The sequence below is a fragment of the Musca vetustissima genome, unplaced genomic scaffold (genome assembly GCF_032173495.1).
Source record: "Musca vetustissima isolate MV318-11 ecotype Yass unplaced genomic scaffold, APGP_CSIRO_Mvet_v1 utg2750, whole genome shotgun sequence".
Classification (NCBI taxonomy): Eukaryota; Metazoa; Arthropoda; class Insecta; order Diptera; family Muscidae; genus Musca; species Musca vetustissima.
In genome coordinates this window covers 123,199-195,287 of record NW_026884925.1, presented here as the reverse complement: position 1 = coordinate 195,287, position 72,089 = coordinate 123,199, and the positions used below count along the sequence as shown (strand labels likewise).

The 72,089-nt window shown below is 35.0% G+C and overlaps 6 protein-coding genes across 7 annotated transcripts; 2 read left to right on the top strand and 4 right to left on the bottom strand.

Moving 5' to 3' along the window:
• Nucleotides 1–7,543: 7,543 nt before the first annotated feature.
• On the bottom strand, nucleotides 7,544–12,851 carry LOC133332025 (pyruvate kinase). 2 transcript variants are annotated; one of them, XM_061540410.1, is made up of 3 exons: nucleotides 12,731–12,851; nucleotides 7,771–9,166; nucleotides 7,544–7,705 (listed from the first exon to the last, which is right to left on the bottom strand). In XM_061540410.1, the coding sequence occupies exons 2-3, from the start codon at nucleotides 9,143–9,145 to the stop codon at nucleotides 7,545–7,547; spliced, it is 1,536 nt and encodes a 511-aa protein (XP_061396394.1). In that variant the 5' UTR covers nucleotides 9,146–9,166; nucleotides 12,731–12,851; the 3' UTR covers nucleotide 7,544. The 2 variants fall into 2 exon arrangements, with proteins under 2 accessions (XP_061396394.1, XP_061396393.1); XM_061540409.1 differs by lacking the exon at nucleotides 12,731–12,851 and adding an exon at nucleotides 10,108–10,189.
• A 3,014-nt stretch (nucleotides 12,852–15,865) lies between these two features.
• On the top strand, nucleotides 15,866–16,508 carry LOC133332004 (guanosine-3',5'-bis(diphosphate) 3'-pyrophosphohydrolase MESH1). Its single transcript, XM_061540388.1, has 3 exons — nucleotides 15,866–16,078; nucleotides 16,132–16,326; nucleotides 16,392–16,508. Exons 1-3 carry the CDS (start codon nucleotides 15,866–15,868, stop codon nucleotides 16,506–16,508), a joined length of 525 nt encoding a protein of 174 aa, XP_061396372.1.
• A 54-nt stretch (nucleotides 16,509–16,562) lies between these two features.
• Nucleotides 16,563–17,850, bottom strand: LOC133332021 (probable phosphoserine aminotransferase). Its single transcript, XM_061540406.1, has 3 exons — nucleotides 17,783–17,850; nucleotides 17,023–17,699; nucleotides 16,563–16,935 (listed from the first exon to the last, which is right to left on the bottom strand). Exons 1-3 carry the CDS (start codon nucleotides 17,825–17,827, stop codon nucleotides 16,563–16,565), a joined length of 1,095 nt encoding a protein of 364 aa, XP_061396390.1. The 5' UTR covers nucleotides 17,828–17,850.
• A 2,790-nt stretch (nucleotides 17,851–20,640) lies between these two features.
• On the bottom strand, nucleotides 20,641–24,257 carry LOC133332002 (putative defense protein 3). Its single transcript, XM_061540387.1, has 3 exons — nucleotides 24,044–24,257; nucleotides 23,759–23,978; nucleotides 20,641–20,710 (listed from the first exon to the last, which is right to left on the bottom strand). The coding sequence occupies exons 1-3, from the start codon at nucleotides 24,255–24,257 to the stop codon at nucleotides 20,641–20,643; spliced, it is 504 nt and encodes a 167-aa protein (XP_061396371.1).
• Nucleotides 24,258–39,546: 15,289 nt separating this feature from the next.
• On the top strand, nucleotides 39,547–45,989 carry LOC133332001 (uncharacterized). The gene is made up of 6 exons (XM_061540386.1): nucleotides 39,547–40,666; nucleotides 41,249–41,401; nucleotides 41,488–41,628; nucleotides 43,975–44,089; nucleotides 44,152–44,339; nucleotides 45,634–45,989. The coding sequence occupies exons 1-6, from the start codon at nucleotides 39,547–39,549 to the stop codon at nucleotides 45,981–45,983; spliced, it is 2,067 nt and encodes a 688-aa protein (XP_061396370.1). The 3' UTR covers nucleotides 45,984–45,989.
• Nucleotides 45,990–54,496: 8,507 nt separating this feature from the next.
• On the bottom strand, nucleotides 54,497–64,426 carry LOC133332016 (probable multidrug resistance-associated protein lethal(2)03659). Its single transcript, XM_061540400.1, has 7 exons — nucleotides 64,347–64,426; nucleotides 62,704–62,934; nucleotides 58,984–60,888; nucleotides 58,608–58,923; nucleotides 58,165–58,315; nucleotides 54,849–55,797; nucleotides 54,497–54,776 (listed from the first exon to the last, which is right to left on the bottom strand). The coding sequence occupies exons 1-7, from the start codon at nucleotides 64,424–64,426 to the stop codon at nucleotides 54,497–54,499; spliced, it is 3,912 nt and encodes a 1,303-aa protein (XP_061396384.1).
• Nucleotides 64,427–72,089: the final 7,663 nt, after the last annotated feature.

Sequence of the window (72,089 nt, the reverse complement as noted above, 5' to 3'; positions counted from 1 at the left end):
ACGAATCCAGTAAGTACAACACAAAATATGGACGCGACTCCCGTGACCACAGGCGTTGTTGACCAGCCAAATGTTACATACAGGTATGAAAACGACCACACTGGCCCATTCATGGTATATGTAGATGTAATAGCCACAAGCGGTACCAGACAACCTCTAAGCTTTGTTGCTTTATCCTGATATGTCAAAAATATGGGAATTAAAGAAAAAGTAATAGAAATAACAAAAATAGGATATGGAAGAGGCAAAGTTGTTTTCAAAACAGCAGAGGCTGCAAATGATTTTGCCAATGTCACTGGTATATTTGCTAATAACTATCAACCAAAAATACTCGCCCATTTCGTATCGAAATGGGGCATTTTTCCAGTAGATACCTTTATTAGTGAAGAAGAGATAAAAGAAAACTTCATAAGTGATGTGCCAATCCTAAAGATTTTCAGAGTAATGCGAAGAGAGGGTGAAGAGTCATATCCTACTCGAAGAGTCAAAATATTATTCAAAGGGCTCATTTTGCCCCAAGATATATCGATTTATGGAGTGTCACGCCTAAAAGTACAACCCTTTGTTCCTTTGTCGCTATGTTATAGCTGCTACCGATTTAACCATTTTGCAAAACACTGCAAGCAAAAAATCCCGACATGCTCAATCTGCTATGTAGTACACGATAATACCCCCCAAGCTTGTGCCGATCCACCTTACATCTGCCCTAACTGAAAAGGCAACCACGACCCAATGGATAAGAGATGTCCTGCAAGAGCAAAGGCATACAACATAAAGGGCACAATGGTTTTAGAAAATCTCACAAATAGAGAAACAAAAACGAAATATCCATACCTTTTCACTAACAGTTTTTCAATTCTTGATAGCGATCAGGGTGAAAATTTCCAAGTCCTACCAAGTCCAAAAAAATCTTTTATCATTGGCGCAAAACATTTTGCTGAAAACATTCAAGAATCAGCCAAATTCATTCACGCTTCAAACCCTTTCTCTAAAGTGGTTAAAATCAATCACAATAGACTTCGCGAAGAAGAAAACGCAAGGAAAACACAAGAAATGCACAAAAAAGTTTTGACCGAGGGAAAGGTCTACGTGACACCCAATGGAACAGCACCTTCGTTGGCTGAAAAATCACGACCAACCAGTTTCGAATCAGTCCTAAACAAAATGATGATTATGTTAAATGGAATATTATTATCACACCCACAACTCGATCAAGATCAAATGGTAGCTATAAATAAAATCCGTCAAGGAATCGATTGTATAAGAATTAATAATGATGCAGAAGTGATAAAGAAATCGTTAGATAAATCAACACCATTACAAAATTAAATATTTAATATGAAATTACTGCAATTCAATATCCAAAGTTTATGTAAAAACAATAATAAATCATTACTAGAATTATATATGGAAAGTCACTCTATTGATATAGCACTTCTTTGCGAAACGTGGTTGAAAGACAACACTACATCCAATATCTCCATCTATAATTTCATTTCTAAAAATAGACCAGAAGGGTACGGTGGCGTAGGTATCTACGTTAAACGAGGTGTCACATTCAAACTTTTAACATTTAATCTCGACCTGGAAGTAATCGGAGTTTGCACATTAAATCTGGAGAAAAATTTTAACTTCATTATGATTTACATTCCTCCCAATACAAGCAGACAACAGTTCAAAACTATGGTAGACGGCATTTTTAGCACATTTGAAAACTGCCTAATTCGACAATAATAGCAGGAGATTTCAATGCACATTCATCATTGTGGGGAGATACAAACACGGATCACCAAGGTCGCTTTCTTTGGGAGACCTCTACAAAGCATGATTTCTGGTGTATCAACGACGGCAGCCCAACATTTCAAATAGGTGAGAATTACTGCTCAGTCTTAGACCTTGCATTCACAAAGAATTTGGATTGTGTACCTGAGTGGAAAGTGTCCGGATACAAGCTCACAAACAGTAATCATCGCCCTATAATCATGGATTTTAAATATGATAATAAAACCAACCGCAGTTTCAAGATTTGCCATAAAGCCGTCATCAAAGACATCTCTAACAATAATAAAAAACAATGCGGTGATTATTCCTCCTAATAACAAATATATACCAAAGGCGTGGTGGACCGAAGAGACATCAAGACTTTTTAGATGCAGAAATGCCGCCAGAAAAAATATCGCAAAACAAAAAATTTGGATGATTTGATAGCATACCAAGAAGCTGAAGATATACTAAGCAAAGACATAAAGCAGAAAAAACGTAAAAATTTTAATGATCTTATTAACAAACTATCCTCGGTTTCTTCTGGGAAACAACTATGGGACACCGTTAAAAATGTAAGAAAATATAGACAGAACAAACCTTCTAACCACTCTTGGGACGAACAACAAAATACCCAGTTTCTCCAGTTAATAGAGGGACATCCGAATCTGCCCTATTCCTAAGCGCGACAAGGATCCAACAGTTATTCTAAATTACAGGCCTATTTCACTCCTGAGCGTACCACTTAAATGCTTAGAAGCAATGATTAAAAACGTATTACAACAGCATATAGAAACTCACGATCATACGCATTTAGACCTGGACACTCGACATCTATGTTTATCAACGATGTTATCAACATCGTGTATGCTTATAAAGCGAAAGGTTGTCACGTTATGGGTATATGCTTGGACGTGGAGAAAGCCTATAAAAGAGTCGATAATATGATTTTGAAATTAAAAATGGATCAGGCAGAAATAGACCAACATGTAACGAAATGGGTCATCGGATTCTTAAGCAAAAGAAACCTTTGTTTGGGCAAGGGGAGAATCACTGTCAACAGCGGTCTTGCACAGGGTAGTTGCATAATCCCACTTTTATTTAATTTATATACAATGGAACTCCACGATATAGCAGATGAACATTGTCACGTTTTTCAATTCGCTGATGATTTTTTCATCTTAATTCAGCACAGAGATTTCGCGACAGCAAGAGAAATTTTGAAATTGAAAATCGAACACTTTACGGCCCGCTGCAGAAACCTGAAAATGAATTTTAACCTTGCCAAAACTAATATAATCCACTTTAATAGAAGAGCACAGGTCTCCAAGATCAAATATTTAGGTTTCTACATTGCATCTAATAACTCTGCTACAGATCACATAGACTACACTATAGGAAAAGTTGACAAGACAAGCCAATTTCTCAGCATATTGGGTGGCTGTAGATTTGGAATAGACCCTAGAAAGTCTCTACTAATATACAAGTCATGTGTTAGATCTAAAATGGAATATGGTGCTGCGGCCTTGGCCAACGCAGATAAAAAATCACTCACAAGAATTAAAATCGCGGCAAACTCTTTCCTACGGAAATCTCTAGGTTTATTTAAATCAACACCCACACAGTTTATATATCACCTGGCTGCAGAACTACCACCTGATTCAAGATTCCAGTTATCATCGGCAAAAGAACTGATCAAATCATATGCATACAATAGATCCATCGTACAAACATTAGAAGAAATGTCACACACCATCAATACAGGCATTTGCAAGACCACAAACAGATTCAGGCACATCATAGCGGAAGTAGGTAAGGCGACGCCTTTTCCTGCAAAATCAAACAACATCACAGTCGTAGAAGATTTCTTCGAGGGCATGGTAACAGGAAATAAACAAGCAAATACCGAAATGATCAATAGCCTTGTGAAAGAGAAATTAACAAAACTTGAAGTCGAAAATTTTTAAATTTTTTTCAGCGATGGGTCAGTCATGTCAGATCATACAGGTTCGGCATTCGTGCACAAGTCATCAGGCACTGTTTTTGCTTTTTACAACAAAAAAAGATTATCATCAATGTCAGCCGAATTAATCGCCATAACCAAGGCAGTCGAATTTGCAGTCAACAACGACATAAACAAGGTGGCTATTCCTACAGACAGCCTTAGTGGCGCACTTGCCATCAAAAATAGAGGTAAAGGTAACTTCCTAGTTGAAAAACTGGTGAAATTGGCAAATCAAATCAACGGCAAAATTGAAATTCATTATATTCCCGGCCACTTCAACATCTTCTTCAATGAGGCGGCTGATCAGGCAGCAAAAAGAGCTAAAGAATTAGGCACGGAATTAAACACACCCTTAACCATTGGGGACGCAATAGCCCTTGTGACCGACGAACTCTGGATAGAATGGAACAACATATATATATATATATATAAATCAATCTCAGAATAGCAGTTCACACTATTTACGTATATTTCCACGAGCTCGCAAAAGACCTTGGTTCGAGAAAATGGACATCAAACCTATTAAATGCAAACAATTAAACAGAATTTTTACAGACAATTATTTCTGTAATAGTACTCTCGCTAAAATTGGTGTGAAACCGAACGCTATGTCCGAAATATGCAACACTGTGGAAACGACCAACCACGTACTTTTTAAATGCTCTCGCTACAACATAATACGCAATTCCTTCCCCACATTCAATAATATAAATTCGATAGAAGAATTCATAAACAGACATGGTTTTGAAAAAATTGTACTAGTAGCTGAATTTCTAGATAAAGCAAAAATTGATCTATAGACGCCTTTTTGGACGTCTGTCTCCATGCCGTGGCGGTGTCGTCAGACACGAGCCAATACTGCTCGAAGCTGTTTGTTATTCCTCGCTGCAGCATTAAAAAAAATAACTTACTTACTTAATTTGTTTCAAAATGTTTATTAAAAGAATCGTGTACTACTTTATTTCAAGTAAATATTTTAACATTTCATCCTTCAATGATACATGCATCATTTTAAAGATTGTACTCTTTAGACTTAAAATTCAGTATATTTATACCCTTCACCACACTGCGGTACAGGATATTATGTCTTTGTGCATATGTTTGTAACATGCAAAAGGAAACGACACATGGTTCCTTTTGAGAATATGCAGAGAATCACTTTCTGAGTCGATTTATGCATGTCCATCCGTCCGTCTGTTTGTGGTAAATTGTAAACAAAGTATTTTATGTAAATGGTGGACCATTGTCCCTATATGTCTTTTGATTTGCACGAAATTTGGCATAGCGTACTGTATTGAGTCTAGAGTGATGTGTGCTAAGTTTTGTAAAATCGATTCAGATTTAGATATAGCTCCCATATAGAGTTTGGTCCGATTTTATGTAAATGCTGCACCAAATTCCCTATATATCATTCGATTTGCACGAAATTTGGCATAGTGTACTGTTGTATTGAGTCTAGAGTGATTTGTGCTAAGTTTTGTGAAAATCGGTTCAGATTTAGATATAGTTCCCATATATAGTTTCGTCCTATTTTATGTAAATGGTGTACCAAAGTTCCTAGGTAAATGTTGCTCCGGTTGACACGAAACGTATCAACTTGAGACTATAGCCTCAACTTACAAATATATATTACAAACGGGTATCTGATTGAGATTAAATTTATGTAAATAAAATCGATTTACATAAATATGTCCCATTGCACTATAGGTTATTTTTACAGCTTTTTGGGCAAAAAGTCATTTTTTCAATTTTGGAAAATAAAATCTTTTTTGATGTCATTAAAAAGAAAACATGTCAAATTTTATGAATATGTAAGATTTTTTGCGTAAAAGTGTCTTAAAAACTCTTAAAATCGTTGCCAAACTATAAACTTTGAAAATAAAATTAAAGAAATAAAAAAATTTTAAAAATCAAGGCGTATTTTAAAACGTTTAAAACCGCTAAATTCAAAGCATATACATACAAATTAAACATGGAGAGTATTAACGGTGGTGTGTGATGTTTATTTAATATATAATATTTGTTAATACGTTTGTGTAGCGATTCAAAATTTACATAGTTGACTATAATAAAAGAAATATGTCTATTTTTTACACATATGTAAGTCATTTTAGATAGACTTTTAATAAAATGTTTAAATTTGTCTGATTTTTTGACAACTGAAATATATTAATAAAAGCCTTCTAAATTGATTCCAATAGGTCTCAAATTGCGATTTTTTGCGTTTTTCAAGATATATCAGTTTTTGTATGGAACTTCAGAATAAAAACAATAATATTTTTAATATTTGGTTTGATGAAAGAAATAAAAGCCAGGAAACATATTGTTGTTCACAACGTCCCCGCAAGTAAAATTGCCAATAACAACAATATGGACGAAAAATATGTCAAATTAAAATAGGAAATTAGGTTATTTTGCATGCATTTGTCAAGATGCACCGAATGACATAGGAAGATACAACTTTTCCGCGAAAAAAACGAATACACACGAATTTTGATTACAAAATAAATAACGTGACTCTTAAACCGCAAATAGGTTGTCGAATAAAGATTATGAGAAAAAATCTAAATAGTGGAGAACAGGAAATGGCGGGCTTGAATTTCCCTTAAAATATAAACCATCAAGAAGTTACTTTTTAACTTTTTTCAGGATTCATTAAAAATAAAAAAGTGGCATTTGAAAACATTTTGTTCAGTATATCCAGTGTTTACTATAATCGTGTTCGACTGTAGTAAGCATGGTTTTATCTCACTTTGACATATTAATGTCCTTAAGGAGTATAAATGGGTACTGTATTAATCGTTATTAATGCATTCTGCAAAAACATACGACATTGTAATAATTATTCCTTTAAAAATCTAATCGCGGGGTCGAAATTTTTTTAACTTACTACCCTAATTGTTTTCAAACGTTATATGTGTTGTATGTTATATGTGTAGTTGCTTATAACCGTTGTTCGTTATATCCGGTTTTTACAGTGGAAATCTGCGTTTTCTCTTTCTTGTACAAATGCATCATTTAAAAAGTCAAAAAATCGTTTAAAACCGCTGTTATTAACTTTTGCCTCAAAAAAAGGTCAACAACAGGTTTGTAGAATTTCATGTCAGTGTTCTTTCGAAAAGGCGGAGTCTGTTGGGAGACACATGTAGAATATACCCAAAGTGGTGAAGGAAGGGTATCATATAGTCGGCCCAGTCCGACTTTACTTTTTTACTGGTTTTTGAGTTGGAAATTTTAAGTTGAATGTGTAAGAATACTATCAAACATAGATTTCGTAATCTATATAGCAATAAATTTTCATATTTTTTGATATAGGCTGCGCATACTAATACTGGTTTTATCCATTCCTAAAAATGTATCAAATTTTTTTATTATTATTTCAAAAATACATTTTATAACAATTATTTCATATTTCATGGTGTTGTTGTAGCAGCCCTATTGTTTTTACACAATGGGCTGAGGTGACAAATGATTGTAAAATTGATCGGCAGTTACCCATTTTATCCATAAGAAGACTATTCATTCACATGAGAATACTGATTATATTTTATTATAACTGAACTGTTTATACTTTATTAACAGATTTATGTTTCAGACTACAAATACATAATGAGAAATAATTTAAACTATACAGATGTGCCAAACATTTTTATTTAGTTGTTGCATTTAACGAGGTTATTCATTTAACGTGTTTCTGAAAGCTTATTCCACAGGTCTAAAAAAATCAGAAAACATATTATTTTAATTGAGATTACATTTAAATAATAGGGCATTTTACTTACACTATGCGCATGGTGTTGGTGAATCCTGCACCTTGTTTCCAGCCGGTAACAATAACGACTTGATCACCAGTTTTGATAAAACCGTTCTTTTTGCCGACTTGTACGCCAAATTGTACACGTACATCGACATCCTTCAACCAGTCACCAAGTGGAGCTTCTGCTTAAAACAAGGGAGGTATGTATAAACTAATTTCACATAGAACATTTGATTTTGTAACGTACCCTTGTATACAATTGGAACCAATCCCCTATACAAATGGGCTTGTCTTGCAGTTTGGGAATGACGAGTTACAGCTATAATTGGGCACCGGGGGCGATATTTGCTAATGAGATGAGCTGATTTACCGGTAGTTGTGATGACTACGATAGCGGCGGCCAATGATTTATTTGCTGCTTCCACAGCGGCAATAGCAGTAGCATGAGCAGCATCCAGAGTGCATGCTTGGTTAGCGCGGACCAAGTCATTGAATAGATTTCTGTGCCATAAAGCCGCTTCGGCTTCCTTACACGTCTTTGCCATGGTTAATACACATTCCAAGGGATATTCGCCCTTAGCAGTTTCACCAGACAACATGACACAATCAGCGCCGTCGAGAATGGCGTTGGCAACATCCGAAATTTCAGCTCGAGTGGGACGAGGCTTCTTGATCATAGATTCGAGCATTTGAGTAGCGCAGATAACAGGTTTTCCGGCCCTATTACAGCGAGAAATAATAGCTTTTTGAGCCAAGAACACCTTCTCGGGGGGAATCTCGATACCCAAATCACCTCGGGCGACCATGATACCGTCAGAGGCAGCAATAATTTCATCCAGGTTATGCATACCTTGTTGATTTTCAATTTTGGAAATTACTTTAATATTTTTTCCACCTTCTCCCAAAACACTCCTGATTTCAGCTAAAGCTGCAGCATTGCGAATGAATGAGGCAAAGATCATATCTACACCCTGTTCGACGCCAAATTTCAGATCAGATTTATCCTTTTCTGATACGGCGGGCAGATCTACAGGGACGCCTGGTAAATTTACACCTTTGCGAGAGCCCAACACACCACCATTTTCAATTTCGCATGTTAATGTGTCGCCAGACACTTCCTTGACAATTAAAGAAATCAAGCCGTCATCAACGTAGACGCGATTGCCGGGCTTGACTACCTTTACGATATTCTCATAATCAACGTAGATAACATCTTTGTTACCCTTTTCGGCATACTGCTTATTGGTCGAAAGCTTAATGGTGTCATTCTTTTTCAGTTCAACTTCGGCGGTACCACTTCCTTCGATCAAACCAGTACGAATTTCAGGACCCTTGGTGTCCAAAGCAATGGCAACTGGATATTCATAGCCAACTTTTTGGGAGTAGTTGGCGGCGGCTTGACGAACATTCTTCACTGTTTCAGCATGATATTCATGCGAGCCATGGGAAAAGTTCATGCGAGCAATGTTCATACCAGTAGCCATCATCTTCTCCAACATGGGAACGCTGACAGAAGCTGGGCCAATGGTACAGATTATTCCCGACAAACGAATTTGCGAGACGGGAGCATCGAATTCAAGGCGACACATGTGTTCCAATTGAGAATCAGCTTGGGCTGCCATCTTCTGGGGATATTCGTTTGGCTGCAAACAATCAATTAGTATTGTAATTCGTGGTATTCATAAATATATGTATATATTTTGAAATTAAATGTGAGAGTAATCATGTGATAAATAGCTACGTACATATGCAAAAGTAGAAAAGTGATGAGTGTTGCATTTATTATGAAGTGTTAATTTAGAGTAACATTTATTCAATTTATATATATATATATATATATATGTATACTTATTTAGACCAATATACAAATTTTTCAATCATATCCTAAGATTGACGGAAAAAATCAAAACCATGGTTGGCTAGGATAGTACATACACTTTTAGACACTTATGGTGGATTTAAAATTCTCAAAGCTAGAAATATAGTATATATATTTGTTCCTTGCCGTTTGCAAATAATATAGTAAATCATGTTATTGTTATTACAATGGTAAAATCTAAGACGTCATCTAGAATTTTAGCTCTTTATTGCTTCTGTACGTAATTGTGGTCATGCTAACAATTATTTCCGCAATTGCAAATGCATTATTCTTAGTTTACAAAATCTATAACATCTCTCTAAAAACGCTATTTATAAAATTAAATATATTTGTGCACACTTGGCAAACAATTTTGATTACGACAAGCCAATTTATCTCATGCACACAGAATAACACTCTCTCTGCATGTTAGAAAATTCACACATCTTCCCACAATGTCGAGAGAAAATGTTAAAGGAGCAATGCCAAAAATATGATTTCCTTTGTGAACGAAAACTAACCACCAATCGATTTATTTTTACCTTCTCACAACCCCGTTAAAATACGTATTTGACGAGAATTGCATAATTGTGAAGGGATGAAAATATGAAAAACACCAAGGAAAGTCGTTTTGGTAGGTAATGGTGGCATGTAAGGGCGGAAAATTATTTGGTTGTGTAATTATAACAACATATATATTTTTTTGTTACCAATAACAAAATATACCTTAAATTTTGGGACTTCGTCGTAAATAGTTGGGTTCACCATCCTGACAAAGTAGCTTTGAAATGTTCTCCTAGCAAATGTTTCTTGTAGATTGGGTAGACAACCGTTTGAAGAACCTTCCGGAATTCGAATACAACGCAAAATCTGAGCTTTGTTAGAAATTCCTTCTAGGACACCCAAACGTAATGCGTTGAAAGTCGGTATGAGAATTGTTATTTGATTAGCAAATAATTTCTAATTTTGAGTGCTTCGTTAAAAAGCCAATGTCGATACGATTTATCCGTCAGTTGTTACGGCCAGCGACCAACTAAACAATCAACCACCCAAGAGGAACCGAGTATTGTCAAAAGGCACACAAACTTACAGCGAAGAGAATAAAAAATATTATTTGTGTCTGTTCTCACAAACGGACTTTTGCACAGTGGTCCGAGGCACACATTTTCGACGAGAAAAGATTGGCAGTCAAGAATATGCGGATAATTAAATTTAATGTGTGCTTATTTGAAACAACATTATCGGCGCACTGCACTACTTGTTCATTTTATTGATACGAAATTGAAAATCCATTATCTAAAAATTATTATTATTACAAAAGCCCTCAAACTAAGACCTAAAAAAGGCATTGGTTGTGCAAATATTTAACAGAAAAACGAAGATTTCGAACCAAATATATATTCCGTTGGCGTTGTTCTATGAAATCAAAATACATATTTTTGGTATGTGTGTACATTGTTCCGAATACAAATTTAATTGAAATGAAAATGATTTTTATCGGCTTCGTTTGGAAGTAATTACTTTGGTGTGAATGAAAATAAACATTTCATGGGTTTCCCTAATAAATTTTGGTAAGAAATCATAACCTTTCATTAATATTTCGAGTTTTGGTTGTATAAAAAGGACAAATAAACACCACCAAATTGACATATATTTTAATTGGACTTTTTGATTGTAATGACATAAAATATTGTAAAAGACAAAATTTATTTATATGTATAAAAAATTACAGTAATTTTTGAACAGATTAAATTCATATTTCAATAAATCACTTTATTTATTCCAAAAAATGCAATATGAAGCCATTAAGGCCGATTTCACTTAAATTGCAAACTATACTACTCCATGTAACGATTTCTTAATGATATCTTAGAAGGTATTATTCTAAAAATAATATATTTGAATGTTTGGCAAGTGACAAACTACTCAAGTGTATTAATATCACATATTCAATATTTAGTAATAAACAGCATGGTATAAAATATAAGAATTAACATTTTTATATTATAAAAAAGTTGACATACTTTAATTTAGGTAGGAAAATTGAGAACTACTCCATGATTTTTTAAAGGATTTTTGTAGTGCCATTTAAAAGTTTGTTGCAATTTTTTTACATAACGATATAGTAATCGAGACATGTCCTATCGATGCATGTGGTATCTCAACTGGTATATAAAGGTAGATATAATTTTCAGTACCGACCACTGCGCATGTTCTTCTGAAACACTAACATGATAAATGTGAGTGTTATAAAAAGTATGATAATAGACCACATATATAAAAACGCCGACAAAATTATGGAATTTGAATTGTTTTCTTATGTGTATTCGGAACGAAAATATATGTACACTTTGTATAAATGTTTACAGGACAGCTCATAATTGTTGTAAATAAAAATTAAACTCAAAAAGCGTAAGCACTTGCTGTTACATTTCCATTATGTTAGATTTCTTTTCACGAAAAAGTAAACGACCGAGTATGTCTGCCCTATAGGATAATAGAACGATTTTTTATGCTTTGTATATGATAAACAATAGTTTGTATCTCCCTACAATAAGAAATCATGTTTTTTTATTCCTACTATATCCATATTCGTGCGGTGGGGTGATGAATCTGTCCATTAACTATTGCGATTTTCCAAACTCACAAACATGTATACCTACTTATACATATATTTTGTTTGTGGTTCTGAAAGCAAACACCCCCGATAATATCAGCTAGAGTGAATGATGAGCTAGCTAAAGTGTCTGAGCAAAAGCTTTTTATGCAATGACAAACATTTCTCCAACAACAAAATAAACAAACAAGGGGGAACAGCTGACTGACCTAAACTTGGTGAATAGTCATGGAATGACGTTTTCGACCTTGAGTGGCAATTGGAAGGACAAAGGAATGCAAGGGTATGGTGAGCCCTTTCTTAACAAATTTGGCGGTATAACAAATATTAAAACACTTATCACATTTACCCTCGCATCGGTACACTTTTACTTATTGGAATTCACTAAACCAATGAATGCAACGGACTTTAATAGCAAGTCATTCCAATTAGTTTTTGCTGCGACAATTTATGTATAATTTGTAGAGATTATTAAAAAACTGCGCCCCATTTCATTATTCATAAACTGACTCAGAGCAGTTTAACTTTGAAACGGTTACACTTAGAAAGACCCTTTAAATCACAGAATCATCAACTAGAACGCATCGCCAGCTGTGACTTTGAATTCACCTTGCTACCCGCAACATTAATATAGAACGTATGTGTGTAAAATGATCATTGTATTGGAACATGGAAATAATTTCCAAATTAAATTTGTACACATAGAACAGAAACAGAAAAAAATGCAATTACCTGTAGTTATTTAATGATATAAATAAATGCGTAATGCGATCTTGTTGGATCTTGATGAAATTCAACCGACACCGCGTAAATTTGCACTGCTTTGGAATGAACTGGAGTTGATTTGTGAATGGACAGTGTTGTTCAGCAAGAGCCTATATGTCCGACTACAATTGAATATAACATGGTTGGAAAAAACAGTATGTACTAAATTAGCCGGTGTTGACATAAACTGTGTGGACTTGTAGAACAAGGGGGTTGCCACTGTAGTGTTACCATACCCGGTGTTGTTAATACAAAATAAAAGTGCGTTTATATTTACGAAATCCAGTCGATCCCAAATGTCAATTCCATAGCATATACGTCAAATATATTCATTTAATGTAATCATATATAATATATGTATAATCAAATAGAATTTATCGTCTAAATGCGATCTTAAGCAGTCAGCAGTTTTTTGTTTACGTATACATAAAAAATTCTCTGGTTTCATTCATTCACCATGGGTTTTACAATTTTAATAGGAATTGCTCTTCATTAGATCAAAAAATGCATAAAAACATATGCCGTTTTTCAATAGTAATCTAAATTGGGACTTTTATAGACGCATGAAGCAAGTTCAAAATGGAACGATAAGAATTGCCGCAAGTAAACTCGCCCAATCTAAATCAGGACTTAATTTCATATAATTTTATTTTTCGTATGTTTTACAACGTTACCTAAAATTCAACGAAGCGTACAAGAATATTCAACTTCCCCACTATGGCAAAATGTTTTGTACGGGCGTATTACCGAAATACGTCGAATCCATTTTTTAGCGAACTAAACAAAATCGCGAAATAAAATTAAGTAATTATAAAACGCGTTCAAATATTTCATATTCTTATTGCAAAAGTTATATTTCTTTATGTTTTGTTTCTTTTTTCAACAAAAGAAAAAAACAAAACTACGTTCTGTCATAGTTGAATTTTTTCAACTTTGAAAATTTGTACGTCGACGTATTTCGGTAAAATTCATATACATAAATACATGTGTTCTACTTTTGTGGTGAAAAACGTCGAACGAGCTAGTTGAATTTTAGGTAAGGCTGTTAATTTAAATTTATGAATCGTTAAGTCCTGATTTAGATTAGGCGAGTTTACTTGCGGCAATTCTAAACGATTTGTCGGTTCATGCAATTTTTTCCATTTCTATTCCCCTTGCCCCTCAAAATATATTGAAATACATTCAATTTCAATTTATTAATTCTTTTATTTCAAATTTATTTTTTTTTAATTTTGAAAAAATATCAAATAAACACAACTACTTGTTTCGTATATTTATTTTATATTTGGCAGAAAAAATCCAAAATATGAATTGTCAATGTTGAACATTTTCAATTTTATATTTTTATACGCAATGCGTATTTGACAACGTTATCTAAAATTCAACGAAGCGTACAAAAATATTCAACTTCCCTACTATGGATAAATGTTGTGTACGGCCGTATTACCCAAATACGTTGAATCCATTGCTCTTAGTCTTGATTTAGATTAGGCGAGTTTACTTGCGGCAATTCTTATCGTTCTCTTTTGAACTTGCTTCATGCGTCTATACAAGGCAATTCGGTTTCAAAAAAAATTTTTATTTGTTTCAAATAGTTTTTTCACATTTAAATAAATATAAAATGTCAAAAAATACGAAATACACAAAACTAATTGCCAGAAAATTGTCGGTACGAGCAATTTTTTTCCATTTCTATTCCCCATGGTATAATAATAAAAGGTAACAGCAAGTGTTGTTGTACAAAAAACGTTACAACAACCACATGGAAATTTGTTGTTGTAAGTTCTACTAGTGTCAACTCATTTGACAGAAAAATGTAAACAAACAAATAAATTATCATCAAATTATTTTTATTTTGAAAATGAAATATTTTCGAATCCTCAAAATAAAAATTGAAAAACATGAATGAAAATCTATCAAATTTATATTTCTATCGCTTCCACATCTTTCCTATAAATGAGCCATTGCCATATATATGTGTAACACATATGAAAATGCTGGGAATAGCGAGTTATTCCTTGAAGAAAGATTTGCTTCCTCAAACTTTTCCAGCAGGCAGATTGAGTAAATTGAATACGGGAGCACATTAATAAAGAACAATTTCAAATTGTATGCGTTCCAAATTTTCCTGTTGGGTGATTTTTAAAAACATAATTTGTCAAATTCATATTGACACTAGTATTACGTTGGAATCAAATCAGCTGGGATTTGCTGTTACCTTTTATAATTGTACCATGTCTATTCCCCTTGCCCCTCTCTCGTACAAACAAAGACTTGCCGCAAGTAAACTCGCCTAATCTAAATCAAGACTTAGCGAACTAAACCGAATAGCGAATTAAAATTAAAAAATTATAAAATGTGTTCAAATATTTTATATTTTTATTGAAAAAATGATATTTCTTTATGTTTTGTTTCTTTTTCCAACAAAAGAAAAAAACAAAACTACGTTCTGCCATAGTTGAATTTTTTCAACTTTTTTTTCGACATTTGGTACTTTGTGCAAAAACATTATTTTTTCGGTAAGTCTGCTTTTCCACAGGCAAATTTTTATTTGGCAAATACTGAGTTTGTTGGGGAGAGGGGTGCGAGGAAGAAAAACAAAAATTTGCCTGTTCAGAATTTGCCGTACACGCAAATTCTGCTTTGCTCTGTTCGTTGAAAACAATTTTGTTGACATTTCCTTTTGAACCTATTCGCTTTACTGACACACAGCCGGCTTTTGTGTTAATTTGTGCAAGTGAAATTTAATTTTTGCAATTTATATAATAAAATATAAAATAAAATATATAAAAAAAATCTTTAAAATGCAAACACTTTTGACTTTTATTTTCTTTCTTTTGTATTTTGATTCGCAAATTTGGCAAAGAAAAACTTGCTAATGGAAAAGCAAGCGAAGTCAATTAACATTTTACTACATTTTGTTAATGTCATATTTAATATATTTAATTGTATACCGTCCAATGTTCACGCGTTTAATTAGTAGCCTTGTCACCGCCAAATAAAAGCCAGCTGGTGCTATCATTTTCATTCACTTTTGACGTATCTTTAACTTGTTTAATTTTTTATTTGTTTTATCCGATTTGTAGAGTATATGAAAATACTATGGACTTGTTTATGAAATGTTTACAATTTGCAGCTTCTAAGCATCGGGATCAACGACGCAAAGATACGAATAGCACACCGTATATTAACCATCCCATAAATGTGGCAACAATCCTGTCGGCAGAAGCTCGCGTAGAGGATGTGACAGTTCTTATGGTGGCATTGCTTCATGATACGGTAGAGGACACTGATACAACTTTTGAAGAAATTGAGGTAATCCATTGAATTGCTCTTCTCGCAAGAATAAATAATATTCGGCTTTACAGAATTTATTCGGATATGAAATTAGTTCAATTGTGCGTGAGGTTACGGACGATAAAACTTTAGCCAAAGATGTCAGGAAACAATTGCAAATAAAGAATGCAGCAAAATCAAGCCAGAAGGCAAAACTTGTAAAATTGGCCGACAAATTGGACAACTTAAGAGATCTTGAAAAAACGTTGCCATGTGGCTGGACACAGGTTGGCTGGCGCACTTCAACCATGTACATATTAACAAAATTGAATTATTTCCCTCTATTTTTCAGGAACGGCGAGATGAATACTTTGTTTGGGCTAAAAAGGTTGTCGACAACTTACGTGGCACAAATGCTTACTTGGAGGAGCAGTTATATAATATATTCAGGTCGCGTGGTTTATTATAGGTACGACTTATACAATTTTAAATAAAAAAGTTTTATTACACATTATGCATACATTTATTTTTGGTTGTTTTCATAGAATTGTAACATTAGTTCCGCCAGTTTTTTGGCTTCATCGATCTTTATCGCGTTATAAAGAGACGCACGAATGCCACCAACGGAGCGATGACCTTTCAATTGGATCATTCCCTCACTTTCTGCTTTTGAAAGAAAAGCTTTTTCCAGATTGTCATTGCCTGCCGGTCCACCGATCCTGAAAGGTACATTCATTCGCGAACGGACGTTTTTATCAACTGGACAATAATAAAATCCATTCGATTTATTTATGACATCGTATATTAGCTCGGACTTGGTTTGTGCATTTTTCGACATGCCATCGATTCCACCATTACGTTGAATCCATTGGAAAACCAAACCTATAACATATATTCTGAAAAAAGATATCCAGGGGTTTGGTAACTCTTCAAAATTTAACAGTAAATGTGCTTAGATATTAGTAGCGGATAATAGGACTTACCCAAATGTGTTTGGCGTATTCAATAAGGAATCGTTTTTGCTCATTAGTGCGTAGTTGAAAATGGATGGCGTTACTTTAAGTTGGTGGCCCATCAAGTCTTCTCGTATAATTACGACCGTTGTTCCAGATGGCCCAATATTTTTCTGAGCTCCAGCAAATATAACACCGTATCGCTTTACATCAATCTTACGCGACAAAAAATTGGACGACATATCACACACTAATGGCACATCGTTGGGAGGAACAGGTACAAAATCAAACTCAACACCGTCTACAGTCTCATTGTCACAATAATATAAATACGACGCTTCGGGGTCTAAGTTCCACGTCTCCAAACGAGGCACAGTGGTGTATTTGTCCAAAGCAGGAAACACTACGTTCACTTGACCATATTGAGCAGCCTCCTTTGCCGCCTTCGCTGACCAAGAACCGGTGACAGCATAGTCCGCCTTTCCGCTGCGTCCTATAAGATTCATACATACGGCAGCAAATTGTCCACATCCTCCGCCTTGCATAAATAATACCTTATAGTTGTCCGGAATGTTTAGTATATCTCTCAAGCTATTGATTGCGTTCTTCTGAATCTTGCCATATGTGGATGAACGATGTGACATTTCCATAACTGAAATTCCGCAGCCATCGTAGTTCAGCAAATTCTTTTGGACGTCTTGCAGCACCTGTAATTAAATGGACATGAAAATATGAATAAAAAAAGTATCTGCTTAAATATTCAAAAGACATTAGCATTCCGAAGCATTACCTCTTCGGGTAGTTTAGCTGGACCGGCAGCAAAATTGATAACCATTGTAAAAACTGGCTTTTACTACTGCTGGTGATATACGTATCAATGAATAATTTGCGCTTCGGATTCTAATTGTGCTCCGCACGGTCGAGCTCCACTTTTGTAACTAACTGGAGGTATATTTTCGTAGAATGTTGGCGCGCCAAGTAAACAAGTGTCATTGTACTTGTGCTCTGGACATTCAAAATTGTTGTTGATTAACTTGAAAATAACAACAACAACAACGGTAAGTGTTACTGCAGGAAAGATCATTCGATGTATGCATTCAACGAACATACTATATAAAGTTAGTGTTGCCAGTTTAAGCGATTTATTTTGAAATGGGGTTTAAATTTCTGGTTTGGGGACCTGGAGATTTTCATGGGATTAAATTTTCGATAAAATCATTGAACTTGGGATATGATTTTGAAGAATATTTTTTTTATTTTTTATCATTCTTTTAATTCGTTTTATATTATTTTAATTTTTCTAAAGAGTAAATATTAATTTAAAAATTACAATAAAAAAATTAATTTTAATATGGGAACAGACATACTAAAAGGATCTACTAATTTTTACTATAATTTCTATATCATAAAGGAAAATTGGATTTTTTGGGGATTATAAATTATTTCTGGTTTTTTTGGGGATAATGTATCTTCAAGTGGGGATTTGAGTTAGAAAAAAGTGGCAACGTAGTATAAAGTGTTGTAAATGTGTATGTGAGCATAATAATAATATGAGAGTGCAGATAGCAATGCCTTTATCGTGTCAGGTATTTACAGTGTGTCGTGTAAATAATGGCGTTATGTACAGTATATTGCACATACAGTTGGTTAGAGTGGTTTTACATTTATCGGGATCGGTGTTAGAGTTTCTCTCTCTCTCTCATGGCAAATTGAGAGTAATTAGTGTTGCGCTATTTTTAATTGTGTAACATGCGTACTTTTTGTTCACAAAAGGTACGAATTGACATAAACGTACAAAAAAAGATTTTTTTATTATTATTCGTGAATACATTTACGCTTAAATTATAACATATATTATTTATGCAAATAACTGGTATAAATATTGGCCATTATTTCTCGATAATTATGATTTATTATCATTTGAAGTAGAATGTTAGGTACCTTTTCGTACTTTTTTGTTTCTACCTGTGGTAATGTTTTCCAACTCAATTCACAATTTACCACTGAGAGAGATAAACTCTCAACACCGATCCCGATAAATCTAAAACCACGCTTATCGAGATATGTTAATGGAATAAAAACTTTACCACATGATGAACTATAATTTATTTAATAACTGTGGATCCAAAATATTGGTTTGTGTTTCAAATTGTCGTTTAATATATCGGTCCACATCATGAAATATAATATTTAAAATATATAAAACCGCTTATTTGCACTTCACAGTTCGAATGTATGTTCGATGTTATCTTATACTGAAACATAATGGGGCAATCAATGCGTGTTAATTAATGACTAGTCGGCTGTAAAATACAATTCATATTAAAGTAGACCATCGTTTATGATCGTTTATCAATTAACCCTTAAAAACAGACTTTCTTTCCGTCTACCTGATAAGGACACATAATAGTAAATGCGACATTTACTTAGTAACTACCTTTTGAAATGTAAAACGATTGTTGTGTTCGTTTAAAAATTGCTGTAACCAGTAATCTGAAGCATTGTTGATTCCCGCAATTTATTTGAGAATCATTGTTGCAATACGAAAGGTGTGAGCATTAGGGTTTCCACAACCTCATACCCCTGTATCATATTTGGCTGAGTTCTTACATAAGATTAGGTGATTCTATAAAAAACATCACGCCCAAAATCATTTAAACTCATATGTGATTAAACACATGCTTTAGAGCCACAAACATTACAAAACTGTTTCTATTCTACGAAATGTTTTCAATTGTGGAAATCATAAAAGATTTCAGCGTTCCTTACAAGGAAATGCAATTGAATCAAAGTAAGCAATTGAATCAAAGTAAATAAAAACGTAAAATGTTCATCGATTTCAGGTGAAAATAGGAAAAAAAATTATTGATTTCTATGACTAATGCCAATATTGTTTGGCTTTTCGTGGAATTTTTTAAAAAAAGTAAAAAAATTCCGATTGAATAAAATAATTTTAAGTGGATTTAGCGTGACGTTTTTTTAATAATTAAATGTTTTGAATCTTATTTAAGCCATTAATAGCCATAACAAATGCGATCCTAATGACAAATGTCAATATTGTATCCCAATTTATGCATAAATCAGTAATTGAACATTTTATAATTTTTGGGTACAAATGTGTACTATTTCCAAAAACTAACACCATATCACAACTGCACAATACAATAGCCAATCTATTGCAAGTACCAACCCAATCTCCTAAACACATTTCAAATTTTTTCTTTCTTCATTCACCTGATTTTCGACCCTTTAAGTACGAATATCAACAAACCCCGCCTTATCACAGACATTTGAACCAATACCGACTGAGTTAAATTATTTTAGTCATAATCTCTACACTTGCTGCATATGGCCTTCTTATTACATTGCCACCAAAGTGTATTTTTCTACATCAGATCTATTTACATTTTATTGTATTCATTATCAGTATTTGTTGCTGAATTTCATCTGTAGAGATTATTTTTTGGTATCATTGTTTTGAATACTTGGCGACTTTTCGTATAATCGCAAACAAACAGTTAGTAATTGTAAAATTATGGAAACATTAACATTAAAATCTGTTTTTTAGTTGATTTCTTTATTTTGTTATAATATAGGCGAATATTCATATTTTTGAAAATTCCTGCATTCTGGTTAATGTTGCATGGATCACTGATGTCGTTGCACTTTTCCGATAATGTCACTCCAGAATGTACCATAACTTTGCAAGACTGTACCCCTGCAATTAAAAAGAAAAACATAGCTTTAATCATGGCACGAATTTAACTGTAATCTACTTCAAAATATAAGCGGTTTAAATCTTGCATTTTAGATATAAATTAAATGAGTTCCTATTTGTGGTAATTGGCGAAATTCTCCGCAAATAGTTAAACGCATTGGTTAAAAAACATATATGTAGATATATGAGAATATCTGAAAATAAATTAATTTTTGAATTTCCGTATTTTTGAATTTTTATAATATTAAGTCTTTGTTTGCTGGAGAGAGGGGCAAGGGTTTGCAACCGAATTGCTTTGTATAGAAGCATGAAGTAAGTTCAAAAGAGAACGATACGAATTGCCGCAAGTAAACTCGCTAATCTATATAAGTCCTGATTTAGATTAGGCGAGTTTACTTGCGGTAATTATTATCGTTCTCTTTTGAACTTGCTTCATGAGTCTATACAAGGCAATTCGGTTTCAAAAATATGTATATTTTTTTTACATTTTGAATTTCAAATTACTGACACTACAAACAAAATACACAAACGGTAAGGGCAATTTTTTCAATTTCTATTCCCCTTGTCACTCTCTCCTGCAAACAAAGACTTGCCGCAAGTAAACTCGCCCAATCTAAATAGAGACTAAGGACTTAGAGATGTAAAAGAAGAATACGTCCCTTATTGTTGAAGGTTTAGCCAAAACCGTTGCAATTTAGGTAACGTTCTTAGATTACATTGAAAAGAGTTTCGACTTTAGAAATGACCAATGTAATTTTCGATCATAACCTATTTTTGATAATTGGTATTGATTTACCAGCCCATTGAAAATCTTGAAAAACTAAAATCGAGAATGGGTGGGGTTCCCTTAAATCGGGAGATACGGTTATATGGGGGCTATATCAAAACTTGGACCCAGGGACCCCATTTTTGGATTTCTATGTTTGCTTTGACATTAAAAACATGTATGCAACATTTTGGCCGCCTATGTCAAGTGGTTCGGCAGTTAATGAGTTTATACCCAATTTTTGGGTAAAAACTCGGGTATTTACCCACGTCTTTAAAGTATCGTAAAACTATCCATTCTAAATCGATTTGATAACAGAAACCCGGAAATAGGGTGTAAGATGTTGTATTACCGATTCAATATAGTAAATACCAAAATAAATACCCGCAAATGGGTATTTACCCGGTATTTACCCACTCCTTGGGTATTTACCCGGTAAATACCATCTCTACACATTGTGTAGTTTAGGCACAAGAAAGAGGAAAGAACACAAATTTTCGATTTATGATTTCTTGAAATCCTTGCATTTTAGGTATATAGTGTCTTCGGCAATATTACTGATAAAATATCGAGGAATATTTTGGTATATAACTTTAACCCGATATGATAAGTTTGTTTTGGGACTTGCAGTGGAATTTGACGTAGAATATTTTTTCTTTGACATAATATACCTAAAATTAAGTACTGATAATTTTTTTTAAGATTTTTGACGTTGAGGCTGATTTTTGATTTATACCATAGACACACGACAGCCTTAATTTACATTAAAAAATTCTTAATTTGAATTAATATTTACCCCTGACAGACGAGAGTTTCTGTATTTACAAAACAATTTTTTTGATTCAAAACAATTGTTTGTCTGTATGTAGATGTTGAAGACGTTGGCATTCGTTTCCAATATTTTTCGGGATTGGATCTTTAAGAATATATACATGGCATAAAGGAAGAATAGCAGCTAGAATGTTGCAAAACAGCTCCCAATTTGAAAAAATGTTGAAATTTTCCTTTATTTATACTTTTTATTTTTGTAAACGTAAACAAATTTGACAACAATTAATTGATTTTCGACAGCATTGCCATATTGAAATTGGTTAATTCAGTATAAATTCAGTTTGATTTTGTGCATTAAAAATGACGATAATGTACAAGTTAATTTGAATTAAGCCTGTTAATTCAAATTAAGGCAGTCGTCTGTCTAGGCTATTATAGTCTATTCTGAAACTTATAGTAAAACATTATGGCGAACATTTCTGTAGAATGTTCTGAGCACAATTAACACCGTTTTGAATGAGTTTTCAATCACATCTGGAAAGGGGGACCGAAAGACCCCTTCAATGAGTCGGTTGAGGGTTAAAGTTGTAAACCAAAATATTCCTCGATATTTTATCAGTAATATTGCCGAAGACACTATATACCTAAAAAGCAAGATTTACAAGTAATCATAAATCGAGAATTATCAAAATTCTTGAAAAGGGGGAATATTGACCCCCCTTTTTAGGTTACCCCCACGTAAACTTTCAAAACGCCGATACACGTGTCTTCTTTTTTATCCCCTCTTTCATAATCAGTTGGAATTTCCCGGTAATTATCAAACAAATTTTAATTTGTCGCACAGTGTTATATGTAATATTTTTATATTTCGCGAGTTATGAGTTTGCGGACCTCAGCTTCAAGGAATTTAAAACTGTTTGAAATATTCCCATATGAAATTACCTATAGATATGAAGTAGTTCTTCACTGCTTCTTTCGAAGCACATCTGCAACAATAACAACTGTTTCCTAAATTTTTTGCCTTTGAGACACATAGACAGTAATAAATTTCCGATGTTTTTGTAGTCATATTGAAACCAGAGCGGCATGCTAAGTTCGTTGTTAGTTCAAATTTGTTTCCCATGTTCTAAAGGGGTGACAAAGCACTACTAAATCAATAAAAAAAAAAATAATTAACAGACTCATACACACGTTTATACTACATTCACTTAAAAATGGTCAGATTTCACAATTGATCATGCTGGATCTGAAAGGGATACATACCAGCATGAACAGTTTAATGCGAGTTTCTGTGACTTGGGTACAACACTTCTTGTTTGTTATTATTTATAACGACTCATATCTATACACATACTAGCCGCTTGCCCGAAAAGGCTCATTTCAGCATAACCAGTTTGTGTTGCGTGGTCGGACTGAAAACATTTGATTATTGCAGCATTTGCTGTTTGTTTTGATAGAAAATAATTTCGGACCGTTCGAGAATATCCCCATCGTATGAAAATGGTACTTACGTGAAGTAGACACGACCTCGTTTATTCTGTGGAGCTTTCCAAATGAGTTTGGCAGCAAGTTTATCGCGATTATCTCCGTGTGTTATTGCGGAACATTCCGGTATTGTGTTTGTGTTCTCACTGTGTAGCCATTCCCCAATCCATTCATTCGAGTCCGCATCTCTCGCCTGTATGAAGAATCCCCGAAACAGCTCTTGCTTCGTATGGGGATATATTACCACTGCACGGTTTTTGGAAATAACAGTTCTTAGAAACAATTCGGATTTTGCGGAGAATACGACTCACCTGTAACCTCCTGACCAGGGTGATATGTCTCCGAGTCGGCTACCACATTGTATGGGTTGCTGTCAAGCGGTTGAGATCTGGCCTGTCCGTGGTTTGGTTGGTTGGGCCGCTTCTTTACGCACGTATCCGAGGGAGCCCCATCAGGGAATGCCATTGTTACCGTCAGAGTGACAGCCAGTGGCACTATTACAGAAAGGATCATGTACAACGACATTCTTACTAGTTCGTGTGTTTCTTTTGGAACAGCGATCACAGCTTCAACGGTGAATTGATAGATTAGGCGATGTGATTTAACGAAAATCTTTTTTGAAAATCTTTTTACGTCGGCCAAAGACACACTCTTTTATAAACTATTGGAGCGTGTAAGCTTTAAAACGTTGAACAACAGAAATATTAGTTAAGAGCTTTATCGTTTATGTAGCAAACGTCGTTCGAGGGTGTTATGTGAATTACATAGAATTATTGGCGTAAAACCATGCAACCGAATACAACACCGAAATTGACGACGACAAAATCCAAGGCAATTGAAGGCAATAGGCAAATGGCAATTTCGCTCACCGAATACCAAAACCTGTTCCATTGTATGAAAAAAGTCTACAGATGGAAAAAGGGTTTACGATTTTGTGTTATCAAGCCAAGTAAACACGTTTGCTTATTTTTATGTTGTTATTTGTCCTTTCATGAGGATATGTTCAATCCATTTGGACCTTTTTTTGACTAATTTCAACTCAGTTATCTAATTCATGATATTGCATTGTGTCCACACCTCGTTGTGACATATATTTATATATGTATGTACGCGATGTGCCAGTCAAAGCTTTTCTCGTCTTAGAAATATTACAGAAATAAAAAGCAAAAACAAGTACTTCCAATATGCCATATACCAAAAAATATTCTGTTTTGGCGGAATTCATATTTAGCAACATTTAAAGCTACAGCACAGTGACAAGCAGATGTTAACATTTTTCGGAGATACATATAAATTTCCTTTTTTCGAAAATAAAACTGATTTGGAATAATTTTTAAAATAAATATTCTGTTTTCTTACTCAAGAAGTGGCAACACTTTTCAAATTTAATTTGGGCGTTAATAGTTAGCTTGAGTACTATTAACTACTTTTCGTACACTAAGATTTCGCCTGAATGCCCTAAATACAATTGGGGGTACCAAAATGCTATTCACCACCCTCACCACACAATGTGATTGATAAAGAATTTCTATCTAAAACACTGTTTACGGGAAATCAGTCCATTTTTAATGTTTGTTCAACCGGCCGCCCATTTTGCGTATTCGCTGGGAGCAATACAGTGCGATTGCCACTCAAGTTATTGTGCAAGACCTATAACTGGTTTCTAATTAAAAAAATGTGCGTTTCTGGCAAAAAGTTGCCTACTTAAGTGTTGTACATACATATGTACGTATGTGTATTGATGTGTGCCACAGCACGAATTATGTCAGTCTTCGATTCAAGAATACTCTGCCGCTGCCAAAATTGGCGTTGAGTACTACGAATTGTTCAAGAACATCTATTGATGCTAGAAACATCTTAAAAGAAACATCAAAAAATTACCCGTAGTTAGATATATACAGTAGCAAGTCATAAAAATGCAAATTCTGCCATATAATATGTAATTACATTTTTTCTTTCAAAATAACGGTAGCTAATTTTTTTATTATAGTACGTTTACATTTAACCGGATTTCGTTAACCCAGTGGGTTTCAATTGTCAATACCTTTACATATATGTCAAATAAATCCTCATAAAGTAGGTTAACCCGGTAAAAAGTTCTAATGTAAATGCCGTTTTAGTTCAATTATATGTTTTCGAACTAATTTTTTAAAATTTAAAGATAATATTACTAGCATTTTGTGTGCTCGTTACTGTTTATATATGGAATGTATATTAAAATTCACGATTAGATGCATGGTACAATTATAAAAGGTATCAGCAAAACCCAGCTGAGGTGATTCGAACGTAATACTCGTGTCAATGTAAATATGACAAATTATGTTTATAGAAATAACCCAACAGGAAAATTGAAATTGTTCTTTAAAGGAACATTGAAATTGTTCTTTATAGTACGTTTTTCATTGTACCGGATTTTGTTACCCAGTGACTTTCATTTGTCAACTCCATTGTATACATGCCAAATAAATCCTCATTGAGTAACCTGGTACAAAGTTCTAATTTAAATGCCCGCTGGGAAAATTTGAGGAACCAAATCTTTCAACGTGGAATAACTCGCAATTTTCATCATTTTCATATGTGTTACACATACATATAAGTGGCAATGGCGCAATTAGATGAAATATGTGGAAGCGATAGAAATATAAATTTTAAAGATTTTCATTAATTTATTTATCTTTTGAATGTGTTAAGCTTTTTTATTCATTCTTATAAGAATATAATTTAGGTGTTTCCCAACCCATCTGCAAAAATATAGAGCCATTGGGTTATGATTTTAGCCACCCAACTGGAGAAAAAAATGCAGTCCCTATGCCCATGTATAATTATTCGAATACCGACCGAGAAAATATGAAATCATCGACGTTTCAATTCAAACAATACTAACGGAACAAGTGGGGCTTCGTAGCCTTCTAAAGTTAACAACAAAATAAACAATCTGCAAAGAAAAATATTTAATTGTTTGGGAATTAATTCATCAACTCAATTGTCCTCGACTGTCCTGTCGTATGTTTGCTTCATGTGTTAGCCCGTTTATAAAAGTGCGCTTGAATTTCCAGACGCACGGCCCCTTTTTAGTGGCAAAGATATAGACAATATTTTATGTAAACATACATACAAGAGAAGTTCGGAAACTCCTTAGCCTAGCACAAAAAGTTAAGTGTTTTGGAACCTTCCATCTCTGAACACTTGTTCAATTTTGTTTTGATCTGGCAAGTCCTTCATATAGAAACAGGTGTTCAAAAAAAAAAAAAAAAAAAAAAACGCAATGAAAACGTTAGAAATGCGTGCTGTCATTAAATATTAGGTGTTTGGTGAAAGTGCTCCTTCATATGCAACAGTTAAAAATTGGGTTGCTGAATTTAAACATGGTCGTACAAGCATTAAAGATGAAACACGTAGTGCACGTCGAAAAACAGCCACAACAACTGAAATTGTGCCCAAAGTACATGATATGGTATTAAATGATTGACGAATAAAAGTGCGTAAAAATTGCTAATATCATGGGCATCTCAAATGATCGAGTCCATTTAATTTTGCATGAAGAACAACAGATGAAAAAGCTTCTGCAGTCGATCAAAAACAGCTTCAGAGTAATACTCATCCGAAGGTGCGAATTTTGTGTGATCAAATTTCTAAAAAACCTATTTTTCGGACCAAATTTTTAGATCTGTCAACCTAATCATATGGGTACCCGCGATCAAAAAGGTTTTTTACGTTTCGGATGATATAAAATCTTCTTCGTGAAAATCCATCTACTAGAACGGCGGGAACTGGCCTTCCAAAAACACGAAATTTGGCAAAAAATGTTTTTGAAAATGTCGCGGATTTATTTGCGTTTTCTGTGTATCATTTCCGCTTCAATAAATGACCTCATTTTTTGATCTTTTTCGAAAAGAGAACTTTAAAAACTTCAGCCGAAAGAGAGATGTACCCAATTTATCTCAAAAATAGATTTTGCTGGCACATCCATGGTTCTTAATGGACCACATTGAAATGGTATAGATCGATGTATTTTTTTAGGGTGCACACCGAAATCGGATGCGCGTTAATGGCATATGGAGTTTTCGGAAATTATTCGCGTTTTACGATTTTTTTGGTACTTCAATGTAACGTGCGGCACATCTTAGCCGTCAAATGAAATTTCGCAAAATATACATGGATTGGAAGATAAACTTCAGTACTTCCTGGAAACCGCATGCGCATCAAATGATTTTGAGAACTACGCGATTTAGACGCAATTTAAAATATATATTTCATAATATTATTTTATTTTAAGATTTATTCCTATTTATAGAATTCTAAGATTTATCGGAAGGGTCTTGATATAATCCGCAAGACGTATACATATACACAAAAAGTGATTATTATTATATATGTAAAATTTTCGGCGAAATTCGGGCAAAATAGCAGAATAACCCCAACATTTTTTTCTGAAATTCCTTTGTATACAATTAAAAAAATAAATATGATGACATTATTTTTTCGAACCAAAAACAAATATTTTTCCTCAATATCTTGTTTTGTTGTCGCTGTGATTTAGAGAGCGCTACACGGACTTGTGTGATTTTGATATCATTTGATTCATCATGGTGTTTAGATTATGTAGATATTTTTAAATTAATTTTTAGGTGTGTGTATGTCATTAATATAATGAAAATATTGATGTAATCTGCTATATTTTTTTATTTTTCTCATATTTCGCGAATATGCGCAACTTTATCGTGATTATTATAATATATTCATATTCTTATTTTACGGAGGAAGATATGTATCAACGTTTTTGGTCAATATAATAAACGGCGTAATTTTAAGATTTTTTCTTATGCCCAAAATTAAAACCTCGATAACTTTTGCGCGCATCAACCAAAAATTTGATCCGAACGGTTTCGGAGTCAGAACATTTTTCTCTATATGTGTACCAAAAATCATTGATGTGCCACATCTGGGCAATATTGCCCATATATATATATATATATATATATATGACCAAAGTTCGCCCTTGACAAACTTGTGTGGTATTGGCAATACTAAATATCAGAATAAGTATTTCCATGTAAATATTTACGTATAACTCCCACATCTGAGTATATACAACAACATAATTGGTATCAATGTCCTTCAGAAGTAGATATATACGCCGTAGAATGCATACTTTACCGGTTTCCACAAAAGAAAAGACAAATATAAAGTTGTTGGTCCATTCCATTCCCATAATATTAACTGAACCGAATTGGTCCCTAACTGTGGCTAGTCGAAATATACTAAAAGGTGGGTCTAGGACGAACATTTCGCGGCGATACAAACTCTTTGAAAAATCTCCTTGAATAATATTTAAAAAGTCCAGGCCTATCTGTGGTCTGTAAAAACAAATTTGAAAAAGTACACGTATATTTTTGGCCTTTGAAAAAATATTTTGAAAGATCCAATTTTATGTGTGGTTTTAAAATTTTAATTTATACAAATTTATCAAGCGTAGATTTAAAAATATCTAAAACATGTAAAAACGGCATAAAAACTCCCCTACGCGCGTGGGCATTTCAAATTCCTTAAAGCGCAATGTTAAAATTCGAGTCAACGGTAAAGTCGGGCGGGGCCGTACATACCACTGAACTTTTTCAGCGGGCCACACAAAACTAAAATATCCTGACAACATAGTTGTCTTGAGTATAACATGGTTTACATACATTTTCGAAATTTTCAATTAAGACATCCTGGCGTATTAGGGTAATACGGACGTTCAACAAAACCCTACAATGTCGAGAAAGTGTGCATTTTAAAACCGTACACATTCATTCTGGAACAGAACAAATATTTATATCAAATTTGTAATTAAAACAAAACTCTAAAAATGGCCATCCAGTTCAACGAGGAAGGTGCTGTTGGTGTTGTTGATGATATGGGTATCTTATGAAATAAAATATAAAAAAAGGATTGGCGGACGAAACGGATGTAATAAAATTCCACTGCGTTAATGCTGAAAAAGAGATGTCGTATCAGAAATGAGTGAACGAAGTTGATTAAGTTATCTTACAGGTGTAATACACATGGTTGACCACAAACTAGGTTATGAATAGTAAATTTTGGTTATTCGTTCATTATGTTGGTGTTTTCTCTAAACGTTGTTTTTTTTTAGCAACATACAAAAATTAAAATTAACAAAATAAAAGCAGAATGTAGTAGTTATACGCTTTAAAATTATACAAGGTTGTCCCATGCAGCCATATGTTTCCAATTTTTTTCATAAATTTGCCATTGACAGTATTCAGCTTTCAAAATTTAAATTAAAATATCTTCCTTCGAAATGTACCCATATTATGTGCTCAGTGACAAAAATTGCTGAATAATTTATATTTATAAATATTTTGAAGTTCCCTGCCACTAAAACTTATAAATATAAGATTTAACACCCCCTGAAAGCAATGTTCAGCTTTTGAAAATATATTTTATTTAATTTATTGAACTCTCAAACAGAGCTTTTCTCTAGAAGTACTTAGACTTTACGTTGTGGACATAATAAAATTGGGGAAGAAGGGTTTGTTGTTTAGTGGAGTGATATATGACTCCCTGGGACAATATCCCAAGCAAAAACTAAGAGAACTGATGAGGATTTGTGGCGAAATCCGAAAGTAATCAATATACCCAATATACCTTTACCGAAAGTAATCAATATACCCAATATAAATTTGATAGATTTTCATTCATGTTTTTCAATTTTATTTTGAGGATTCGAAAATATTACATTTTCAAAATAAATATAATTTCTTTGTTTACATTTTTCTGTCAAATGACGTTGACACTAGTATTACTTTCAACAACAAACTTCCATTTGGTTGTTGTACGCAAAAACACTTGCTGTTACCTTATATTATTACACCATGGTGTTATAGGTACAATTTTCAACTTGGCAACACTGCACCAACAACTGATAATCACATTCCCAGTGACGAAATACATGGAGAAGCAACTGATAAACAACTCACCAAACACGATACCAAATACCACAGGTGTTCCTATTGCGAATCGTTGTGATGCATTTCTGTCACACATTTCATCGGCCACCCCTTTGTATCCCCTTCCAAGAAGTGGGTACGAATTCAAATCACCATTCGTATGAGTAAACAGAATTTAACGCGGAGAAAAAATGTACTGGAAAACTGTGTCAAACTGCACGCTTTAGAAAACGGTTAGTGTTACGGTGGGTGATTCGGTGTGCGCAGACGCTAAAACTGTTGATGCGAACAACGGTCTAATAAATATGCGTGATTGTTAGGGATTGCACGTTCATAAAAGTGATGAACAGATTTTGGATGATTCGGTTAAAATAGACGGACCAAATTTATAGATTCAAAACTTTTAACTAAAATTTGAGATATTCATTTTTTGCCCATCATCAATTTTAAACTACCATTCGTACGGTTACTGTCCTTGTTTAATGTAGCGAAAATTTTCCATTATTACAGTACCGCACCAACTTCAATAGCTTGGCAACCCTATATAGGATTCGCGTACTCAGCTAGAACATATATGTGTTGAGAGAGCGCGAGAAATATTGGCAGAGGTATATGCGGACACAGGGAATAAGTTCGCATTGTTTTCCGCTCGGACTCGCTTGAAGAAACTCAACATTACACGCTGCCATCACCATTCAGACGTAGGTGAGCTGTTCGAACGCATAAACGTTTCGCTTTATATCGCTGAAAAAAACTGTAGAAAAAAAGAAAAATAAGAGAACATCATTCATCCTGAAATACCAAAAAAAAGAAAGAAAGAACACAGTGAAAACTAGTTGGAAAACATAGAGTAAAGTGAGTGGCCTATTTTCAGGCAAAGAAAATTAAAGTGATGAAATTAAAGGACTATGTATATTAAATATATTGTGATTTAAAGCCTAATTTGTGTGTGCTATAAACAAGATTGAATATTTTTTAAGAACGGTACGAAAGTTTCTAGCAAATACTAAACTGTGCTATACTATAAAAGTCCAATAATTCCGATGCTACTCCATAGCATATAACAATAAATGATATATTACACAAACATATATGCACTGTGTTTTATGTGAATTTTATATATAAATATAATAGATATATATTTATACATATATACGACTTCAATTCGTTAATGCTACAGTGTTTTACATTCATGGCAATAGTAAACCACAGTAAAATGCAACTGGAATATTTCACATGTTGTAGATTATTAAAAAGTTAATGCTAGGAATTGTTACGAGCACTTGCATGTTTTGTTGTTGTTGTTTTTTATATCAGAAACCATCTAAATTTCACGTGATGTCTTAAAAGGATATTCTAGGAGACACTCGTCCACATGCACATGTCTACAATGTTTCTTCATTCTTCCTACTTACATACATATAGACGCAATAGATTTGTATGTGTGTACGTATATAAATTGACGTGCGTATGTGTACGTACGTTTAATTGTATTTGTTGTGCCATGTCATGCCACACCACACCATGACCAAGCAGCACGTCGTCTAGGATTCGCAACTTGTGCCACATTATGCCACCAGCACTCATTCCATTACAGCGACCTGATTCGCGTTCGCCTCTGAGGCTTTAATACAAATGTCGAATGCCTTTTGTTCTCAAACGAGTGCCGTTCGCTACAGCAAGGGTCGTTTCCCAGCGTATGATTCATAGTGGAGGCACAAAAGTAATACGAGATCCGAACGAAACGTCAATAGTGGAAGAAGGATACCAAAGGAAAAATGTAAATAAAAACAAAGCCCCACTAACATATTACTGAACACAACACTCACTCACACACATACATCTTATTTGCTGCATGTGTGCATATGCCTAAGCCATTCATTATTATTATCGACTTGTGATTGTGTGAGAGAGGGGTTATTCGTTGAGTGATGTCGGTTAAATCCCCATTACAAAGTTTAAGGGTTCAGTGTCAAACCACTTGGCATGATTTTTATTTAAAATTTCCTATCCGCGAAAATGTTTGTATGTGTGTCGCCATGATTAAGAATATTTTTTCCGACTGATATGGATTTCTTGAAGTTAAACAAATAAGTTGCGGAATTTCAGATAAAAAATAAATAATATTTTCAATTAAAAATAAATTGACAGCCAACGAACATCACTATTGGCGATTTAAGTTTGCTGTGTTTCCAAATTAACACAAATAACGGCTTAAGCAAATCCTTGATGAAATTTAGGGACACTTTAAAAATAAATATTTTCCATTTAAAATATTTTTTTTTTTAATTTTAATACGGGAACATACACATTTTCATCATTCTTCTTTTATCCAGCGCATATATGTATTCTCATTAAAAATAGTAATTTGCCATTTTCATATAAAATTGTGTTAAACGTATATACATGATTCTTAACTGCAATTTTTTCTCCTACAATTGGAAACTGCTACTTATTTATTATTGTTATTATTATTTTTATATAATATTTAAATTTAATATTCTGTTCCCGGTCTTATTATAATTATATCATTTGAATACCCTTATACTTTCGTAAACGTATATTTGCAGACAAAAAAAGCAAACTCCCCTCAACAGCATTATTTGGCTTTGCTTTGGTTTACAAGGAATCCTAGTAAATTATTCATGATGGGACTGCAGCAACAAACAGCCGTTCGCAGCTACTGTGGCTCGTGAGGTTCCATAATTCCGTTTGTCAGTTCATTCGGCGGTTGTGTGTAGTGCGGCATTTCGGTCGCTCTGCATACGTTTTCCTTATGAGATTCCATATTTTATTCATTCAGCCATGAAGTAAAGCAGGAAAATGTGCTTCTGCTTTAATATGTATTTGGTCGAAGGGATATAGGTTGAGCGCTAACTTAAACTATAAGGAGAGAGGTTCGCTATACCGTGTCGACACAGCATGTATTTGTGTGTTAGATATATACACCTTGGACATTTAAAGTATTTTAAATCTGACGTTATTATAAAATCGTAGAAACATTCTTGAAATTTTGGAGAATGCGTCCCTTGAGAAAGAAACTAAATGTGTACAAAATAAAAACAATTCCTTTGTTTTTTTTTACTGCATTCAGAGTAAAAGACACTAGAATATATTATTATTCCGATTCGAGAGAATCAACACTAAGGTCGGATTGGTATTGTTTATCATGTGAGTAACCATTTGCTAAACATGGTCGTGTTTGCCCATTTGATAACCCTAAATACAGATTATCACAGTAGATTTTATTCCACTTTGGGCACATTAGGAATTCATACAAAAATTGTTGACGAAGAGGAAAGTGGTCCAGTTGTCTACACATTTCACAAGTAGACCATAAATTGTATAATGTGATAACGTGTGTGAATGCAAGACTCTTTGTGGCGTACTTATTAGAATGTTCCGAATAAAAAGGGGTTCGTAAATAATTCCGCCACGACAACAAATAAATCGGATAATGTGAAATGTCGATGTTCATTTGGAGATAAGTTCACCTGGTCGACCTTCCATAATGAAAGGAGGGAGTGTTAAAACTATCTTTGAAATTCCGATACACACTAATACTCATGCCAGCTAGCTTCTATAAATAATACCCCATTCATTTTTGCTTTCCCCATCTAAGGGTGTATTTTCAAGGGCTTTGCATCTTTGATGTGTTTTTGTGAGAGGACATAGAAGCGTGGAGGTGGGTTTGCATCACAATGCAACGCATTGCTGCGAGTGCTATGTGTCCTTTGAACTGAGTGAGTGAAATTAGCCTAAGGAAAGTCTCAAATTAAAACTGGAACTCATGATGGAAACTGCTAACATGTAATTTTCTTGCAGGAATTATTGATCAAAATTCTGGTGGCTGTTATTTGTTCGCAATACTATTGTTTGACATTAGTATTTAGATTCAATTCAATGCAAATGCAATGTGGGCGAGGATTGCCGTAGAACAAAGCCAATTAGACTCGATTTATTTTTGTTGTTCACAATAATATCTATATCATATGTCGCTTTGTCGTGATTGATTTGGTCATGAAACACAACTCGAGCTTGAGATGGTACTTAGAATAAGCTTCAATGAAACACAAAAGGTTTCACAACAAATAACCCTGTACAGCATTAAAATCTTGAACCAATCGGGACCGCCAAAATCTGAAAGCTTATGATGGTAGAAGAAACCCCCTAGCTGGGTTTTTGAATTATTAGCTAAGGTTTTTGTTTAAACCCGTTTTTGATTTTGTGGAAAGGGGTGGATTTTCAATTAATACTTACGCTAATCTTGTGAACTACTCGAAATATCGATATTCGCTCTTCAGCAATGTCTTACGCCTTAATAAGATCTACAAATTTTGTTTAGCTAATAATTTAAAACCCAGCTAGGGGTTATCTTTTACCATCATAAGCTTTCAGATTTTGGCGGCCCCTATTGGTTCGATTTTCAAATTGAAAAATGTGTCACAGTGTAATCAATGCGGTATGCACATTGAAGTGGATAAACACTGGTTTATATATATAGTAGAATTCCGGTTTAAAGTTTATGCCATTTAACGAGCATTTGCATTACATTGTGTACTCAAAGTATTTGTACTCAAACAAAAACGAAAGGCCGAGTTATCTATCCATTGCACTTTAAGTTCGGAAAAAACGCAAAAAAGAAATGTAAATATTTGTCATTCCATGTTTTGTTGCTGTTGAGATATCCTACGTAAGAAACGCTGAATGTTTCACAATTATATTTGTCACGATGGTCTCTCACTGGAACCAGTAATGGAGTTCAAATGCTCAATATATTTAACGGCTCCAGAAAATCTATGCCAATACATTGAGATTAATTTATAAAATAGATTTGTTTTTGTAATGAAATTTCCCTTGAAGAGCAAAAAAATTAACTATATGAACAATAGCAGAGTGAATATTGAGAAGATATACTCCTTGAAGATCCACACAAGCAATCTACTTCTTACTTTTAAACCTTCGGCATTCTTCCCCCAATGAAAAAAAATAGAATGCCTATTTTTATACAATACAAATAATAATGATGAGGCCTGACAATATATAAAGCGTTATATCGAGATTCTACTGTATATATACTGTGTGTACTATATATGCTCAAAACTGTGAATAAAAATAACTTGGCGGGTAATATGGACCAGTATGGATGGCTAATGTAGACCAGTAAGTTAACAGGTAGTTTGTGGATTGGTTTTGATAAATTTATATTTATTTCAATCTTGGGTAACAATGAATGCAAACATATATGGGTTCCTGTTTGGGAATAGCTCCCATTTATAGGGGGAACGTCCCATCCGACCAATCCCTAACATAATGCGAGGCATGCTTTCTGCATATATGTGCGTACATTGTATGGTTGTATTCGTGTTGTTGTTTGTTTCAACCAACTGATGATATACTTAATTACAATATGGAACACACATACACACACGTTCGTTGTTCCCTTTTTAGGAATTTGATGAACACACTAATTCGCATATGCTTCCCATCTCGTCTTTGGAATTAATTAAAAAGTAATTATTTTCCACTTGTGGGTCTAGTTTTTATATCCCAAGTGATTTGTTTATGAGGCAGGGACGTTTTGATCCCCGCCCGCTCCTTTGCACCATTTATTATCATGGGCAACACCCAATGGAGGGTTCGTCGGACTACTGTGTCTGAAAATGTAATTAATTAAGTAAAGCCGAAACAAGCACAGCAATCGCCGATAGGACTGCATCCGTTGTAGTTGTAGTGCGAGCTGCAAGGTTTGTTTTACATCGTTTGAAATTATAGTCCCTAAATCTGAGTGCCCTCTTTACGATTACGTCTTATTTATCTTAATTTTCCCGAGGCCAAATATGGCTAATATGTCAAATGATTTTAAATTAAATCCAAATTGCATTCAATATCATGAATGAAACGTTAATTACGTTTGGCATGAAACAAACATTTAGTGATATCCCCATTTAGTGATATTCGAGTTTGAAAAAAGTGCTGGCATTTCAACAACATCTTGCGTATAGTTGTATGATTATCTGATCGAACTATCATCTACCTGAAGAGCAGTGGAAAACAAATACGTATTTCCAAAGCAACTACAGTTAGAATAACGAATTAATTTGCTTAGCCAAATAATTCTTAATATAGAAATGATTTGAAAAGTTAACTGGAGAATAGGTTCCAATTTCCAATAAAACAAAAAATAGAATGTATTTGCAAATTCTGGAGGAGGAGGCAAAAAACGCACAGATTTTTATTAACATGTGGCATTTCTTAATGGTATTGACGGTAATGGATTGAAAAAACTGTAAAAGCATCAATGTACATTCCGTCCACAGCAATGATCAATTCCTCGTCGCTGGTACTGTTTGATTGTTTTCCTTTGCTTGGCATTGTTGGCGTTTGTGTTTTTTGTTGAATCGCACTTAGCCACGCTATGTGTCGTGTTATACGCGAAATTATACTATACGACCCGCTTCAGCAGGTCTCAAACCAAGAACCCTATTCCCACATTGTTCCACTGCATCGTAACCATAGCAGCACATACGCTAAAGGATGAAACAGCGTTCGCCTGTATATTCGGCGGTAGTTTGTTTGAGCGCCTGGCAATTCCGTAGCCTCCATAGCAGCAGCGTCTTAGCGTCATATAACCCACCAATCAATGGTAAATCACACAGTTTACGTGTTTTCACTTGTGAGGTGTACATAACGCCAAAGGACGCTATTCCACTTCACGCTCTGTAATTTATCTTTTTGACAATAGAAAGTAATTGAAATGCGGAAATCGATTCGGTGTAAAGTCCGGCCATACGAATAAGGTATAGCATTGAGAATACAAAGGTCGCAGAAATTATTAAGCCATCTTCACCGTGAAATCCGACCTGAAACCGTTACAAGCCACGATCTAATGTAAATAACTTAAAAAAATTAATTTCAGAAAATAAAAACGAAAAGTAGCAATATTCGATATGAACTCCTATTGCCAGTGTCTATTTTACAAGACAAACATTGTAACCGGCACTAGGCATAAACTTAACTACTAGCAGAACTGTACGGCTGTCCGTTTAATAACAAAAATAAGCCAAAAATAATAATAAATTGGTTGCCATTACGGAAACCATTGCCACTTGATACAATTTTTGGTATATTTGCGTTTTGGTAAATTTCATGCCATTTCCCTGAAAATTTAAATCATAATGGGTAGAACATTGAGGGGTGGTTTGTTTATTTGTGGGTGGCTATATTAAATGTGAGACCTACATGCTTATAACAACTGCGATGACGTACTACTTCCACATCTCGCTAAAAAAAACGGCATATTTTTGTATTTTTGGCGACCAAATCTTCAGACGTCGTTGACTCTGATTTGTTACAGCAGTAAGCTGTTTCAGCGAGGAATCAAATAAGGACTCATAACGAAAATAGTCCCCTATTATTTACGAACATAATAAGTAACGACACACAGTGTTCGGATGGCGATCAACAGTGACATTCGATTTATTTTTGGTAAATGGTAGAATTATTTCATGGCAGTGAAGGCAAAAACAAATGCTAGCTGTTGACTTCGTTTTAATATCAGACGGGAATAAATCTCTCTGAGAAACATACAAGGGGTATCGGTGATGTTAATGATTTTGGAACCTATTAACATAATTTAAAATGTTTTTTTTTTTTTTTTTTGCTTAAATGGGAATTTTTTTCGCATGGATGGCGAGGGGTTTTGAACAGGAAACGTTGCCTGATATGTTACTTGGCACATCGCCAACAGAAGCGATGTAGAAGCCTATAGCAAAGGTGTCAAGTCCAAGTATACATATGTATGTACGGAATCACATTAATTGACACAATACTTAACAAGTATATGTATATATAAATAATTTGCAAATGTCCAGTTAAAGAGAATAGATTTGACAGGTGTTTTACTGAGTATTTATAAAGTCTCCCAAGGACAATTTATTCAGTAAAATCAGTTGATACTTAATCAAATGTTTATGAATAAAAGATCCGATCAAGATTTTGGTTTTTGGAGATTTTCAGCTGCACACAACAACATTTCAAAATCAAACACCTAAAATAATTGATTCAAATGGCACTTCGGGTTTGAAATGCTAAATAAATCTTACAAGGGAGCAAACTCTCTCAAAAGATGTTACTGCTACTCTACAACTCATCCTAAAATGTCACCAAAAGCCACCACTGTATTATGGTAGACTCTGCAGTTCCAGCTTCGATATTTTCTCGTAAGATATTTCCAGTATTTTAGTGTTCAATAGTGCTTCTTATTTTTGAAAAAAAAAAACGATACCTTATATGTTGAAATAATATAGCGTAAAAACAAATGTCATTGTTTCTTATGGGTGCGAACCTTAATTTGATGTCCGGTAATAATGATGTCACATCCAGGGTGTTGATTCCCGACGGTGTTGCTGGTGTCTGGGTGTATAATCTAATTTGGTTCGGTTCTTCAACATTTCGATTTGTTTATCGTACAAAGCTCACGTTTCAGTTGTCACTGGCCTCGCTCGAAACTCAGTTGTGCGTCATGCACACGAATTGTGAAAATGTAATTTGCCTAATGGGTGGAGTGGCCACAGGGGTAGATATTTCCCTGAGAGTTTATACGCAAATGTGATATGACTTTATTCTTAGTTCGGACTTGATGTAAAATTGCCCTCAAACAAGTAAATAAATTATGTGTCTTGCTTTATTACAGACTTGCAGAACTGAAGAAGTGAAACGTACGTCATTGCCGTTTTGTATCCCAAGCGAACGGAGACTGCTAGCACTTAAGATATCTACGGACACAGCAGGACGGCTAGTATCTGAAAACTATAAGTCCGAATGAGCAACAGCATGGATGAAGAACACGACGACGAAAGAATATGAAATTCGATGGGGCTTTAAAGCCCCGCCACGGAGCCTCCATCGAAGGAAGCTCCCCTGGTGCTGGACAATTACGAAAGTATCGCGATAAACAATATCCCAAATATATTTGCGGCAATGTTCGTAGCGAGTGTTTGTCCGAGCAACAGCAGCGAAACCAGCGCCATCACCTCCGCTACATCGAACACAACGAAGGTGGCGTGAACAGTAAACAAATCAACACGACTTCCATCAGCAGCAAGGATTGTAGATGTAAGCACGTATACTTAAGAGAACAGCGAAAACAACAACAACAACAGCCTAGCAAGTACCATGATGACGCTAAACCAAGATTAGGGAGTCAGGGAGCAGCAATGATGCCCGAGAATATACGGCAGCCAATTGCAAATACATGCAGGATTGTATCGATCAACGTGTCACCAGAAAATCCGTTAATAAATTGTGGCAATAGGGATACCGTAGCTTGGCGACAGGTCATCGGAGGCTCGGGTGGAAGCGTATGTCACGTAACAGACGCCGTTACTATACCAAAGCAAAAGCAACAACTTACAATCACAACACGTCAACAAAAACAACCACAACACGGCAACAAGAGCAGCTACAAACAAACAACCAATTCACGTAACAACGAAAACACGAAGCGTCCCGACAACAAGTTAGAGGTTCATTCGAAACTCCTGGAAATCTTCGACTGGCGTCCACTGCCCTCCGCATCTGTTCTAGTTTCCCGATTATTTGAACAAATTGCCTTATTGCTGTTCTGCTTCACATTCTTAATGCCCTCGACCGGAAACACAGTTACTGGTGGTAACGGCGGTGGTATTCGGAACGGATGTTTCGTTTCTCGTGCCACGAACTCAAATAGAATAGCGAGAATTATGCGTACCTTACAATCGTTTATGGCCTCATTGAAGCGCATTTGTTCTAAAAATGCGTTCCAAACACGTTTACCGCTCACTACCACGGGAACATCATGTAACACCAATGGCGCCCTTACCTACCTACTGCTATGCAGTGTCGCGGCAACAGTTCTGCTACCGCAACAGGCTCTCGCAGACGATGGCGATAATTTCTTTTCGCCCAATGGCATTGTCATCGGTGAAACAACAACTGAATTCGGTAAGTTCGGTAGATGTACATGCTTCTACATAACACTATATATGTATTTGTGTCGATTGTAGTTCGATTTGTGTAGCCCCCTTATTATGGTACATAACAAACCCATACTCCCCGGTGATTCGTCACACCGACACAGGAGCACTATTTCAACATTTAAATTTAATTAGGTGTACATTGTTGTTGTTGTTGTCGAACTATACTAAATATCGGAATTATAAAATTGACTTGAACCGCTTCTTATATAATTAGATCCATTTTTGTTTGTTTTTGGGATATGTAACAAGCCAATGCTTAATTTCGATGGCCTAACCTATTTATAGAACCTTAACACCACAAATAACTAAAATTGTCGGATTTTTTGAAGATGAGATAAAATTCTTCGAAAGTTAATAAATTCGAAACGTACATGGTATATATTAGTTTACTTTAATGTTTAGATATTTTTATAAACATTTGTTATGTCAAAGCAAAGCCGAGGTCCTTAATACTTATTGTAGATATTGTAGATTTGAGAGTTTATCCGTAGGGTGACATATCTACTGAAAATGTACATGTACTTTGCTCAAGTTATATATATTTCAGATTATGCTAGTCGCGGCCAAAAGAAGTTCGGCGATAAATGTGATAATACACTGGAGTGCGGATTTCCTGGTTCCATCTGTGATACTAAAAAGAAATCATGCCAATGCACAGAAGACCTGCCCGTTACCAATCATTTTGACAAATGTGGAAAAGGTGAGAACTATATTTTCCGATTCACTTGCTCCGTCCCCACTCACCCCAAATAATATTTACTTGCATGTGTTTGTTCACACCATCAGAGGCAGCAGTCAATGAATCGTGCTTTTTCAATGAACAATGTGAAGTGAAATATTTTCAAACCGAATGTCGAGATGGACGCTGTGTATGCCGATTCGATATGACACCAGTGTGGCTAAAAGATGGTTCCGTTGAGTGTAAAGGTAAGACATGTTTTACATCATCATTTTGGCCGAGCGAACGCTATTGCCCTCACACACACACACACACACACATTTAATATTTCTCAATAATAAGTTTCATAAGCAGATTGTAGATATCAAAGCCCCTTCATACAATACAAGTGTTTTTGAAGGGGCTTCGTGGATGTGACCAAGATGTCGCTAGCCGGTCAATGGCTGTGGAGCATTATTTTTGTCGTGTCTGCTTAAATTTACTCGTACCAAGGCCGAAAGACAAGATACGCATTATTAGACATACTTTTCGATTAAAACGAACATCGGATATAAGTTGCAAACATTTGATGTGGACTTTATGGTCATGTTGTATATACGCACAAACACATGCAGAAATATGAATGTATTTATGTTCAAACATAAATAAAATTGACGTTATGCAGTAACTTTCATTAACAATTCTTACTTTGAAACAAGTTTTTACTCTGACAGACGACAGCTTCTGCATTTAGAACGACAATATGAAAAAATATTAGATTTGTCCAATATTTTTTGGATTTACATCTGTATGAATTGAATACATGTCAAAAAGCGAGAATGTCAAAAAATAAGACATATTCCGTTTGGAAAAACAGCTAAAACATTAGGTTCATTCGTTTATCCCATCTCAATAGTATTTACTCAGTAAGAATTTGTAGAGAGTAGATACGAATTTTTCGTTCTCAAGAGAAAAATAGCAAAAGGTAAACGAACAGCATCTAGAAAAATATAGTATCGAAAGCTGATTAACTCATTAATGGTCATTGTACTTGCACAGGTACAGAAAAATATTCATATTTGAAATATCATAAATCCTCTAAGAAATTTATTTTTTCTGCTTTTGATTTGATTTTGGGTTATTTGGATACATAATTGTATTTATTGAGCCACTGTACCTGCTTGGGTACAGACTAAAAATCATGAAAATTTTAATTTTAAAGGCAGCTGGCTTTTAATGGGTTAAGCTGATTAATAGAACAAACAATTTGGCCGAAATAAAAAAGTTGGGGATAATGTAAAAGTTAAATTGAATACAAATTAAGGCTGTCGTTTGTATAGGCTAAAAAACTGATATTTCGATTTTTTTGTCAGATCACTAATTCACCAATACCTCTCCTAGGCAACATAGCTATGTGCGTGTTCTAGTTGCTCGAGTCCTTCTTCATTTTTAGAAATTAAAATTTGGAAAGAGGCATCCAGTAAGGGTAACATATTGCATTCCAAAAAAACATTGTAAACTATGGCGTTTTCCGGATAATTTCTAAAACGAAATTATAAATAAATGGCATTTTTAAGACATTTTCGCCAGAACAACACCTTTTGGCAGATAATGTAGATGAGCTGGTTGCATATTTCCTGAAATTCGCCTTAGGGATGACCTAACATTTGTCGTGATAAACAATGTCGGTCGAATACGTCGAATTTTAGCAAACGCTATAACATTTACCGACTTGATAACAAATGAAATAATCAGATTGATTGACATTTAGTCCGTGTTTGATAGGAAAAATGATGCAACTTTATTAACAATTAGAACATGTGCTCTCGAACTATCAGCGATTAGTTATTAAGTAATGCTATTATTGCAAGTGCATACAGTGACGATTAAAATTATATAAATATGTATGTTTAAACTTGAATATATGTACATAGTTAAAATGTAGAAGCAAATACGGAAGTGTATTTAGGATTGTACTCTGATGGGTACAGTGGCGCCATGAGCATGCTTTTATTTTATTTTAGGAGTTTTTCAGTCCAATAATTAAACTGAAATATTCCCTATATTTAGGGTTCGTCCGTATAATTATAGATTTTGTTGAGGGGTTCGCACCTTAATACACGCGTATGCATACATGTATTTCAATGAATGTTACCCTAATATAAACAATTTTCAACATTTACAGAGTTTATTTTTGACAATAGAGGACCAGTCATCGAAACATTTGTGTGTTCGTTATAGCTTTCCAATTTTATATAGGGATCTTATTTAGACAACATGGGGCCATCAGATCCGGCCAGACAGACGAACGGATATTAGTAAATGGACTCTAAATTGTCTGAAACGGATTTGGTTCAAAGAGACATGGGGTCTAAAACCAATATTTCGATAAGGGAAATTTTTACCCTATCAAAGTGTATGTACCCTCAGTAGGAATAAGACTGCTGTATTAAAACTGGAATGAAAAAATCTATAAAAAATTATAATTATGTATATCGATTACATATGTTCGTTTCCTTTAATTGAGTCATTGGCTATGAAAACGATGTTTTTTTGAAGAAATTTTATAAAGACATACATACATATGTATATATAATATGTATTTTTAATTCTAGGCCGACAAGATAAGAAAGGTCCCGAAACTTATATAGATCCAGCTATGATTGGTGTTCTAATTGGCATGGCTCTAATGTTTATCATTATTTGTGTGGTGCTTCGTCTATTTAGCCAGTAAGTATATTTAGACATACGTATTTAGCGTACGCAATACTCTCATAACCGTTATCACACAGGGCTCGATGGCGCGAAAATCGGACTATTTTCAATACTCCAAATCCACGCCTCATGAACGTGTCATTGCTGCGGGAGAGCAAATTGCTACATGGCCAGGAGCGGAGAGGTTCGCGTATGTCTGTTAGAGCACCGTCACGACAACCAAGTATGGCTTCTTTACGTCCACACTCACCAAACCCATCGTTAGGTAAGGCAGGTTCGTATTCAATGCACCCTAATCGCACCTAATGTTCTTTTACAATACAGCTCACAACAATTCCCCTATTCCGACGTCTTTTTGATATTGTTTATATTTTTGAACGGCATATAAATTGTTAATGCTTAATTCCATGAATGTATGTATGTACATAAAACAGGAAAGTGTCGCGCATGATCAGTACCAATAAAATCCATATCCATAAATTTAAACTAACATTTTGTGAAGACATATTTGGTGTTTTCAGTTTTGAAACTGGGTTTACATTCGACCTCTTTATCACCATAAAATTTGTACGTCAATTTATGTTACATCAAACGTTTTTTTTTATTCTTAAACATAATTTTTATGTTCTTTATATAAATCTCGATAATCCGGACCTCGCTAATCTACATTTCACAACTCATTGCGGATTCTATAATATGGATTATTTTAATCTAAAATTCGGATTGAGAAGATTTTTTTATTAAAATCGTTGCGAATTTTAGTGAAAATTGTTAAATCAGTTGTTGTCAAAAGGAACAACAACTGTCATTTTCGAAACATTTTGTTTGAATTATTTTGAAGTGAGTTTTTTTTCTTTCGAGTTGAGCTTAAAATCGAAGTTTTGCCATGAAAATGAAAGCCAGGGAAGAACCTACGTATCCATTATGCGACGCGTTTCGCCGTTGGTTAAGCGGCTCATCAGATATATTCGTCTATGTGGCGGTACAAAGGTCGAATGCTGATTGATACGAAATTGAATCTGCGAATTAAATTGAAATTGTCCCGGTTCGACATTTGCTTTCACTCTAGAAACAGTCCTTTTCAAATCAGATTTTTGTTGTAGGAACTGAATATATATTATTCTACTAATCCTAGGTTTGGCCTTGGATATAACGAATTTCTTGTATGACGAACTAATTTGATAGGTCCCTAATTTGCTACTTTGCTATACTCATAAATACAATTCTTCAAATGTGACGTCAGATGGCTTTCACTTAATGATTAAGATTACGTCTTATCTTAGGTAAAAACTCATCACTCGTATCAAGGGATACGAAGTTGTAAAAAGTTGTAAAGTTGTTAAATGATGTTATTGTAGAAAATATGTTAAGAGTATTACAAATGAAATTCGTTAAATATTTCATACAGTCAGTCCCTCTGCTATTGTTAATATTTGTCGAAATCCTAACTTGCCTTATCAAATAACTTACACCGAATGTTTTGATCGCTCCACAGCGAAACGCCACATTTGTGGCGTGGCGTACTTTAGTGCCTTTTTACTAATGGCTTTCGTTTACAGGACGAATGACACGTTCCAAGAGCAATACTCGTTCCAGCGATTCACGTGTTAGTGATGCTTCAAATTGCTCACGCTTGCTTGAGCACAGTCACACAGCCAACACACATCATCATTTCGCGCACACCCATCCGAACTCTTCAAGTATAACAATTGCTGCTACGTCACACACCAGCGGCATACACAGTGCCAGTGTGTCCCCACACTCATCGAATGCTATATCGCCGACACCAACACCAACACTGACCACCAATATAGCCTATGCCAGTCAGAGTCCAACGACTGGCACAGCCTGTAGCACAAATATAAAGCCACCGCCGTCTACGGGCAACATGAAACCGAATAAATATTGAAAGTCATGCCCATCACCGTTACCGACACCGTCATTACCTAACCACAGTGATTGGTTGGTAGAGGCGACATCATCAACGCAAACACCCCATAGGACATGATGTCTTTGATACGAGGTATGGCGTTCCATTGGGTTCGCTTCAACAAAACCAAGTAGAAGTTTCTCACCTACTCCCCTATGAAAATCTATTGATCTCTCTCTCTCTCTCTCTGTAGAGTGTCCACGTAGTAGTCTTTAGCTGAATTGTAGCTAGATATTTCCAAGCTATTGTAGTGACAAAACTGTGTCCCTAAGTTTCAACACACACTACGAATGTGAACTCTGTTTTTAGTTTGTATACACGAATAAACACCCACCGCTACAGCCACCCTCATCTCAGAAGACACCAATTGACAAAATTACGCCTCCAATCACCAACTACTAATAACACTTCCCGAACAATATTTTTAGTTTAACTCTAACCTATATGTACATTTACACCGACAATGTTCTCCAAGTGTTTGCATCAAACGTATTTTATCTAAAAAATATTAAAAAAAAAACAAATCATTTCAATATATAAGAGCGTTAAGACAACGAAATCCACGCAATCTAAAATGTGAACTCCACAGGAAATATGTAAATCCTATTCATAAATCCAGTGTGGAATTGACACTTGGGATGGAGTGGATTTCGTACATCCAGTACATTATGTTTTACATTTCTTTTCATAATTAAATACACTTTGAGTAACTACCCTGCAGTAACTGTAATCGACTATACGTCGATGAATTCATCGACTACCTATCAAACTACCCACCATGCTTTTGATTGGCGAATTTTATATGGCGATGATAGCTTTCGGAAAGAGATTTCTTCTTTGACAAATCTAAGTAAAAAATACATCATTCATTTTTTTTAATTCAAATTTTAACCACTTTTAAGTGAAAAGTGGTTTTATTTCTAAACAAAGGCAAAAAATATAAAAAGTTAAATTAAAAAAATGAATATAATGACTTAGTTTGCGTAATAACGTAGTTGAAAATTTGACAATTACATTTTTAAGGCTCGAGACACAAAAAAATTACCGGTTGTGTAGTTGATGAAAATTCATCGCCGATGTAGTCGATGAAAAGTGAAACTTTCACTTTTCATCGGCTTTCACTTTTCATCGATGAAAAGTGATAGTAATGTTGCAAATGTGTTGGAAGACATTTACAAACGCACGATTGTTAGATTTGTCATGATCGGTCCATACATTTTTAGCAATATGCCCAAATTGTTCGATAAGTCAGAGAGAAGAAGTTGGGAGAGCATTGTTTTACAGTTGTGCTACTCGAAGTTTGTGGAAAGAATTACTCGGCAACAGTTTATGCAAGTTTATTCATACAAATCGTTGGATATGAAAAGAAATCATCGCTCATTTGCTGCAAAACAGAGTGTGTAATTTTTTTACACAAAATGGGCGAACAATCGTGCATCATTAACTCGAAAATCACGTTTCTTGAGTTATGCCTCTCTTGCAGCAAATGAGCGATATAGATATTGACGAGCATTAAATGTTAAAAGAGGTGAGATAAACCTTTTGTCTTTCTGGTAAAAAAAGTTAAAGATCATCCGTTTGTATGATGGTTTTTTACCAGTAACTATTTAACACGTTTTGGAACAAAGATGTAAATGTACTCGAACTGTGTACTGTATGTAGAGTAACTTCGGGTAATGTGGACTATGCGTCTAATGTGGACCAACCCCCATATCAAAGAAAATGCTTGAAATATGTATGTTAATGCCGTCTTGATAAGTGTTTTCCTAATTAGTGAAAACAAACATCAAACTAGGTTTTTAATAAATAATTGCAATGTTGAAAATGCAGTGGTAGAAATTTTAACTCTGATTGTAAAAATGTGTCTCGAGCATTTTTTAGCACAATAGTCGAACGTTTTTGCAAAATAGTCGAATTCTTTGTTTTTCTCGAATATAAAGATGTTATGTGGTTTTCTTGTTTTCTTTAACAAAAATATACGTTTTGCTGAAATTACAATCGGTGATTTTTGATTTTTATTCATTTTTGAAGCCGGTAATTATTTTTAAATAAAAATATTCAATGTCGGGTAATGTGGACCGAGTTCGACGCATGAGCGTCGAGGAGGTATTCTTTCCTCTAAAAACCCGATATGCGAAATTACAGGTGCTTCGGTTGGATAATGAAGCAAGGACCTTCAAAATACCGCAAATGGGGCGGTACCTTTAAAGGGGGCTATTCCAAAACATGAACCCATATACTTTTGCATTCATTGTTACTCAAGAGTGCAAAAAATTGAAATTTATCGCAACAATCCACAACCTACCTTTAACTTACTGATCCTCATTACCCACACATATTGGTCCACATTACCCGCCAAATTATTTTTATTCGTAGTTTTGAGTTTTTTGAAATACAATTCAATAACATTTTTATAGACAAATATATACAATGTTTGACCTAGAATATATTTAGCTAAAAAATCTACTATGTTGTGAAAACAATTGTGTTTTTATTTTTTACCGTTGTTACGCCCACAATATAAAAAAAGAAAATGGTGGTCCACATTACCCGAAGTTACTCTATATATTAATAATATTTGCAATTTGCATTTAATACAGTCGTGAAAAATAAATATAGGAAATTACAAAATTCTTTAAAATTCAAAATTCTTTTAAAATTCCATAAAAAAATTAAAATTTGTTTGCGTGCACATTCATGATTTTTGGCACTGGGGTTAAGGAAAATGTGCCGATTCGAAATCTGTTCGCGTTCACAAATTCGTCTACTGCGCACAAAAGTTATATCGGTTTTAAATTTTGTATTTCAAATATAAATGAAACTAATTCCTATTTGTTATAATACGCGAATTTCTTGACAAATGGTTGAACACACTTGCTTTCTTTATTTAATAGTCGCGAAAAACAATAAAAGCATGAAAATATCTGAAAATAAAATAAATTAATTTTTTAATTGAAACAAAACGTTTTTTTAATTTTAATTTTTTTAATTGTTTAGGTAGGTTAAGGGAATACGGGTTCGCCTTAATCTTCTAAAATATGCGACGATTTCTTCTACAAATTCTTTTAAGGGGACCCCCCATTCTCGGTGTCAAAATTTTTTTTTGATTTAATTCGAATCTACTCTAATTCTAGAATGTTCCTACAAAATTTCAAGTAAAAATCTCAAGAACTCTTGAAGATATAGTCGATTTATTGTGTCAGCATCAAGTGACGGCTAAAGGGTCTCTCAAACTTTAAACGCGTTTTTCTCAAAACGAATGGCGGGCACGATAACTCAAAAACTAGTAATCCAATCGGTTTAAAATTTTGACACGTTTCTCTGGGAGTGTGTAGCTCTCGTATGAACTAGGATAAAGCCAATCGGTGAAGATCTTCCTTATTTTTTAACTTAGTTTTTGGTAAAAAATAGGCGATTTTCCATAAAAAAATTTTCAAAGTTTCGCCATTTTGTTAATTGTTGTGCGAAGTCAATAATCCTAGTTCATACGAGAGCCAGACATGTCCTCTTTCTAACACAGTTGGAATTTTCGGATTCCGATGTTCCAATGAGGAGTTATCATGCCCGCCATCGAAAATAAGGACTTTTCTTTGAACCCAAAAAACAACAACAAAACAACAACAAAAAATTTTGGTAAATTATTTTTCTTCCTTTTTAAATCTTCAAATATATATGTGCCAAGTTACAAACCTTAACAAGCATTGGTATTCATTTACCAGCCCATTTAAAATCTTAAAAATAAAAAATCGAGAATGGGGGGTTCCCTTAAATGATTGTTAACTATCGGTAGATTCCTCTGTTAAGAGTTTTGACTTTAAAAATAACCAAATATATTGCAGTTACAGTATATGAAAATGATCAACATTAATAAGCATACAGTTCGCGTATTCGTGGAAATCAATTGATGCGCATGCGGTTTCCGTATACACCGAATCAATCTCTTCCAATAATTAAGAATTTTTCGAGGTTTCATTTTGCGGACAAAGTGTGCCGCTTGATGCACTTTACTATGCAAAAACCTTAAAAATGGATAAAAATGACGCAACGTGCAAACAATTTTTATGCGCATCGATTTCAGTAATGTCCAATGAAAATACATAAAAGTGCATCTATTTAAAGAGAATTGGTTAAGAACCGCCGATATGCCGCATATTATTCGCGTATCGATATATTTTTGACCTATTTTCACACATATTCGCGAATGCGATAATACATGCATTAATGCACTTAAAATAAATTCGATGAAAAACGCGATTATATACACGAATTACTCAAAAAAAATGCAGTTTTTCCTACATTGAAGGTACCTATATCCGTCGGCATTTGAGAGGACCTTCTTAAATTTAGACTCAAAAAATTGGTTTGTTTATAAAAATGTACGCACCAAATTTTCGTCTTTGGAATCCAATTGGAAAGAAGCTATGCAAACCTCAGTTTGAAGGAATTTAAAAGGTTTTTGTAATTTTCCATATAAACTTTATCGAACTCTTTCTGGTGGTCATAACAGAAGTGCAAGCTAATTTCAATCCACACTGAACCAAGGCTATACTAGACGGGCAGTCTTACAAACGCTTTTATATATTGCTGTTGTTATTATTTTTCAAAAAAAAATTATATGACACATCTTTTTGGTATTCCATAGTTGTTTTTTGCAGAGCTTCTTTGTTCTTTTTTCGTTTGCGATTCACTTAATTAATTTGAGATATTGTGTAAATATGTGTCCTTTTACCAGTAGCTGTAGATCGTAGTAATAGATTTTATTTGATAAATAAATGTAAATAATTACGACATGTAATAACTTTCGTTTTTTCCAAAATACAAAACAACTATTTATTTTCAGGTTCACGCTCTAACTCCCACGGCAGCAATGCTTCAGCCACTTCGTTGAGATCTACGAGGAGTAACTCCGTTTCGCCGGCTATAAATAATGCACACCACGAGAGAAAAGGTTCCACGTATCATCCCCATCTACAACATCATGCCCAGCATCTCTCGACACCTGAGGCAACGCTTCAGCCGTTGGTCCAACAACCCAACATAATCGCAAATCCAGTTGCTGAAAGCGTCACCGTGGACATTATCGAGCATGAGAAGTGAGCGACCGCAACTGTATGAACAGAAACAGGAAACACACACACAAGGAGCATATAAGCATGCATAACTATTTGCGTGCAACCGACACACAAATGGTCATTACCAATACCAACATACACACATATACACATACAGCCAATGGATTATGCTTTAAACTTAGCAATTAATTACAAACAAAACAATTAATCTACTTCTATGTTCGATTATAACGAAATCCCAAGATTTATGCACACTTTTTCAAATGTTAGACGACATATATGCAATATAAATAAGACGTGAGAGCGGACCCTCGCAACTACCAGTAACGGAGGGTCATTGATAAGTTGGAATTTTAAATATTCGTACCCGTTTATGACAACACAAGCAAGAACGTATAACAAAAAAGAAAAGAAAAAAACATATATATATAATATACATTTTTTAAATTTTAATTAAAGCATCTTTTTTAAAAACTAAACATTTTAAACAATCACAAAAAAGAAAACAAAAACTATTGCCTTTATTACACCAAACAAGAAAAGCTGATAAAAAAATTATAAAAAACATTGCATAACAAATTCATTATAAGAGAAAAAAGAAACCAGCTAATTTATTTAAAACAATTTAATTTATAATTATCGAAACACATGTACACACAATTCAGAGACTATCTCAAAGCAATGGAAATTCAATTTGAATCTCTATCTGAATTATACATAGCTAAACCTACAAATGAAGGAATCCTTAAAGACACAAGGAACCACACAGTTAGACAAACATTTGGGGGTTGTAATATTATCAGAATATTTTCCTTTTTCGACACTCCTAGGCTAGTAACAAAGACCTAGAACATAACGAATTCATAAACTAAACCAAAAAAAAAAAAACATCACCATAATACGCTTAAACTTCATGGCATTTATCTCATTATTACCTCTCACACTTTTGCACGAAAAATCATTTATTTTCTTTTTTGTTTTTGTATAACAATTAGTAACGTAACCATAATATAGAAACACAAACTTCGGGACCATATTTTCGAATCAAAATATGCGTTTCAAACGACGTTTTTCACTATGTTATTGTCACTCGATTCCGTTGTTCAGTGTAAACAATATGAACATTACAAACGAGAAGCACTCTAAACGCAATCATTATTTGATAAATCGTTATATTTATAATGTCGAGACTATAAAGAAAAACGACAAGCGCCCAAAAGCTCTCTAAACACTTTCAAAGACATAAATAAAAAAAAAATAATAGAAATATATATTTACATTAAACCCTCTATATTATACATGATCTCTATACATTATATACTACTGATATACATACAAACAATATATATACACATATATACATTCTTATATAATAAAACTATTTTTAATTAGCTATTAAAATTAAAAAAAAAAACGATCCTTATAGCCAACTACACTTTCGCCCACAAAACAAAACAAAAACAAAAACCAAATTTATTTTCTACACATCAAAATGAAATAACATAGGGAATAAATTAGTCAAGAAAAACAAACAAATTAATGCATACACACACTCACACATTTACAAAAACATTCATATATAAACGCATACCCCGATATGATGACTGCGAACAACTCACAATCTTACATTTGAATTGAAACGTTTCGTTGGTTCGATTTCACGGAATATATTTGCAAGCAAATGTGATTCTGGCTATGATAGATCATGAGATAATCGTTATGAACAATTTGAGATATGCCGACTTAGAGCCGGCTGCAACAAGTATTTGAGTTTGGCATTCGTGCATTAGGGGATCGCTCAGATCGCTATTCAACAAACTTCTTAAATGCCTGACAATCGATCAATTTAATAAATATACGGGGAAGGTATTAATTGTTCGATTGTTGGGATACTCGAAATGATCTAGTATTTCCCACGAAGGACATACTTAGCAATGAAATGCTAATATACATACTTACATTAATCTGTATTGAAAATCTGAATAGGGTATATACATACGTATAGGTGGAATCCCATACAAATTTGTGATTTAGTTAATATTCAACGAATTTTTAGAAGAGGCTTTGCTATTAACATTTTTTTGATTAAAACGAAATTGGTTTTGAAGTTTGGGGAAGAATTTCAAAATCATCTTGTTTTGAATCTATCGATCACACAATCGTACAACACATCTTTTTTACATACCAATATACTATAGTATAGAGAACAATTACAAATATTTACTAGCTTAATACAATTAAGATTTGACAAACAGATACTTAGGACCCGTTTAGAGAACATACCTACAAATATATTTCAAATTTAGTCAGTAGTGTAATTAAAAGTAATACTCATACTCATACGAACATAGACACAATTGCTATAATAGCGATGATGCTACTGAAGAGAACGGGCTATGGCAACAATGATCCTTGTGTTTCCTCCAAATAAACACACAACATCAGGCATAGCAATCTGGACTCACACACAAATTCTGTATTTGACGGAGATTAGATGCACCACTCGTCCTCATCCGGAGAGACATCTTCCAAAATTAAGACACATATTACTTTTTCCATTGAGTTTCATTTCGCAAATTCGAAGAATTTACTATAAGTCTTCTATTGAAACATCAAATAAAACAACAACAACAACAAACAGCCTTATGCTTAGCTCGCAGATTGTAGTTTATTCCGATCAAAATTGAAATGGCAACTCATCCAACACACCCATTACATTCTCTTCAATTCAATTCACTTCAATCCAATCCAAAACCAAATCTAGAATCAACAACTAGCAATATAAAATTAAACCAATTAATAAATATATTACAAATATTATTATTATTATAAATAGAACAGCAATTTGTTTGTGAACATACTAAATGATGCCATTTATATTTAAAACGTAAACTGCAAACTAAAACAAAAATACGAACTAAGAAGAAGAAGAACTCATTTTATTATAATAAACTAAATACTCTACCATACCTTACTTACCAAAACCAAATTGAATACTTTATTTAAATTTGCGAGGACGGTAAGTAGTCGAATCGCATACACATAACAAAATAATTCGTTTACTATTGGTTTGTTCCCGTACTGAAAAATCGATTTTTGATTCTTGTGGATTTTGAAATAAAAAAAATATCCATATAACGATTTTTTCAGATTGGTATTTCCAAGCATATACGTGGGACAATACATGACGTTCGGTTAAGGTAATACGAGAACTTAAACGTAGCATCGTAAAAAGAACTTTCCTTCCTTATTTAATAAAGAATCGAAAACAGTTCGTACCGATCTTATAATTGCCGTAGCATTTTGTCGTTTTATTAGCATGAACTAATATATGTCATTAATATTTAAAATAAATACACTATATACCCTAAAGTAATGAGTCAATTATATACATATGCACGCGAGTGAACATTAATAGAACTATTCGGATTTTTTATTTGTGACCCGTTTTTTGTAGCTTTGCTCAGCAATGTAATGTAAATATTTGGCCGTTCCGGGACCTGTTTTCTCTACGAATTTGAACAGATGTCCGTCGGGATTTTGGAGTAACTGATACGGATGGCCAAGTTCTACTGCACTGCCCGCATCCATAACTAAGACTCGATCATTGTCCATAACTGTGTGCAAACGATGAGCGATTGTTAGGACGGTACATTTGTCGAACTTGGTGTGAATAGCCTCCTGGATGAATTTGTCCGTTCTGAAAATAAACAAAAGGTATATTCTAAGTAGTGGAGTGCTCTCTTCACAATAGCTACGTGAATCAGCTTACTCTGGATCAACATTGGCCGTAGCTTCGTCCATTATCAATATTTTGTTGTGTCTCAGAATTGCTCTCGCCATACAGATCAACTGTCTTTGTCCCATACTAAAGTTGGAACCGCCGTCAAACACACGAGTCGATAATCCTCCCTCGAGTGATTTCACATAACTTTTCAATTTGACATCGTCCAGGGCACGCCAAATTTCTTCGTCAGTCCTTTCATCGAACGGATCGAGGTTGAATCGCAGTGCTCCCGAAAATAAAACTGGATCTTGTGGTATTATCGAAATGCGGCTACGTAGGTCATGTAGACCCAGCTTTTCGACATCGAAGCCATCAATGTCGAGAAGACCGTCATTTCTAGCCAGGCGGAAAATCGCCTGTATTATCGACGACTTGCCGGCACCCGTTCGTCCGACAATACCGATCTTTTCGGTGGGTTTAATCGAGAAATTTAAACCCTTCAAAACATAGTCGCCCTTTTCGGAATATTTCAGTTTGAGATCTTTGAAGTGTATGCGTCCCAGGGCTGGCCAGCTTTCTGGCAGTCTAACAGACGGATCTGTTTCCAAACTGGGCTCAGTGGGAAGTTCGATATATTCCACAACACGTTCAACACTCGTCATATTATTCTCCATTTCTGCCGTCTGACGCATCCCCCACTGGCACATTATAACCAATGACATGGACTGCGTAATGGCCAAACCAACATCACCGCTGTAGAATTCTTGGTTTATGAGCAGAAAACTGAATGTTACAGCCAGTATATAGAGGACACAAATCAGATCTGTCCAGAAGGCGAATGCCCGATTTGTTGTCACATACAGATATAGAGCAGACGTATTGTTATTCTGGTGATCGTGGAATTCTGCCTCCAGATGCCGGGTGGCATGTAGGGCTCGAATGGTGGTTAGACCCTGGAATGTTTGATTCGTATGGGAGTAGACGGGACTACGTGCTGAAATTGTAGAGGAAATAAAAAACGATAACACATCAAAATTCCGTTAATTTTTTGTTAATGACAAACTATAATTTACAATAAAAAAAAAAAACTATGGAAGTTGGATCCAGCTGTTCTATTAAATCAAAATACAGTTGAGTCGCCTATTTTGAAAGTGGCTTAAGTCAATATTTCTTTTATTGAGATATTTAATGGTTTGTGTTTCATTAGTTTCAAAAAATATTGTTAAGGGCTATTAATTTTGTTTGAGGCTTTGTGCCGCTCAACATGTTTGCTAATATAACGAAATGTGTTTAGTAAAATGTATTAGAAATCCAAGATGTGTACAAAAATCTAAAATGGACTTGAACCACTTTCAAAATAAACGAGTCATTTGTTCTGTATTGTTATTTGTCCAACAGTTATAACTAAATTCAAATTTAATTGGAATATGACGTTGGAAATTTGTTTTAATATCTGACGGAAATAGACTATAATCCTTTGTGGATGCACATTTGTATCCGTCTAGGATAGAAATAGACTATAATCCTTTGTGGATGCACATTTGTATCCGTCTAGGACTAATAAATAATTTAAAAATTCCGATTTTCATATGAAGAACGAATTTTGTATTTTATATTTGTATGTACAGTGAGTGTAATAAATATTTTGCCTCAATACAAATTTGACAAAATTCCAATATATACGCCTAAAGCCAGCATACTAAAGATGTAAAATGAATTATGTATGATGGGTTATGTTTGGGGACATATTTAGATATTATTTCTGCAAGAATCACTGCGAAAGACCTATTGGTCTAGAAGATATGGGCCAAGATCTATACCAACCAAAAAATGATTATCTCAAAAAAGTATTTTGCTTTTTATTATTATTTTTGAAAAAAATCGTTATATAACATACGCTTTGTCTTTTTATAGTTACCATTGTCGGTAACCACATACTAAAAGCGATTTGGCGATGATTCCAATAAACCACGGCATTTTTTTCGCGAATATTTTCTCACATTTACGTTCACTACATTCTCCAGCAATATTTCTTTTAATATTTTATAATTTCTCGCCCTAATTTCAAAATGAAAGTATTAAATATAGTCGTCGCGGCTTCAAAACAACCCAAATAAGTTTAGAATAATAAAAAGGAGGTTTTGCAAAATATATCGCGAGGACAGGACCTTAAAAACTATTAAAACCAAAATCCGACAAACAAATTATTTAAAAAAATATCGCGAAACCCCCTTTATCTGGCTTTGAAAACTTTATGGTCCATTAATATTGATCTAGGAACCAACATATGCGATGAAAATAGCAATAAGGAGGTCAGATTCAAAGATATGAACAGTTCTAAAACAACAGAAACTACAAAACAGTACATGAATTTGGGAGAAAACATCATTCGTCGTCAAATACTATTGCGTTTTGAAAAGCTGTGGTAGCTGGTGACGAAGACGCATTCAATATTTTACATCCGTTTAACACCATCAGTTGCGAATAAAATACAGCAGTGAATAAACTGATCGATCTATTTATTTTCGAAATAAGATGTATTTCTATTGCCACAAAACCGTTCATATCTTTGAATCTGTCCTCCTTATAGCTATTTTCATCGCATTTGTTGGTTCCTAGATCAATATTAATGGACCATAAAGTTTTCAAAGTCAAAAAAATGGGGTTTCGCGATATATTTTTTAAATAATTTGTTTGTCGGATTTTGGTTTTAAAAGTTTTTAAGGTCCTGTCCTCGCGATATATTTTGCAAAACCTCCTTTTTATTATTCTAAACTTATTTGGGTTGTTTTGAAGCCGCGACGACTATATTTAATACTTTCATTTTGAAATTAGGGCGAGAAATTATAAAATATTAAAAGAAATATTGCTGGAGAATGTAGTGAACGTAAATGTGAGAAAATATTCGCGAAAAAATGCCGTGGTTTATTGGAATCATCGCCAAATCGCTTTTAGTATGTGGTTACCGACAATGGTAACTATAAAAAGACAAAGCGTATGTTATATAATGATTTTTTTCAAAAATAATAATAAAAAGCAAAATACTTTTTTGTGATAATCATTTTTGGGTTGGTATAGATCTTGGCCCATATCTTCTAGACCAATAGGTCTTTCGCAGTGATTCTTGCAGAAATAAGAACTAAATATGTTCACAAACATATCCCATCATACATAATTCATTTTACATCTTTAGTATGCTGGCTTTAGGCGTATATATTGGAATTTTGTCAAATTTGTATTGAGGCAAAATATTTATTACACTCACTGTATATGTATATTCCTCAAAGTTTGTGCCAAGGGCATATGTATGTACATACATATGTATGTAACTTGAAGTTGTGACATTTTCCATGATACTTACTCATTACTTCGATTCGTTTTAAACTGCGACTAGCTCCTATGTATAGCCCACGGCAAGCGTACAACAAAAGAATCATTATAAATGCCGGAATGAGGAGCCAGTAGTTAGCCGTTGCAACCACGACCAATACGGCGACTGCATTGACGATAAACTGGAATAAATACAATATTGCTGGAATAAACACAATCTGTAATTTTGGAAGAAAAAAGTAAGGCGAGGAGGCACATGGCCTACTACACCACTTTGGATATATGTAAGAGGTGTTTCATCACACAATTCTACACTCAGTACGGGACATGATTCCGACATAAATTTAATGGTCTGCAAGAATCTACCTTTTTTGAAAGGAAAATAAAAAATTGTAAATTCGTACAGGTTCTGGAACAGGCATCAAACATCCTCCTCTAAAATATACACATGTGCTACCCAGTTGTCGTGCTTACCGAAATAGAGTCCAGCATTGCCTGTGGTAGGGCAACGTCGATGTTGGATATGTCACTGGAAAATCGGTTCAGTATACGCCCCGAGGGATTTGTATTGAAGAAATACATGTATGAACGGATTATACCATTGAAGAGACTGTCGTGCAGACGCAAAGAGATCTTCAAGCATATCATGAAGAAGCCAAATGTGCGCAGTATGTATAGGATTAATGTACATATGATCAGTATGGAGTAGATGAGAACCATGCGTTTACGTTTGGCCGTGTACTCTTGATAGGCGTCATGCTCCGAGGGCAGCGTTTCTTCCCATGTGGCCCTGTTGAAAAAAAACAACCAGTTTCTAAAAGCGGCATATCAATACAAACGCAGTACTTACCACCGCGAAATGAATATGTCCATGAGGGCTTGGCAAGCCCTGGCCATTATAAACAACATAAATACGAATATAATAACCCAAGGCATGCCAAGTGCCTGGAAATACGACAGATATGTGTGCAGTCTGACGGAGCCCTGCATTTGATTCTCTTTGCGGTCCTCGCCTTTGTCATGTGCGGTAGTTCGCCCGATAGTCTCCTTCGAGTCTTTCATTTCGGTGTCTATAATACTGGCCCTATGTTTCATCACATAATTATTTTCCTCCTCCTCCTGTTCCAAGAGGGCGCGGAACACGATACTGTGCTTCAGTGTTTCATACGGACCTTGTTCGATGACTCGACCATCCCCCATTAGAATCAAATGATCACTGTTCTTGAGGTGATGAATGTGATGCGTGACCAGTATGCGTATTTTATTGGCTAAGAACTGATTGAAGCATTTTCTAAGTAGGAGTTGGCCCACGTGTGAATCCACGGCTGATAGAGGGTCGTCGAAGACATATATGTCCGCTTTTCTGTACACGGCCCGAGCTAAACTTATACGAGCCTTTTGACCGCCGCTCAGGCTAATGCCTCTCTCACCCACAATTGTGGAATCGCCATAGGGGAACAGCGAAATATCTCTCTCCAATTCGCATGCATGAAGCACTGCCTTGTAGCGCGACTCGTCAAACTTTTCCACAAACACAATATTATCACGAATGCTACCTTCGAAGATCCATGCTTCCTGAGGTGCGTAGCTGAGCTGGCCGTTGACTTCGACGTTGCCGTTGACTATTTCCAATTCGCCGAGAACGGCATTCAGTAGGGTTGTTTTGCCCGATCCAACATTACCTACAATACCTACAAATTGGTTTTCACTGATAACTGCACTGACATTGTCGATGTGTTTTCGGCGGCTTTCGGAGTCCACCTTGTCCCAACTCGCTGTTAAATTGTGAAGAATAACGCCTTTCTTTATAGCTCTAGGGTTATGGACACGCCCACTGAAATTACCCTTGTCATCATCGTCTTCCATGGCGAAGTTTTCAATGCCACCGTCAGCAGGATCCTCGCTTTGCATTAGGAACATGACAACGCGACGAGCACACACCACCGTCTCGGCCCAAGTAGTTACGGCCAAGGGCCAGAAGTGCAGCAACGAATCATTTAAGACATCGTAATACGACGAAACTATGAACACCTTTTTGGCCGTCACTATGTCACCCGTATAAACATATGCCACCAGGCTGATGAACAGTGCGCACTTCGATATCATGTCGGTGCACTGTAGAGCGGCGTAGATATTCATCGAACCTCGGATGGCCTTCACTTCCTTCTTTCGTATGATGGCAATCAGCTTCGCAAATGACTTCTCCCAGGCGTACATTTTAATAACCTGCATCGCTGTGATGATCTCGTTCATTAAGTTAACACGATCGTCGCCATGCTCCGCGGATTCGTATCTAAAATGAGCAGATGCCTTGGCGGCCCAGGCCTGCAGCGGAATAAAAATGATTATGAAAACCAAACCAGCAATTGCGGGCCATCCAACTTGTAAGTACATCAAGTAGCCCATGATGCATGCCTCAATAGGGCCCTTCCACAAATCGTGAAAGAAGTAGAAGGTCATGTCGAACTGTGGCAAGTCTGACGAAAGTACTGCAATAGCAAATCCGCTCATGCCTCTGTTGTCAGCCGTCACTGAAGAACGTAGACATTTTCGGTACACCAGACCAGAGCATGCTAATCGTATTCTCGTTCCCACTTCGAATAGATAAAACATAAAGGGATGGAAGCAGAGAGTAGCCACGAGTGAGCACACGACTATACCCGTGGCATAGAGATAGGCCTGCTGTTTGCTTATGTCAGTTTGGCCTTCGGCAAAATACGATACTAGTCCTCCCAAAAATAATGGTTGTGACGAACTAAAAGATAAATACATACATAGATATGATATTTGAAATATCCAAAAAGTTTTGCGCATTTTCCTTGAGAATATCTGTGGTTTTAATGTGTTGTTGAGGCAACACCTAATGAATATCTGGAAATATTTGCCACTGAAGATGCCAGGAGTTCAAATGACCAGCCGAACTCCAAAATTACTCTTTTCGTTTGGCAAGAATACTTTTCTAGCTGAAGACACTAATCTTACTTGACCTATGTAGATAATTGTAATGAGTTATTTAAAAAAAATACGACTTTCGATGACAAACACCTGTCCATATTCCTTGTGGTTCTATTCATAAGGTTAATTTTCTCTATTAGTAAGGTTAATAATAACATGTACATATACAGTTAATCTTAATATTGACTATTTCGAAAACTAAACATTTGAAAAATAATTGGAAAATTGTGATTCTTTAAAATACTCAACCACAAAATCATTTGATTTTTTTATTTATGAGAATTTTTGAAAATGTTTTTGAGGCATTATAAGCAGGTATATAATTATCCACAAGCCTTAGAGCCGTAAATAATGACATAACCGTTTGAAAATCATAAAAGGTTTTAGCGTCCATTACAAAGAAATGCTATTCAAAATAAGATGCCTACAATGAGTTGTAAATAAAAACGGCAAATGTTCATCGATTTCTATGAACATTAATAGGCGAATACTCATTCAGTACTGTCATGGTACAATTATTCAAGATAGGCCATAGCAATTTATAAATTACAATTTTTTTCATAATTTGGCTTCTTATGCCTAATTTAGAGGTGTGCAAAAAGAAAGGAGAGTAAAAAAGAGAGAAGAGTAAAGGAGAAGCCGCCATATGAAATGTCTTACAAAAAGAGAACGCAGAGAACGAGCTTATTGATACATGCAAAACAAGGGCATCAGTTCCCATGGTTGCCCAGCATTAGCCTAATTCGAATACAATGTTTTGAAATAGAAACAAAATACATATATTTTCAATTCATTTGTTTCAAGCAGTGTTGGGCAAAAATTAATTGAGAGCAAGTGTGTCCGAGCGTAACAGAGAATTGACCATTAAAAATGACTGACGTAAAGAGAAAAAAGAGAACATATGTTTACCCATCGACCCTCAGTTACGGTAGTGTATATGGGTAAGCATGCCTGGTTTAAAGACATATTTTCCAACATTAGTAAGAAGAAATTTATAATTTGTAGATGATTCAATATCTAAAACGGCATATATGTACATTAGAACTTTTTATCGGGTTAACCTACTTTATGAGGATTTATTTGAAATATATGAAAAGGAATTGACAATTGAAACCCGCTGGGTTAACGAAATTGAAACCCACTGGGTTAACGAAATTAAATGTAAACTTACTGTAAATCATATTCCCAACTAGATTTTGAAAAGAAACTCTTACATTCTGATCATTTTTCGCGTTTTCAGTAAAATTTAAAAAAAAAATAAATATGTCAAACGACTTTTTGAATTTATTTTTATTTATTCTGACTTTAAAGCCCACAACGTAGAGGTGAATTTTCTCTCTTTAGACAAAACATATCTACCATGATTCCTACTATATGAAATCGTTTTTGAAAAAATAACCCTAATGTGCATTGTATGGGGTCAAACTATTTAACTCCTTCAACTTCTGTGATAACGTTAAGTGGAGATCTCCGATTATCAGAAAACTTTTTTGACAGCACACAGTTATCGCACCCAATGTTTGTTTGCGTTTTCCTCGACATTTTTTGAGTTTCTGCGATAAGAATACACTCATGCACCAAAGTAGGGTCTTATGTGTGCTTTCGAAATACTTACTGTATCGATATTTCCAGTATTGAATATAATATGCATATTGGCACAAACTTCCATCCGTACGCCCTGAATATCATGTGCAAGAGATTTGGTTTCTTTCGCCGCACCTCCTTCTCCCAGTGCTTGATAAGTGCAAACGAGACACTTCTACTGTCCAATGTGGGGATGTGTGCATATAAATCCTCCGGTTGCAGTTGCTCCCTATAGCCCCGCTTGAATGTTTCACGCGTCCACCTGCGAACGAAGAACACCACATCAATAATGAACATGAAATCAACACATCAACTCATGTAAACGTGTCTCCATCATAAATCAATAACATTTGGACTCGACAGCAACAATAACAATAGCTGGTCATGACAGGCCATAAACTATTTAGGAATCGGCATCAACAACAAGTCACTGATCCATTTGACTGACAATCTTAAGTCGCCGTCAGCCATTGTTTTATTTGTTCTAAATAAATACTTTGTTTATATGTATGTTAGGTGTTTTTTTCATTTTTTTTTTAGATAAAAACCTAGATTTTCCGCAAATCTGTTTTGAATATTTTCCATAGGGGATTTAATAAAGTTGCTATAGTTGGTATATATGATAGCACTGTCTTCTGAGAGTTCCCGACTTCTGTGATTATGCCAAAGCAATCGGTAGAAACATATTAAATTCGAAATTAATTGATGCTAATATTTTTTTCAGATGATTTTTATACTAGTCGTATAAAAAAAATTAATCGGGAATTTAAAAAAATTATGCTCGCGATTTTGGAGAACCTTGATGAATATATAAATATTGAATTGATTATTTAGTTATAGAGCAATACCAAATTTTAACATTAAAGGACAGTAATAACGTAACGTTTTTGAGAGGGCTATCTATATGAAGGAGTTTAAAAGACTCCATGAATCACACGATTAATTGGCACCGACATAAACATTTATAGGACTGGCAATCTTCCCCCTCAATCAAAAGTGACGTAGAACAACACAGGTAGGTTAAAAATAATTTATCAATAGTTATTTTCAGCACTGCCCCACAGCTGCTAACATGCAGGCGAATGTACTCCATATACGCGAGCCTTATCGCGTCTTTGCATTCACCGAGAAAAAATATTACGATAATTTTAAACAGCACAATTGTTTATTCGAAATACAAACAAACTAGTGTTGAATGAACAAACTTGAATCGCACAAAAAGTATAGCGATTATAAACACTTAAAACTTATAAACCATTTTGTGACGCTAAAATAATTAACACAAAACAAATTTATGTTTTAACGGCTAAATGATTTGTAATTAGTATAAGATAATAGTTTAGATTTTTGGAAAAAAATGTTATCGGCTTCCGTAGTACTCCACCCAACAAGACACCAACGTAAAACTAGCATCTCCGGCCAGGAATCCAAATCACTTAAATGCCAATTTGCCAAAAAGCTTAAAACTCTGGCGGAAGAGTATGTAAAGAAGTTTTGATGCAACATCAACAATTACGTTGAAAGTAGTAACGCAAACGAGCGGATCTGCCTGTCCCTAATTTAATGTGTACGTGATGTGTTACGTTATAAATATCACCGAGGTTAATCCTTTTATGCGAATGCGAATATTTCGGAAATCGGATTTTTCTTATATATTTATTTGTGCAGCCTTACCAAAAAAACCATTTCGATAAGAAACTGGCTTCAAGTAATGGATTAGGTTTTCGTTCGTCTTTTTCTTTGAATTTATTCATTATGAAATTTATGGCACCAAATTTTCTTATACAATTCTATTTCCGGGCACACGCAAGTCACTTGAATTGTTGAATTTCTATTTTTTCTGCTTCGCGTACACGCGATAGACACACCGATCACTTCGAAATTCTCACGAGATATGACCACCATTGCCATCATTGCGAAGTTTGTAGCATATAACCAAGTAAATATGTGCCTGATGTAGTTGAAGAATTCGTTGGAGGGACTGCACGTATAGGTCCAGCCTTATTGCTCGTCGGAGGGGGAGTTCGATGACCTTCCACGATCCTCTTGGCACTTAGCTACTGTACAACATAAAAAAATTACGTGCATATTTTTACTAAACCATAGGCATCAAAAGAAAGTAAGGAATTAATAATAGGGGTTTTAATAAGATTCGCAGGGAGTAGAAGAAAGCAGAAATAGAAGGAACAATAATCAGAGAAATTTATTGATAGAATAGAGAAGTCCCAAAAGATGTGCAGCAACGAGATTTTATGTTGCTAGAATACCCGCCCAACCTGGTGACAACGCTTTAAACTCAATTATAAAGAATGATTTATGTTGCAACCCCATATTCAATCATAACAAACCGCCTACATAGAGGAGCAATTAAACAAATCTCATATTACTCTACTCCGAATACATTTCAAATTTATTTACTAAAAATTCAAAGTTGACTATCATTATTCCTTAAAGTTATGTTATTCATATTAACCATTATGAGTATATAAAGAACAAATTAATTTCAAATAACCTTAATTCTATATTAGATTATCGAAAACATTCGTGAGAAAATAAATGAAATAAATTTTATAACATAATTTAAAACCTAATTAGAAATAAATTCCGAGTATTATTTTATAATAGAAGCAAATAAAAATTATTGGAATTTTCGAATAAGAGCAAATAAATTTTTGATGGCTCAAAGACCATACGACACAATCACTATGGCAATATCAATGAGTACAAATATTCAGATGTAAGCATAAAAAATTCACACCGACAAAATCCGAAAACAATATATCTGAACGGTAGAAATTTCAGTTTAGATAATTGAGGATAATAATTTCAAAATATGTAAAATCATCGCACAAAAATATAGCACTGCAATATCAATTATTAACCATTTCAATATATTGTTATTAATGTATAACAAATTTAATAAAGTTGATAATGTTTGAATGGCAGCAAAAATGTTTGTTGGGTAGCATTGTCTACCACCGTTCAATAAAAAAAATGTAAATAAAATTAACAAAATAACATTTTATCAACTTACATTGTACGCTGCTGTAATCCCTCGTCGAAAGTACTTTCGGTGAGTATGCAGGTCCGCTTAAGAGTTAATAGTATGTAATGTATAAAAGCTGCAGGCAGATGATCTTGAGTGATGTTATCTGTTAGGATTTGTTTCGAGTGTTTAATAGGTTTGGCCAATAGACAGAGATTTTGCAGAGGCAACAGCGAAATTCCTCTCACTGGCACTGTTGTTAAAATTTATCATAAGTCTATTAACATTAACATTTAACAGAAGCTCCATCAAATACTTAACAGTAGGTTTCAGCGATATTGTAATGATCATTAAGTATGCCAATTATATGTAATGCTGTTTGTATATTTGATGATGCTTTTGTTAAATGCAATGCTAACAGACAGACGAACACGATGTTTTTTTATTCTTTATGCACAAGTTCTTTTAACTATTACTTCTCAATAAAATAATTACTCGGAACCCAAAATTATTTAACACTAAATACTATTAATATGTAAATTTTAATTTTTTTGGCAATAATTAAATTAATTCTGACGGCAAATAATGTAACTTCATAAATGCAAAAAAATTAGCTTAACCAATTTTCTGGTATATCAATTTTTGTCTACTTTTGCCAGTTTCTCCACCTTACCACCATACACTATTCAGCTCTTTTTGACCTTTTGATAAAATTTTTCCAGGTTACCACTAAAAAATGCACCACTAAATTCGGCGGTCACTCTTTTTTTTTCCTTCACAAATTCGATTATATGCTTTTTATTCCAATTATTTCTTCTTCTTGTTTTTACTTCGTGTTTCAACAAATGTGTTTAGTCTGATGTTATAGGCTGACGGCGTGTATATATGTGAGACGGTTGAAATGGAGTTAGGGCTGCTTGATCACAGTCATTGAGTAGAATTATATTCGGACATAGAAAGCTTTTTGTTAATTCACTCTCTATTTCGAAAATGTTTCTTCTGCAAAACGATAAAAAGCTGAGCCTAGCAAATAAAAAGAAACATTGAATGAGACATTGCATTTGATCATATTACAGATCAATAATTACCAATTCAGAGAGCAGAACTCGTCGAATTAAAAATGTGATAAATAACCTTATAGGTTATCTGGTGGATGTTGCAAAATTATCCAAGGCAACTAAATTAAAGAAAGAAAAAAAAATGCCTACACACATTTCGTAAATAAACTATAAATACTTACAAGGTTTAAAAAAAAACAGCTGACGATATAAAAATGGAAAAATAAAAAATTTCAAAGGTTTTTTTTTAACACCAGAATTTTTAGTTAAATTTTAAAATTGTTATTTTGGAGATATTGGTGGATAGATGTTCACTTATGGACTTGCAGCAGACAAAATGGACGAGAATTTCCTACGGATATCTAACGAAGGCTTGGTATTGATTGCAATTAGTACATTCTTCCAAGAAAGTAAAAGAGCAACAAGAGTGATAAAAAAGGAAATTTCTCTTGGTATCCTTGAAATCCAAAAGCAGATGTCGCTTACATCAAACCGTTACAAAATTTATTTTTGAAAATTTTATACAATATTGAGGAAAAGCAGAAAATAAATATTCACTAGCAAGCGCTATTACAACTTCCCCCAGCCAAAATCAGGCTTTGAGGGTGAAAAGTTTCAACTCAAAGGCTGAAAACGCTTGCAAGTGTCATTGTCTGATGTCCTTTGCATGATAAACACCGATATAATTGCCCTGTAGGTCTTCTAACTCATAATTAGAATTCCCTATCTTCTTTCGAATCCGAGACTTTAGGAAATTGGGAGCTAGTTTAGAATTGTAGCCTTTACTAAAGTTGCTCTGGCTAAAATTTCGTCGGAAAACTTCCTGACCTACATTATATGTCACCTCCTTGGATCGCAAATTATACGTCTTCTGATTTCTCTCGAATTGCCTCTGCATAAAATTTTTCGCCCTATTGCCCATTATAGCGAGAGAATCACTTTTAGAGAATCTCACGGATCTATCCTCTAAGAAATTTAATTGGCGTAATAATGGGTACGTCGAACCATTTGTTACCATATGCTGACCAAACACAAGGTAATATGGTGACGTCCCTATTGCAGAATGTAATGAAGATCTTAGACTACAAGAAATGTGGCTTAACATTTGGTCCCAGTTTCTTTGATCGGGAGATATATAAGATTTAATAGCAGCTAGTACAGACCGATTCACCCGCTCAGAAGCATTGGCCTGGGGTGAATGCACAGCTGTAAATAAATGTTTAACCCCATATCGCTTAAGAAACGCTGCAAAAAGATTAGACCTAAATTGAGATCCATTGTCTGAAACAATCGTTTCAGGTACCCCGTATGTATGGAAGAGTTCGTTCTCAAGATATTCTATAACGATGTCAGATGAAAATTTCTTTACTGGCTTCAGGAAAGGAAATTTTGAATAGTGGTCTAACACCACAAATATTCCTATATGACCAGCTTTTGATCTGGGGTATGGTCCCAAAAAATCTATGTAAACCTTCTGAAAAAATCTGTGGGTCTCTGTTGACGTTCCCATTGGAGGTCGGAGTGGTTGGTTTGGGTGTTTTGTAGCTTTACAAGTTTCACAGCTGTTTACAAAGTTCCTAACATCAACCACCATGTTAGGCCAAAAATAAAATTTCCTCAACGAGTACAACACTTTATTGATTCCTCCATGGGCTGACAAGGGGTCGTTATGGGCTCGCTCCAATACTTCGGGGACAAGTTCGTGGGGAATCCACAGTTTCCATGCCATGTCATCTTGGACTTGTTCTCCTGTCGCATGTTCTGTTCGCCTGTATAAGAACCCATCAACGATCCTCAAATCTGGCATCGTATCCAGCGTTTTCTTCACTTTTTCTAATAATTGTTTATAATTTTCGGACTTAAAATGCTCTGAATCCAGATCAACATATAACCCGCTTCCTGATTGAGAATCACTAATCTCGAAAACAGACATATTAGCAATATCTAAGGCTGATAAATCCTCTGTATTAACCCTGGAGAGGGCATCAGGAACCACGTTTTGACTCCCACGCCTATGTTGGATCGAAAACTTATATCCTTGAAGCTTCAAGGCCCATCGAGCTAACCGCGAACTAAGGTCTGTTTGGGACATGAGCCACTTCAACGACGCATGGTCGGTGATGACCGTGAACTCATGCCCTTCCACATACGCTCTAAATTTCTTAATGCTCAGCATTGCTGCTAAACATTCTTGTTCGGTCACTGAATAGTTACGTTGGGCTTGGTTGAGTTTCTTTGACATGAAGGCAATAGGAAACTCTTCACCCTCCGCATCTATTTGGACCAATACACCTCCTATACCAGTTCTACTAGCATCACAGTGTATGTAAAACGGCTGTGAGAAATCTGGGCTATGTAGAACTGGAGCGGTGCTTAGATGGTTCTTTAAAGCTTCAAAAGATTTTTGAGCTTCATCACTCCAAATAAATTTACGTTTAGTTTTCGTAAGATCCGTCAGCGGTGTGGCAATCGAAGCGTAGTTCTTGATAAACTTCCTGTACCACCCGGTCATTCCAAGAAATCTCCTAACCTGTTTGACTGACCGAGGTACAGGGAAATCAGTGATAGCCGAAATTTTGTCTGGATCTGTCCTGATGACACCTCCACCAACCAAATGACCCAGATATTTCACTTCAGATACACAAAAGCTACTTTTTTCCACATTAATGGTTAGGCCAGATTCCTTGATTTTGGCAGCAACAGTCCTCAAAACCTCCAAATGTCTTTCGAAAGAATCCGAAACGATCAGCAAATCGTCGAGATACACAAACACTTCCGTCCTGAGAGCCGGCGGAATGACCTTGTCCATTAGCCTAGACATTGTCTGAGGCGCATTACACAAGCCAAAAGGCATCACCGTGTAATGGTACAGCGGTCTCCCAGGAACGGTAAATGCTGTTTTCTCTCTTGATTGCTGATCTAAAGGAATCTGCCAAAAGGCATCCTTCAGATCCAAGGCCGTTATGAATTCTGCCTTCGGAAGACGACTCAAAATACCGTCAATGTGGGGTAAAGGGTATGCATCTCCCACAGTTACAGCGTTTAATTTTCTGCTATCTAGGCAGAGTCTATTTTTCCCTGGTTTTCTATGTAAGACAACCGGGGATGACCAGGCGCTATTCGACTCCTCAATTACCCCAAGCTCAAGCATCCTATCAAGTTCTGCGTAAATCATCTTCTCAACTGCTGGAGATACGGAAAAATGTCTTTGTTTGATCGGCTTCGCCGATCCGGTATCAATAACATGCTGCAAAACATGTGTCTTTCCTAAACCTTGCTTAGCAAATGATGGAAATAAACTTACAACCTTTTCTAATTGTTGTTTTCGTGTTTCGGAAAGCTGAACTTGAGGGGCTACCTCGGAAATAAAGGATATAGTATCAGAAACGTATTGATTGTGAGCTAATCCAGAAGGAAGAAGATCGAACATGTTCCAGAAATCGACTCCTAAAAATAGATCCCTGTCCAAGCTAGGTATTATATAAATGGATATATCTTTCTCACATCCCTTAAAAATTATTTGAGTTTCTATAACCCCAACAACACCTTGGTCATTGCCATCAGCTGTTTTCACTACCGATCTTATCTTTTTAAATGGTTTTCCAGAATCTAAGTAATTCATAGCAGCTTTTCCACCAATGCAACTCAAGGATGCACCGGTATCCATCAGTCCTAGCATTCGTTCACCAAAGAGGATGACATCAGCATATGGTCGTACGTCTGATGGTTTATCCAAGATCGAGCAAATCATTTTATTTCTACGATCCTTTACTTTTTTCCAGAAATCTCGGATTCTTCTAGCCGACCTTGAGGGATTTGGAGTCTCATTAAAAATCCTGTCTCGTGCTTCATAATATTCTTTAATGCGTATATGCAATGGTTTGAAGTGAAAGGAATCTGAACGAGGGGGATTAGAATAAGTTTTGTCACATTCGGTGGTATTGACGTCATTGTTATTGTCACATTTAGGTAAAATTTTAGAAGGTTTCGGATCTGGTGTATTGGAAAGAGTTAGTCCATCTCTGGATTCCGTTTTGGTGCACCTGTTTGTGCACCCAAACGGCAGTTTTTTGCACTACACTTTTTGCATGTGGGCTTATAAGTATCAGGTGCACCGCATCCATAACAAAATATGGATCTATCAGCTACGCAATCCTGATAGCGGTGTCCTGACTGTCGACAATTCCAACAATTAAGGGTTATTGCAGAAATCTGTTCATTTTCCATACTTGACGACTCCACGTCATCATCACCCAATATCTCATCTAAACCAAATACCTTCTTTCCCACTATATTTGATCTATTAATTCCAGGTCCATGTTTTCGGCGAATATCTTGTAAGAAAAACTCACGCTTTCTACATATATGCCGAAGTTCCTGAATTGACGAAATCCGCAAATTCAGGATTTCGTGTTGTATTTCAGGTAATAAGTTTCGCCTTAAAATCTCCACCAACATTTCGTTAGATAAGGGTTCCCTTAGTCGGTCAGTCAATTCTATAACAGAGTCATAGAAATTATCAAAATTTTCTCCTGGCTTCTGCTTTCGATCCCTAATTAGTTCTCGGATATCGACATCAGACCGAGAATCACTATAATGTTGCCTTAAAGCTCGACACAAGTCGTTCCAGGTTACACAAGAGACCGATCGGTGGTACCGCCAGTACCAATCCGCAGCCTTCCCTTCGAAAAGAGAACTAGCATTTCTGCATAGAAGGTCGAAGTCCCCTTGGAGGGTTTGAAGCGTGAGAGCTTCAATTCTGTATATGAAATTGTCGACTCCTATACCACCTGAGCTTCCAGTAAATTTTATTCGCCAGTTAGCCATAATGTGCAAGACTTTGTCTGGCCGGGAAGATAAATCGGTTGAAGCTGAATTATTTGACACAGTTGGACCTGTTCGACTCGTATTTAATGGACCTTGATTTTGTGAATTGTTCAGTGATATACCGAACATTTCCCTGAAGGTTCGCTCCTCTACAGCAGGCAATGTTTGCATTTGTCGTGGAGACGTTTGCTGGGGATTAGCCTGTGCAATGACAGATGGCTGATTAGGAGCACTCAAATTTAGTCTCGAAAACCTTGACTCGACTGTATTTTGGACTATTTGGGAAATTTGTTCACTCAACCTCGCTACCAATTGGGCTTGTTGAGCTGAAACTATTGAGCTTATCATTGTTTGAAGTTCACCAGGCTGAATGTTGACTGGGTTATCAACAACATTACCTCGTCCAGTTTCTACTGGTGCCACACTTGGTTGCTCTTCACTTTGTCGATTGTTTTGTTGTTGAGAAGATGTTGTTTTTGATTGAGATCTCGTGGTTATACCTGACGAGCTGGGAGTTGATGGCTCACTTAGCAACCTTGCGTTGCA

Excerpts from the sequence above, each read along its gene's own strand:
- LOC133332025 (XM_061540409.1), bottom strand. The coding sequence starts at position 10,149 with ATGGTGAACCCAACTATTTACGACGAAGTCCCAAAATTTAAG. Across the intron at positions 9,167-10,107 it reads ACGAAGTCCCAAAATTTAAG|CCAAACGAATATCCCCAGAA; the intron begins GTATATTTTGTT and ends GATTGTTTGCAG. Across the intron at positions 7,706-7,770 it reads GGTTCCAATTGTATACAAGG|AAGCTCCACTTGGTGACTGG; the intron begins GTACGTTACAAA and ends TGTTTTAAGCAG.
- LOC133332004 (XM_061540388.1), top strand. The coding sequence starts at position 15,866 with ATGGACTTGTTTATGAAATGTTTACAATTTGCAGCTTCTAAGCATCGG. Across the intron at positions 16,079-16,131 it reads CAACTTTTGAAGAAATTGAG|AATTTATTCGGATATGAAAT; the intron begins GTAATCCATTGA and ends TCGGCTTTACAG. Across the intron at positions 16,327-16,391 it reads TGCCATGTGGCTGGACACAG|GAACGGCGAGATGAATACTT; the intron begins GTTGGCTGGCGC and ends TCTATTTTTCAG.
- LOC133332021 (XM_061540406.1), bottom strand. The coding sequence starts at position 17,827 with ATGGTTATCAATTTTGCTGCCGGTCCAGCTAAACTACCCGAAGAG. Across the intron at positions 17,700-17,782 it reads CAGCTAAACTACCCGAAGAG|GTGCTGCAAGACGTCCAAAA; the intron begins GTAATGCTTCGG and ends ATTTAATTACAG. Across the intron at positions 16,936-17,022 it reads AATACGCCAAACACATTTGG|AATATATGTTATAGGTTTGG; the intron begins GTAAGTCCTATT and ends ATCTTTTTTCAG.
- LOC133332002 (XM_061540387.1), bottom strand. The coding sequence starts at position 24,257 with ATGTCGTTGTACATGATCCTTTCTGTAATAGTGCCACTGGCTGTCACT. Across the intron at positions 23,979-24,043 it reads CCCTGGTCAGGAGGTTACAG|TGGTAATATATCCCCATACG; the intron begins GTGAGTCGTATT and ends AAAACCGTGCAG. Across the intron at positions 20,711-23,758 it reads CGAGGTCGTGTCTACTTCAC|GGGTACAGTCTTGCAAAGTT; the intron begins GTAAGTACCATT and ends TTTTAATTGCAG.
- LOC133332001 (XM_061540386.1), top strand. The coding sequence starts at position 39,547 with ATGAAATTCGATGGGGCTTTAAAGCCCCGCCACGGAGCCTCCATCGAA. Across the intron at positions 41,629-43,974 it reads TGGTTCCGTTGAGTGTAAAG|GCCGACAAGATAAGAAAGGT; the intron begins GTAAGACATGTT and ends TTTTAATTCTAG. Across the intron at positions 44,090-44,151 it reads GTGCTTCGTCTATTTAGCCA|GGCTCGATGGCGCGAAAATC; the intron begins GTAAGTATATTT and ends GTTATCACACAG.
- LOC133332016 (XM_061540400.1), bottom strand. The coding sequence starts at position 64,426 with ATGAATAAATTCAAAGAAAAAGACGAACGAAAACCTAATCCATTACTT. Across the intron at positions 60,889-62,703 it reads ATACTGGAAATATCGATACA|TTCGTCACAACCATTATTTT; the intron begins GTAAGTATTTCG and ends TTTATCTTTTAG. Across the intron at positions 58,924-58,983 it reads GACATATTCATTTCGCGGTG|GGCCACATGGGAAGAAACGC; the intron begins GTAAGTACTGCG and ends TTTTTTCAACAG.